At 38.3% G+C, this 72,089-nt stretch overlaps 2 protein-coding genes across 2 annotated transcripts; both read left to right on the forward strand.

Annotated features, from left to right (window-relative positions):
* The first annotated feature begins 1,139 nt into the window (after window positions 1-1,139).
* Window positions 1,140-23,895, forward strand: UFL1 (UFM1 specific ligase 1). The gene is made up of 19 exons (XM_026122127.2): window positions 1,140-1,358; window positions 2,167-2,312; window positions 3,223-3,251; window positions 4,136-4,233; window positions 5,077-5,191; window positions 6,410-6,540; window positions 7,176-7,234; window positions 10,632-10,778; window positions 11,972-12,147; window positions 12,847-13,026; window positions 13,415-13,535; window positions 16,188-16,310; window positions 17,615-17,735; window positions 18,715-18,881; window positions 19,915-20,045; window positions 20,181-20,261; window positions 21,033-21,118; window positions 21,590-21,770; window positions 22,287-23,895. The coding sequence occupies exons 1-19, from the start codon at window positions 1,282-1,284 to the stop codon at window positions 22,497-22,499; spliced, it is 2,382 nt and encodes a 793-aa protein (XP_025977912.1). The 5' UTR covers window positions 1,140-1,281; the 3' UTR covers window positions 22,500-23,895.
* Window positions 23,896-28,021: 4,126 nt separating this feature from the next.
* On the forward strand, window positions 28,022-56,137 carry FHL5 (four and a half LIM domains 5). Its single transcript, XM_026122143.2, has 6 exons — window positions 28,022-28,283; window positions 44,062-44,243; window positions 47,607-47,781; window positions 49,948-50,117; window positions 53,293-53,479; window positions 54,466-56,137. Exons 2-6 carry the CDS (start codon window positions 44,085-44,087, stop codon window positions 54,615-54,617), a joined length of 843 nt encoding a protein of 280 aa, XP_025977928.1. The 5' UTR covers window positions 28,022-28,283; window positions 44,062-44,084; the 3' UTR covers window positions 54,618-56,137.
* The last annotated feature ends 15,952 nt before the right edge of the window (window positions 56,138-72,089 follow it).

Here is a 72,089-nt window from a genome sequence, read left to right on the forward strand (position 1 = left end):
ACAGAAGTACCACCGTGTTCAGTATCCTCAGCCACTACCATAGACAAGTCAATCTTATCTCACAGCGGAAAAGGCCTTTAACATGGTGTGACCGGCCTCTGATTTGACAGCTAAATAAATTCAGCTCACCCTTGACTGCACTGTAGAGGCGCCACTCAATGGCTCTACCGACTGCGAACCTCATGCCCCTGAGTTTCATTTCAATTTTCAGAAAGATCAGTCTTCTTTCTCAATACTTTGAGGAATATATGAAAGGCTCAGCTTACATTTTAGCTCCCATCTGCAGAGAAGTCGACTAAAATTTACACCCTCCGCGCTCAAAGGGCAGAGAGCACACACAGGAACTATATGGCAGGCTTCTGATTTCTGAAACGCCGTCATTCGAGAGGCCTGAACTCACCACAGCCTTAGCATTGGTATTAGCAGAGACGGGACATTTCAAAAACACTGCATTTTGTTCAGCTTTGCCGCAGGCAGTGCAGTTTTATCTGCCCCCAGGACCACCTCCTCCGTCCCACCGGGCTCCAGCTGCTGGAAGCAGGGCTCAGCGGGGAATCTCAGCTTCTTTTATTATTATAATGGTTGCAGAGAGACACCTAAAACTTCAAGGGAACTTCTTGCACTGGAACCATATACAAAAGATAACTTTTAAATCTCCTTGTTCATAAGCAATCCTCAATATGGGGGAAAAGGGGGATCCGGATGTATTTATTCTTTAGGATAAGGCTGACAAGTCACAGCTCACAGAAGAGATGTTTTCTTTTAAGATAGATAGCAGATCTAGGGGAAAAATATTTAAACCCAGAAAGCGAGAGAGTTGTGGCCACAACAGCTTGTGTACACAAACAGGGCACGGCTATCAGCTGCTCTCACAGAAGGAACAACCCTTCACCACCGGGGCGAGCCTGGCGCTCAGCACGGGCCACAGGGGCCCTCCCGCAGGCCCAGCAACACCCCGCGCTCCCCGCTGCCATTAACTTTCGCCCCTGCCCGCCCCGAGGCGCGAAGCCGTCCCAACCGCCATCTCGCGCCTGCGGGAGCCAGGCCTGGGGCCGGGCCGGCGTTGACTGGCGACAGGCCCCGCCGAGCCCCGCCCACCGGGGGGCGTGGCCTCGGTGAGCGAGGGCTCGGCGGCGCCGGGCGACTCCTGCCCTGCGGGTGGCGCTGTGGGGAGGCGGCCGCGGTCGGTCGGCGGCGCCGGGTCGGATGCGGCGAGGAGGTTTGTCCCCGCTCGCCGCCCGTCGCTGGCCCGGCGGGGCTGACGTGTAGTGCGCGGCGGCGATGGCGGCCGCCTGGGAGGAGATTCGGCGCCTGGCGGCCGATTTCCAGCGGGCGCAGTTTGCCGAGGTGGCACAGAGGTGAGCGGGGCGGCGCCGGCACCCGTCCGGGCCGCTGGGCCCCTCCGCCCGGCGCTGCGGGCAGCCTCCCTGCGCCCCCTGGCCGGCAGCCCGCCCCTCCCCCGCTCAACGGCAGCGCTGGGGGGGCGGATTGCGCAGCGCCGAGCCCCGCGCCCCACCCCCGGCACAGCCCCCGTGGGGCCCCGGCGCAGGGCAGGGGGGACGGGGCGCGGCAACGGCTGCTTTTCAACCTGGCGGTGCCTCTCTGAGTGATGCTGGCCTGTGGGTCGCTGCCGGTGAGCCCCCAAAGGGCAGTTAGGGCCCCAGAAGAGTTTTGAGGTGCACAAGAGTACACGTATTTGCTGTTAAATTCAGTAGTGCCCAGTCTGCTAATCACTGAGACCTCACTGCTCTGTTTCTTTGTGTTGCTGAGCAATTGAGGTTGGTGCCCAGACCTTCTTTTTATTAAAGAAACTTAAATAAGAAGGCATAGTAGGATCAGAGGCTGAAAATTTGTAACCGCAACCATTTGTAAATTGACAGGCGGGTGCAGTCCTGCTGCTGAATGGGCTGACAGCTGTTCAGGAAAAGAGTAGAAGTGGTTTTAGAGAGATGACTCATACAAGTGGAGATATATGGATCATGTTTTTTTGGAACGAGAAAACTAGGATCTTGAAATGAAGATTTTTGTCATTAAAAGCAATTTGCACACAGTGGCAAGTAATCTCCATTGTACTTCTTGTGTTTAGTATTTTTAAAGCATCAATTTTAGGTTGAAGTTAACAAGCCCTTATATATTGTAATGGATTATTCCTTATACTATTGATAGATTGTCAGAACGGAACTGTATAGAGATTGTCACTAAACTGATTGCTGAAAAGCAGTTGGAAGTAGTGCACACGCTTGATGGCAAAGAGTATATCACTCCAGCACAGATTAGTAGGGAGATCCGGGATGAGCTTCATGTTTGTGGTGGTAAGTGTGGCATTTGTTTTCTTCTGGGTTCAGAAATCAATTCCAAAGACTACAGAAAGAATTTCTGGTGTAGAAATGGCCCAGGAAACTTTTGAAGGGAATTTGACTTTTAAGTGTTTTTGAGAATCTGGGGCCCAAATGTTCAACCTTGACTCAGAATCTCAAAATCGTTCTCCTTTCATGTCATTAGTAGTAATAGTAATGTTTTAAAATTGCTATTGACGGATTCTAACATCTTTTATTATACCACAGGGTGAACAGCCATCTGCTTTGACAGCTACGACTTAGATATATAACAAAGCAAATATGCTTTTAACTATCTTGTTAATGGTTTAAATTTGAAGACAGTATAATGTACTTTCAGCTACATTTGTGGGTGAATTTCACAGCATTATATGTTTTGGAAACCATTTCGCTTGCTGTGTTCAGAGTTTTCTCTGTATGGTGTTTCTCACCATGCCAAGTATACCTCAGTTTGTGTCGTTCATTGTATATCACATCGTTATGATAGCTTGAATTGAATTTAAAGTTGCTGATATTTGATAGTAGCGTCATGCAAAAGTAGAAAGCTTTGGCACTCACCATTTTGATACTCACAGACTAGTGGTCAAATCTTGATTGGCAGCAAGGTGAAGACCAGTTGGAAGGGAGTTTGAATAGTGATTTTTACTGCCAGAATTTCTGTATTGTGTTGTCAACCAGAACACAGTTCACATTGATATGGGATATCTTGCACTGACTGCCTGTGTGTTTTTCCTATCTCTTGACAATATTAAACGTGAATTGGTTTAATTTGTCTATGAAAAAATAGTCAAGAAGTATTTCATACACGATGGAATGTGCTGTATTCTAAATCTGTTCAAACATACTTTAGTATACTAAAAGTTTTTTTTTTTGTTGTTTTTTGAAGGTCGAGTAAACATTGTTGACTTACAACAGGTAGGTTTTGGGGAATAAAAAAGTATATTTTTGCTTATTTTTCTTTACCACCTATACTGTAAGTATGGAGCTCATCAGTTAGACTCCAGCTAAGTTATTTTTTTAAAAAAGAGTAGAGTTTATGAAAAGCTGGTAGCTCTTGTGAGAATAACACAGATTGCTTAAGCCATCCATTTATTGCTTTATTGATTCCGGAAATGTTGGGTATGTTAATGGTTGCTATGATTTAGAGATAAATATAACTCTTCTTATTTGAAAGCTCTTCTATGCTTAATGATGTTCTGGGATCTCTGAAATCACCACTAAAAAGCACAGTTTTTCATGATGGACTTTTCCTTCGTTAGCTAAGAGGGGCAGATGGATAAGAAATATATATTTCCCATTTAAGTTTAAAGCTGCAGGAGCATGCATAATTAACTCTGCATGCCTCTTTGGATCTTCCCTCTTCCTTCATTAATCTCTTGTCTCCAATAATCTTTATCCTCCAGTAATCTTCTTCTGTGGCTAATTTTCCCTTCTGGCTTTAACAAAATTACTTGGAATCAGAAAACCTTTCTGTAAGATAATTTAATATTTTCTGTTCATAGATTTCTCGAAATTCTTATTTTATAGATTTCTTCTAACCTTGTCACAATTGCAGAGAGATTTTTTCCCCCCTAAAGCACTGATGTTTTATTCCAAATCACAAATTTACTCTGTATGCATGCAATCATAGAAAAAGTAAACAGTTTTCCTTGAGATATATGAATGTGCAAGTATAATATCTCAATGCTTGAGAATGAATTTCAATATAAAGTTGTGATAAGATTGTGGGTTTTTTTTCTTTTTCCTGTGTGTGTGGTTTTTTGGGGTTGGGATTTTTTGTTTGTTTGTTTGTTTTTTAGGTAATAAACGTGGACCTTTTGCACATTGAAAACAGAGCTAACGACATTGTTAAAGCAGACAAAACAGTTCAGCTTGTGCTGGGACAGCTTATAGATGAGTGAGTACATTCAGAAACAACATGTATAATTCACACCTCTTCTATTTTTTGAATGCAGACTAACAGCGATGGCCAGCCTTTGTGGCTTCTGGGGCAACATACATTTTTCTTGATTGACACGAGGGCTGCTTGGTAGTCAGTGCTGCTTTTCTGCATGGCCAGTGAGGCCTATCTCAGCAGAACATCCATGGAACAAAGGCATTATTGAGTGTCTCTGTCCAGTATCCTGCACTTAGGGAAGCTTGCTATCCTTACGCAGTGTCTTTGTGTGCATCACCTCAGTCTTATCTGCTCTGTAGCCTTACTGTCTCAGCTGTAGGCAAACCCTCCCATTTTTACCCACCCCTTGCTTCACCTCACAAGACTAAGATGTATGAGTAAGTTTTTTCATGACAGTCAGTGCACTGACAACCACAGAAATAATACTTTTATGGGATTGCCTCTGTTAGCAACTGTGTTGCAGGATTTATTCTTGGAAAAGAAGGTGAAGTTCCTGGCTCTTTTAAGACAATTAATACCTTCCTTGCTCACTAAAGCCTTTTTCTAAGCCTCACTGACATATTTTTCTATTCTTATTTTTTGACACTTTCATAAAAGCAAGTAAATGACCAATTTTCATATTAGCTACTAGTTAGCAGGCTTTTAAAAACACACATTCGCACTGACATTGTTTTCCTTTATTCATTTAAAATAACTTTTAGTATATTACTGAAAATAATGCAATAGGAACAAGTGTAGTACCAGATCAATTAATAATGCTGCAGTGGAAGTGCATGTGGATGAATGCAGGCTGATTTTGAATTTCATGCTTAATCTTTTTTTATTTCCTTGATTTCAAATAAGGAGTTACGTAGATCAATTAGCAGAAGAAGTAAACGATAAACTGCAGGAAACTGGCCAGGTGACAATATCGGAACTCTGTAAGGCATATGACCTTCCAGGAGACTTCTTAACACAGGTGATGCAAACCACCAACTCAGCAAATGTAGAATTGATTGTGAAAAAATGTTCACCTTTTTGGACATCTTCGTGATATCTGTGGCTTTAGTTGTGATGGACTAGTTGTTTTTCTAAGCAGAACAGTGTTAGAAACATAAGGGTTGCGGTGTAACAGCAATTAACAGGTTTAGGTTGATATTTACCTTTTCAGTACTGGGCAAAATTTCTTCAGTGTCTTTATGACTGCTGGGAACAGGAGGAGGCATTAGATGAGTGGAAGATCCAAAGATTTCTCTGTTTGATGTATTAGAGAGAAGATGTAGGGTTAACCTCATCTATCTCATTAGCTATCCAGGAAGTAGAAATAAAATGGTAGAGACACTTTCAGATTATCCAGAAAAGGTAAAATAAATGTAGTTTCTAGAAGCTGAAGCCAGATATTCAGAATAAAAACAAAAAACTACTTAGCTCTCTGAGTAACAAGTACAAGTGTTTAAAGGGATTATGGAGAAGTCTCATGTTATTGGTTACTTTCAGTCAAAGTTAGATGTTTCTTTGGAAGATAACATTTTTCAAATGGAAATCCAGTGGCTTGTGTTAGGTGAGCAGTCATACTTGGTATCACAGTCATCGCTCTTGGCTCTCTTGATTTATGAACAGAATTACTTTATTTGTTGCATGATCAGCATCTGGAAAAACTCTCCTAGAATATAAAAATTATTATAGAGTTTCTGTCTCTTTCCTGGGTAACCTTGATATTTTAGTTCACTTTGCTAGGATGCACATTTGTAAAGTGTTTGCACCTTTTCTCTTTCCTGTTTATAATTTCATAATTTTCATCTTAATGTTTGAAAAAATGGGTAGTGAATTTCCCTGCCACTGGTTCATACAAAATTAATCCAAAGGTTACCTAGTTTTGATTATGCATCTCCAAACCATACAGATTTCTTCCACAAAGTTTTCTTAGATGCACATATTACAATCCCTTTAAGACTGATAGAAGAGAGCATTATTAGGGAAACTGAATTCCTTGGAGTTTGGAGTGTGGATCATAATGGCATGAATACACATGTAATAAGCACAGTCTCAATATACTTAACTAATAGTTTTCAAATTTAATCCTCATTTCTGAGTATATTGTCTTTTTTTACTAATTTACTAATCAGTTAATACAGATTTTTGTATTTTTTTTAATATATAATACAATTTTAGCTACCATCCCAGCTTTTATTTACAGGCATTATCCAGGCATCTAGGTAAAATTATTCGTGGGCAACTAGACCAGGACAACCATGGGGTGATTTATACAGAAGCCTTTGTTTCTCGGCATCGAGCACGCATTCGTGGTCTCTTCTCTGCAATTACTCGGTAAATTGCAACACCTATAACTATGTTTTAAAATATTTTTCCCGTAGGTCTTTATGGACCAAATTCAGTTGTGATTGAAAATAAAAAACAAAGACCTGTGAATAAGATTTCTTCAAGTATAGTTCAGTTTATTGGGGAAAGAATTGTGTGCACCTTTGAATGTGCTCACCAAAATACTCAGTTACATTAGACTCACTTTTTCTGAAATGGGAGCCAGGTGAATGAGGAAAATATAACTGACGCACATTTAAGTGTTTTGGCTGAGGAAGATGTTAGTCAGTTGTTCTTTCATTTGTGTGGAGAGTATCTATCCTAAGCGTCCTTCCACTGCTCCCTAATCAATTATATATTGGCATCTACCCTCCACACTTGATCATAAAGAAGTCTTTGTTACCAGATCAGTAAGCTTCTGTGTCTGCAAAAGTTTGTGAGAATTATGATAGCTGTGTTTTAAGATATGTATAACTTCATTGTGACTTAAAACTTTGTAGGTTGTGTTAAAGTTCAGTGTAGCACCCTGGGGCTAAAATATGATGTAGTCTTGTCCTTCATTCAAGAACAACATCTGATGTCTAGATTGTCCACATCAGTTTTAGTTTATTAACTTATGTCATTTTGTTTTTCTTTTTTCCAAGGCCTACCCCTGTAAGTAACTTGATCACTCGTTACGGATTTCAGGAACATTTACTTTACTGTGAGTTTCATTCAGACTGTTTTGTGGTTTTGCTAGTTAATGGATTCTTCATTACTGGAAGTATGCTTTCAAAGAAGCATTTTAGTATATAGCACTAATTCTGAAATAAAGAGCAGTATATTTCTCTCTAGCTTAAAGTGTTAGACCTTTTGTGCTATCCACCACTGAAGAGATGCTTCTGTGTATCTAAAGCAATGAAAGCATTCATTGATGAAATGCCTCTGGGGACAGAATGATCCAAGAAGTATACTATTTGCTTTTGTCATCTGTTTCCTTATTTGCCCTTAGCTACTGGCAGTTTTATCAGTGAAGCACACAAAAGGGGACAGATTTCATGTAGCCAAATGGCATTAACTGCTCTGGATTTTGTTTATTGACTTTGCTCTGAGATAGCAGAGGCAGAGCTTTTGTTATGCTCTTAGTTAAATGTCTTTATATGCTGAGAGATAAAGCATACTCTTAAACTGTTTACTTTTATTTTCTGCAACTCTCTTTTAAATACAAATCCGTAACAATTTACTATCCAACTGCTGAAACTTTAGGCAGGACTTAATTGTTTCTCACTTCTAATATTGCAGTTTTTCTTTGACTACCAGGAATCTTCTCCTGTCTGTCCAAAATGCTTCTTCAAGCATCGCTAGTTTTGTGTGCTGGCTGACTAAGCACTGCTGCTCTTCAGAATCCTTTAATGGCTTTGCATCTCTTCTCATGAAAGTTAATAGTTGGGGTTTTTTTTTTTTGGATGGTTGGTTGGCTTTTTGCCTTCAAGGCATTGCACACTTGAGCTCTATTATAGTATCTCTCTGCTTACCTTCTTGTTCTTTATTGCAAGCTTATTTATTCAAATTGAAAATCTTAGCATTTAAATCATATCAACACTCTGATTTCATATAATCAATGTAAGATTTGGGTTTTTCTACAAATGTATCATCCAAGTACTCATAGGTTAAAAGGAAAATCTGCTAAACTGCTTTGTAGTAATGTTACATTAGCCAACAAATTTCAACATGCAGTTACAATCTTTTTTAATCTGATCCTGCAAGAACATGATCATGCATTGCTCATGTACAACTTCATCCTGAATTGAAGTTCCAGTGTTAGTGATGGTATTTTTCTATCACTAACAATCAGCACAATGGCTAAGTGAGTTTCTTGTTCTAGTACTTTCTTGTTTTTTTAGTACATATTCCTTCTTTTTCTATAGTATGTCTTACTGTAATTTATTCCCTTTACAGTTTCATTAATTTCAAAGGGCTTTTTGTTCACTTTCAGAGCATTTTTTATTTTATTCTGACCATTTTCTGTGATACATTTTTATTTCTATAAATGTTGGAATACTTAAAAATATCTTTTTAATTATATTATTTTAAGTCTTGATTTTTTATGCTTATCATTAGCAGTGTTTGTCAGTTTTGTGCCTCTTACAAATAAAATGTTCTCAGAATTTTTTCTGGAAGTTGAGCATATTGCTTGTATAATTTATGAACAGCTAATTACATAATCAGCACTTAGTGCTAGACGAGACAAACTGTCTCTGAGTGTATCACGTAGCCGTGCTGTTGTTCATATTAAGATGACCTCAAGTTATGACAGAAAATAGCTAATTTTAGAAAGGAGAAACCATTTAAGTTAAAACACTAATTACTAAGCATAATGAAAGCACAAATTTTCCTCATTCCCAGGTATTGTATCAGACCTAGGACAGGCATGGAAGGATGCTTATAGTCTTTTTCAGACTTCAAAGGGGGACTAACAGGACACTACAGATTACTCGGTCACCTTTATAAGTGTGAGATTACTGTAGTTCTGCAAATGTTCTATTGCTCTATTTTAAAACCAAAGACTATCTAGACATGATTGCAGTAGAGGCTGTGAAATCTCCTATGAAAGCACTTTCTCTGTCCTGGGATTTTAGAATTGATACTTAAAAAGACATAAAGATTAATTAGCACCTTAATTTCTTCATTTTTTGCTAAAGACTCTGGTTCACTGGTAGTGTTCTACAAAATTATTTGAGATACTTATTTAAATTTTACTCTTTTTTCGCAAAAACTTTGAATTAAAAACAAATTGAGATTGCCAAAAGAGAGCCAAACTGTGTTGTCTGGGTATTGTTTAAGTAAGACAGGTGTGTTTTCCAGTGTGATTAAACTATTAATAAGTATAAAAATCTAGTTTTATTTTCAGAAGTTGCTTTATAAGCTACATTTTATACTAGGTAACTGAAACATGGGAGAATATGATTTCCAGCACTAGTCTTAGTTTAGGAAAAACTGTATCTTGTTTAAATCAGTTCTTTCATTTATGTTTTTGGAGTGTAACTGCTGCTCAGCTTCTTTAGTGGCAGTCATGTCCAATAGCTGCTAGAGTAGAGGTTTATCTATACTGGGCATGTCTGGGAAAAAAAGTCGTAGAATGCAGTGTTTGTTCTAGAATCAGGTGTTCAGGTAAATTTTCCTGAGAAGGTGAGCTAAACCTTCATGTGCTGTACTAACCATGTTGAACTGTTGGTGGCTACTTACATGTTATGAGTAAGGAGCCATACCATTTGATGTCATTTCATGTTTGGCTACAGGATAACAGTATCAACACGTTCCACACAATTAAGTCACTAACAAAATTGTAGGAAGCAGCAGAGCTTGGCAGTTGATGTCACTGATTTTTTGGGGGGGGAATTATATCTGGTGGTATATAAAAAGGCAGAAGCAGAACATAGGAGGCAAATCAGACATTCCCGTGCACCTTTAGTGGATTGAAAATATCTTATTTAGCATCAAGATAGCCTTAGTACTTTGGTACTAAGTTACCCATATGTTCTTTGCCAGCAATATTTGTGCATTATCAGGAGGTTACTATTGGTAACAGTGTGACTGTTGGAAACCATGAAGAGAGTGACTGTTAGGTTATATGCTCACATTTATATGAGTTAAGCAGCAGTTTTTCATGTCTTCTAGTGTGTTCAGGTCTGTTTTTCATCATGTTAACATCCATCCAGGGAATGGAAAGAGAGCATTATTAATAAAATGCTCATATACTTTATTGTCTGGGCAGAGAAAGATATGTTTATGGATACAGTTTATAAATTAAAAGCTAAAACTTTCTAGGTAAGAGTTAAATAAAAAGTGATTGATCCTGCAAATGTAGCTTGCTCTTTTGGAACATGTACGGTTTCTAGAGCTTTTATCAAAACATTCTCGGAAGTGTTAAAAATAATTGATAGAACTCATGAATGTTTTGCTGGAAAAAGCACTTGTAATTTGCCTTTTAGTTTTCTTCAATTAGTAGTAAAAAGAGAAGCAACTAATGAAGGAAAACAGAAGGAAGGAAAAGGGGAATATGTTTTGAATGATGGTTACATCTAAGTGAAAAATGTTACTTCATATATTTCTTCTTTTAGCTGTGCTAGAAGAACTTGTTAACACTGGTCGTCTAAAAGGCACCGTGGTTGGTGGGAGACAGGATAAGGCTGTGTTTGTTCCAGACATCTATGCCAGAACACAGAGCAACTGGGTGGACTCCTTTTTCAAGCAGAATGGTTACTTAGGTAATTGATTTTAATTCTTGTGGATACAATATCTTTAAAACTGCTTAAGGTAATTAGTCTTACCCTAATATAGCTCCTGTCTAGAGTGAAGTCTCACAGGAATAAGTGAAAATCAATATAGTAGTTGATATTCCTGTGGTAAAATGCTGTCTCACTTTAGTAATGTGTGTTATTTCAGCACAAAGAACCGCATTTCAGCAGAAGGAACTGTAGTGCTAAACAGTAACTTTGTTTCTCAGAGTTAAAATGCTACTTGTATTGTGCTCAAAACATTTCTTAGGTAGACTGATGATTGTGGACTTTTCAGATGGTCACATTCACACCAGGTAGTTAAAATTTCAGGTCAGGTGTCCAGATTACAACGAAACTTAAACTGTTGGTAGTCCCATTAGCCAAGCATATAGTGCACAGGAAGAAACTTTTCCAAAAGAAGATTTTACAGAACTGGATTGGGCACAGCTCTGGTGCTTTGCCCTGATTTGAGTCTAAACAAGTCTATTTGATTTAAAGCTGAGCAATGCTGATGCTGTTGTTTTAAAACAGTAGCTATGGGAAAGTGTAGACCTGTATTAACAGGGGGATGTACTCTTACAGTCCCAAAAGGCCAGTCCCTGAATAACAGGCAGGCTCACATTCTGAAAAGCCTCAGCATACTACATACAATGGAGTACTATTTAGTGTTTCCATAATACCGCTTGACAAATAGAGTGTCTGTCAAAGTCTTTGGATGTTTTCAAAATGTCTAAGTATAAACCAAATACTTGAGATGCTTTGCTTGTGAGGCATTGCATGATCCTGCAAGTGTACCTGAGTAAGTTTAGAAAACAAAATGTTTTGACATTATTGTAAATAATTGTTCATGTTGCATTAGAATACCTTGGAAAAATGTTATTGGAAAAGCAAATTTAATGCGTTAAGAATATGACAAAAGCAGATTTTTTCCAAAATTTAGGCCAAAGTCATGTCCATAAATTATTCTTCATATTTCTGCTAACTATATCTAACTGTACCACCGCTGTAACTTGTACTGAACCAAGTTTTAGATCATCATCAGCTTCAAGTTGCACTTACTTGTATTGTTTATAAAACCTGCTTATAATACTCCTGTTCCGACTTTCAGGAAAGTTTACCACTTAAGATCCCATACGTGTTTGAAGATACTTAAATTTGACAGACTTTTAACTATTTTACAGAATTTGATGCATTGTACAGACTTGGCATCCCAGATCCAGCAGGCTACATTAAAAAAAGATACAAGTCTACAAAACTCTTACTTCTGAGAGCAGCTTGTGTTGGTCAAGAAATTGTGGATCAAGTAGAAGCTTCTGTAGAGGAAGCAATCAGCTCTGGAAACTGGATAGATGTAGCAGTAAGCTATCTTTTTTATTTATTTTGCCAAATCTTTGTGTCAAATGATATCTTATTGGAGATGCATGTATATGTGTAATGCAATTCCCATGTTGTGAAGAATATTCAGCTTAAATAAAGTATCATAACAACAAATAAAAAGACTTAGTTTGCTTTTAAGCTGGACTGAACAAAAACAGGTGAAGGCCATGTCAGTATTTGGTTGATAAGATACCTGAGACAAATTTTTGTTTTAAAATTAGCGCTAATGCGTTCTGCCAGAGCACAATATATTTTTATGGCATTTTTCAGAAAAAAAATTAATCTGAACACTTAGGATAGTTTCAGTAAGTAGGGGGATATTAGCCATTTCATCCTAGATAAATCCTAATTTTAGGCCTCGGAGGCCTGCTATTCTTTTACAGAATTTCTGTATCTGTTGAGCTGTATTTTGAAGGTGTTCCTGTGCTTTGTTCCAGAAATAGCCTTGATATACCTGATCAGTGTTGATCACTTCGCATGAACCCATGTGGGATGTTAGAAGATTGAAAATAGTGTTTAATTCTAAGTTATTAATTTAATTTTAGAAGTGCAATTTATTTTGAATAGTTAACAGGTATTGAATGGGATATCTGTGGATCCTGTTTATGCACATACAAGTATATCTCTCCATTCTAGAATAGTTATTGTATGTAAATGATTTTGATTTTCTTTACCTTAGACTCTTCTGCCCAGTTCATTGTCAGCAGAAGATGCTGGTATTTTGCTTCAGCAAGTGATGCGATCTTTCAATAAGCATTCTTCAGGTTTAGTCTTCAGTGACACCATTGTGGTCAGTGAGAAATTTCTAAGCAGCTGTGTTGATCTGTTTTCTGATTTGATGCAACAGAAAGCTGAAAAGGTACTTCTTTTTCTTTTTATTGAATTATATGTGATATATGTTGAGTGTTGGAGTACAGTTTGTCTGGCTTTGTTTGCTGTTAGCAACTCATTACACCTCATCTGAAGTGCAGCTCCAGAAAAAGGACAGAAATGAAAAAGGAATAACTTTATGTAATATATGAAATTTAATGTATATTAAATTGTTGCTCATGGAACACCATCACACTAATAGTATGAGCAGATGTTGAATTTGGAAGAGAAAAACATATGTCGCTTCCTGTTGCATTTGAAAAACATCATATTAGATTAGTATACTTCAAAATGGCCAGGTGGCATGAATGTTCCTATATGTATCTTTTGTTGCTGTGTGTATCTTTTTGCTATTAAGTGAATGATCTCCATTTTAGGAAATGAAAGATAACCCTGTTAATTTAATCACTGAAGAAGATTTAAAACAGGCATCCCTTTTAGAAAATTCATATGCTAATAAAAAAGACAAAAAGGATGAAAGAAGAAAGAAAGCAACAGGTAAGGTATCAGTGTTTAGTTTGATTCACCGGGGGAAAATGGATTGTTTAGCCTTGGAAATATTTAAACATAAAGTTACTCTATTTTAAAGTCCATTAGTTTCCTCCAGTTCATTGCAGAAGATAGGCAGGGAATAATCAAACTGCTTCTCATGTTTATATTGTAGGTATAGATATATCTGAGCTATGTTCGTGAGAACTAACTTCAGATCCAGAAGTGCAAAAGAGGTAGCACAAAGATATCTTGAGTTGGTCCAACACAAGCCAGCTGGCTCTAGAAGCAGGGAATCTATGTTCATTTATTAGTGTGAGCACAGCAGCCACATTTATATGGTTTTAGTGTGTCTGGATTTGGTGTAGTATGTTTGCATTCCATTGAGCTGTGCTGCATGAACTGACTGAGGCAGTGTTAGCACAGGCACCACTTCGTCTCTGCACCATTTTTTATTACACATTGTAGATATGCTCTTATTCTCTGCACTTTTCAAAGGTCTAGGAAAGTTAAAATAATTATAATTTTTTTTCTGAGAACATTGTATCTTTCTTCTGAGAATCCCATGCCAGACCATTTTCTGTTGTTTGCATGCATAACAGTAATATGTAGATGCATACAATTTTCTTTGAAGTATATTTTGGGCCAAATTCATCTCATGCCTTTTTCTGTTTGCACAGTGGCTATTTGGAATAAATTTAAATTTGAGACAGAATATAAATTTATATTTTTAACTCTTTCAAATCTTTCCAATTTTTAAAATATTATTCAGACTAAGTATTTTCAGTCCCAAGGAAGACTTTATATGGCTGTTGTGTTGCAACAGCACAGCTGAGCAATCTATGTTGAACCCACATGCAGTTTTATGTGCTATTGAAAGTAACAGAATTAGAGCACTGATGCATCTAGCTTAATTGAACAAACTCATCTGAAAAATAAAACATTACATTCTACTCTTAAAAAGGCCATGACTGAGTTGGCATGGAAACTGAACTTGTTCTTGCCACAAGAGATAGCAGACTTTTCTAGGCCATAGCTGAAGCAGAGAAGATTGAACTTTAATTGAACTGTCAGAAATAGAATGACTTCAGTTTCCAGCCTTCTGCAGAGTAAGACTCTATTAAACATATACCATGTGTATATAGATACATTCGCATCCACAGATAATGTATGCTGCACCATCAGCAAATGCTAGCCTGATATATTTTCTGTATTGATTGTTAGGTATATTACCTCAAAATGATCTACATTGTGGTTTAAAGATTGGGTGTCTTAATGACAAAAAGTGGCAGATGTCACGTTGGCCATCTTAAGATATGTGTGTGGCTGTGCAAGTCTCTTCTGTTTAAGTGTAACTTGACATCAGATAGTGTTAATGCTGTTGATTTATTTAAAAGAAAAATCTATTACAATCAAGTATATGTAGAGGCATAATTCCTGAAATGATCCTTCCTGTGAGCTGCAGTCCCTGTATCCTCTTGTCCTAAATCAAGGCTTTTCTGACAGTAGTCTCTCTTGCTTGATCTCTCTGTGGATAAGATGTTGACTGCAGATTGCAGCTTGTCCTGAAGGTTATTGAAGTGAAGTACAGAATAAAAAGAGTGTTTTCAAATTAACGAACATATTGCACAGTTAACAAACAACTCGTATCTGCTCAGCTGAATAAAGTCATATTTCAAATAAGCTTGTAAAAAACACCAGCTTCTTCTGGAGAGGTCACAAACTCAGGTCTCACAAATACACAGTCTGCTGCTAACTGCAGCTGAAGTTTGCTGTTGCTGCAGAGTAATGCTTAGAAGTCCGTCTCTATCACATGACATAGTCAGCTTTGTGAGTAGTAGCATCTTGCCTTCATTTACTTTTCTTAAATGATGACAGTAGTGTTGCACAAGGTAGTTACTTGAAGCCTTGGACCTTATATTTAAATATAAAAATAATTACTTTTTCAAGACTTAGTGTACGTGTAGATTCAATTATTCTGGAGTTCAAATTTCTTCCAAGTGAAAAAAGAAGGGAACAAGCAGCAGAGCAGCTACCTTGTGAAGAGGAACTATATTGTAAATTGAGATGCTGTTGGCAGTGTTAATAATTGTACATGGATTATTGCATCTAGGGACCAAATAATTAGTTATGTTTGTCAGAACTGGATCACAGTCATGTAGTAGCTGAACAGGAACTGGTGTTCTAGTTAGTTGAGTGCACACTTGCAAGAATATTTTTGGATAAATGTTTACTATGTAGGAATATTTCCCTTAACCCTTATGCTGCACCAAATTATGTTACCTGAAATATTTTTGAGTAGCTCAGTTATTCAGCATCACTGAATAACCTTATTAAAATGCTGTTTTCAATCAGCAGAAAAATCTCCATTTACTATGTGGACACTGCTATCTCTTTTTCTTTTCTTTTTTTTTTTCTTTCCTGCTGGGAAAGTATTTTACTAATTTTTTTTCCTTTTTTTTTCCTCTTGGTGACATGTACCTTTGATATGACTAGAATTTGTGTTTAGTAATGACATTAGCTTAAATGAAGCTTTAACTCAGTATGTGTTTTTTCTTAAGTATAAAACTGTCATAACTCTAGAACGCTCAAATGTGTATTGTAGGGTGGGGGGTGTTCAATTCCACTCTACTGTGTACTAAGCAAATAATTCTTCACTAGAGGGCAGTGGAAGCGTGAGAGGAGGAGGAGGTGGTAATGCTAGAGAGATCAAGATTAAGAAAACAAAAAAGAAAGGAAGAAAAGATGCCGACAGCGATGAAGAATCACAAACAACCAGCACAAGTTTGTCGTTTATTTTGAGCACTATCTTTTCAGTGGCATGCTTTTATCAATTGCTTTTGCACATCTCTGATCTCTGAAACATGATCACAATTAGATGTTATTTTTTATTATTTGATGGAATACCAGAAGAGTGTACTTCAGTTTTTATAACTGGACTCTAATAATGACAGAAAAATATTTTTAAATGAGATATTTGAAGTTATGAAGTATAATATCTTAATTTTCTGTGATGCTACTCTGAAAGATCCATGTAATTTGCATTTAAATTAAGTTATTTTTCAAGATTGCTCAGCTACTACATAAAAACTTTTTTTGGTATAGCCTCACAGTTGTTGCTAATATTGCTATGTTGTAATAACTAGACTGAGCTGAATAGTATTTGAAGAATGCTGTTTGACAAACTTCACTTTTGAATTATTTCTTTGACAGGAAAGAATACTCAGTCATCAGATTTATGAACCAAAAATCCCACAATAAATCAGATCCAAGTATTCAAATATAAATTACACCCTTCCAAAAACGTGACTTAAGCCCCTCCACACCTGCTTGTCTAGTCTTATAGTTCGTTGCTACTGTGGCACCACTGGGAACATCACTGATTTCCATTCATTCAGTTAACTTATGTGCGGAATACTGCTTTCTTATGCTGCACTGGCAACATGGACAGGACATGCCTGTCCTTTTCTGGTTCCCAGATATCATCCTGAACTCATTCCTATATGTAAAAACCTTTTCTGCAACATGCAGATAAACTTCATATTTTTCCCAAAACCAAAATGTAGATGCACCAAATTGTATGCATTTATAAGCAGTGTATATGTTGATCTTACTGCTTGGAACTTCTCATGAGGTTCAATATTCTTGCATTATCTCATCTTAAATTTTATATTGTCACCTGAAGTTGAGGACACTCTCTTTTACGTAACAGTGTACCTTACTGATTGGGGTAAAAAAAATCTGTTCAGTTTGGCATTAAAAAAAAACATACTGTTTATCATCATCATTTCTGAACTAATGGATGGGGCCAGTCAGTTTGAACTCTCTCAACAAGATCCCACGTCCTGGTATATTTCTTAACTTGTCTGCAACAAAAATAATTTTTAAATGATCAAAACAGAAACTGTTTATAAAATTTAACTATAATTAGCTTTAGTCATTCTTTTCTTTTTTTTTACATTGTTGTTTATGCATTTCTTTTATGGAGTTTTCAACTTCGAGGCATTTCAATATCTCATGCCATCGAGTAATTGCAACAATATTAAATACAATGTTTTGTCAATGAATGTTGCTCATGGCCACTACAGGCAGGAATAAGCAGCCGGAGTTCCCTTTCCTGTCCCAAGAAGAAATTCAGGATGTTTTAAAGACCCACATAGAGGATTGCCCTGAGGAGCTTATTACAGAACTTGCTGGGCATCTAATAAGGTAAGTACAGTGATTAGTCTAAGCTAATATTAGAGGGTCATTTCAAATGAATCTTCTCTTAATTTTGTTTTCTTTCTTATATATATATATATATAATATGTGTGTGTATACATATATATATATAGCTGATGGAGGTGAACCATAATACTCTCTTTTTATTCAATTCCTATTACATATATCCTTATATATCTGAAAGCTGTGCTGGCACAGTGATGAGGAAATAATACTTCTGTCTAATAGCAGGTGGTTTTGTGTCCTTTGTCAGTAAACATTTTCTGGCTCATGGGTGTATTTCCACTGAAGCTTAGGCTGATCCACGTTGGGGTTTCCCCAGTCTCATCTGTGCAGTGCCTGGTGCGTGTTCCACTGGCACCAGTGTGACTGGGTAGTAAGACAGGTGAGCAAACTGATCTAACCAAAGATGAATAACTTCTTTTAAAAGACATTTCATGAAAGAGACAGGATGGGAGTATGTGTTTGGGGCTAAAAGGATGCATGACAGGACCATAATGGCCCCAGCTTGGATACACTTAGAGTGTAATGGTAACTGGACCTTTAGAAGGACCTGAGTTTTTTGAATGCATCTTAACTCTTCCTCTCTTAAAATTTTCATTCATCTGAAGTTTGTCCACAAAGCTTTGAAGGAGTTTGTGAATAGCATCACTTCTGGAAATATTTTATCTTTTATCTTGTTCACATTTAAGAACTGTTAGGAAATTAAAACCCTGGCCAACACACCATACAAAGTGTAACCAATCATACTTTTGCAATTGCCAGAAGTATATTTTAATTTCCTATTGGTTTTGTTGTGGTTTTAATTGTGCTTTTCATTTGTCTCATCAATCTGTGGCATTCACATCCCACTCATTTGTTGTGTAATGAGGTAGCTTTCTCTAATACTGATGGATTTGGAAAAACCTTGTACAGTTTTACGTTTTGTTTAACATCTCCCCTTTTCTCCCTTCTTCCCTCTTCTAAGACCTCTAACAAAAAGTTACCAGGAAGTTGTACGTTCTGTTTTTGCATCTTCAACATCATCTTCCTCTGGAGCTAGCAGAAGACAGACGATGAAGGACTTGCAGGAAGAATTCTCAAATTTGTACAATAACATTCGGTTATTTGAAAAGGGAATAAAACATTTCACAGGTACAATAAATATATACTTTAAAAAGATGTATCCCATCAAGGATGTTGAATTTATTCCAGAATCAACATTCAAGGTCAAAGAAGAGCAACAGCTTATGAAAGATGAACAACTTAGGGATGTGTTCACATAGCCTAACTCTAACCAGTAGATACTGCTGGAGTGCATAACTTTGCACCTTTACTGAATTACATTTTTTATTTCATACCCATAATCTTCATTCTGTCAAGATGATTGTGAGTTTTTTTGTCCTTTCTTCCAAACTGTTTGCCTCCCCTCCCAGTTTTTGTATTGCCTGTAAAATTGTTAGCTTACTTCATTGTCACCTGTCTCACTAATGAGAGTATAGAATATTGCCCAAACCTAAGAAGCCCCACTCAAACCTTCTTTCAATTCGATAGTGAAACATTAGTTACTGCTCTTTGAGGATAGTTTCTCAATAGGTGTAGACTTACTTTGTAGTGGGTTACGCTGTTGGAGGGTCCTCTTCAGCTACGATTCTCTGCTATATTCAGCTTTCCTCTAGAATTTTCACTATGGAAAATGTGTAGCAAAAGGAAATATTAACCAAAAATATGTTCCTGTGTTTTGAAATAAGTGGAATTATTTCCCATTAGCCTCTGTTCTTGTATATGTCTTCTGCCACCTCTTGCTTTTCTAAAATCCTACTATTTAGGTCTTCTGCTTTAGGCTTTTTTCCTTTAAGTACTTTTTACTTGTTGATGGATGGCAGTGTTTGTTCGTTAGTGGTGTGTGCAGGGACTACTTTACTGCTTATGCAGATGCATCTGTGAAGTACTAACCATGTGCTCAAATGTACCTACAGACCGGAAAGCTCTTATTTTCACCGAAGAATGCTCTATAAGCACCTGCAAATGAGAGATGTTAGCTTCGTGCATCCAGATGACTTTCTTGTACTACCCATGGTTTAGTCCGCATCTTGGGAAACACTATGATATCCCTTCCTGTGAAATAGATAACTGTAAGAAGCTACTTTCCTGCTTTTAATCAGTTTTTTATTTTCTTTTTCAACAGATGAGACTCAGACTAACCTTGCTAAACACCTGCTGAAGACTGTCTGTACAGACATTACAAATCTTATTTTCAACTTCCTAGCATCTCATTCAATGATGACAACAGAAAATTCTTCTGCCATCACAAGTGAGGTATGCAGATACCAGTTCCTTTTTAATAATCTCAAGTAGATCAGTGATGTTCCTCAAATATATTTAATTATCTTCTGCTTAAACATTCATGCAGATAAAATATTACAGATTATTTCTACTCTTTCCCCACAATAGGTCAGGACCAAGATTTTAGGTAAATTACCAGAAGACACTAAAGGTCCTTTAACTAAACTGCATACTTCTCTGAATGGCAAGGTAAAGTGTTTCAGAATCTTTGAGTTCAGATTTTCCTTTCTGCCAATGCAGTATTAATAAACAGCTGATAGGGTTGCTGCTGCTGTTGTGAAGGCTGAATCCAAAGTCATCATTTGAATTTGTGTAAGTCAGTAAGAGTAAGTACAGTTTCATATCCACAAATTTTAAAAGGCAGAAAGCTGATCTTATATTTGATATTGATAGGCACCTAGCGCTTTGCTTCCAGATGGATCCAGTGCATCTTTTATGTGTAACTGAGAATAAACTGCAGATTCTCAGCTTTTAAGTGGCTTGTATTTTCTTGCTGAAACTCCTGATCATTCTCCTGTGTATTTACTAACTGGTAAAATTTTCGGTATTTTAAAACAAAAACAAAAACTCAGACCATAACCATGTAAGTACAAAGGAAGGGAGTTTACTTTTTTATACAAAAAGCCATATTCATATGTTTCATAAGAAAAAAGATCTTTAAAGAACTTGTAGAACATGTATTCCTCTTTTGATATTTCATTTTCAAGACTTATGGATCATAGTGTGTTTTAATGTTCAAATATATGAACTATTGAAAGATGAAGAAAGTTAATTTTTATTAAAAAATTTTTGTTTTCCTTCTTCCTTTTTACTGTTTTATTCCAAATGTATTCACTGTCATCTGTTTGGGTGATAAATTTTGGGCCGTTTTCTGGGTTTTGTTTTGGGGTTTTTTTTCTGTTTTTTGTTAACATGCTAACACAGATCAGATATTTATATCCGAGTCTGGTTTTTTTATAGAGTTTAGAAGATTTTCTTTCGTACCTTGATTCTGCAGCGGATGTTTGTGATATTATGGTGAAGAAAGGGGACAAAAAGAAGGAAAGGTACCTTTAATTTTATTTACTCTCTATACAGTATGTGAACTATAGTACTGTTGCTGCACAAGTGTTAGATGGCTGGTTCAGTAGCAATCACACAGAATGTATGCATGTGTGTTTGTGAGAAGGGGCTGTCTTTCTTCCCAAACTAGTTATCTGGAAAATACAAAGGCAGGTAATCCTAATTTGGTGGGGAAAGGGGGAGAGTTCTTATTTAGCTGATTTGCTTAACTGACTGTTTACTGCAACATGTTGCTTCAGAAGTTCTCAAGGGATTTTTCAAAATCTCTGAGCTACACCAGTGCTAGCATTTTTTTTAACCTGGAATTTCACATCAAGAACCAGTCAATCAGACAGGTTCGAAAATTAACATTAATGAAAACCTAAATAGAGATAGATATGTTTTAGAGCTTATTATGAATTATTATAGGACAGAATGAGAAATGCATTTTTACATAATACATTCCTTTTCCTTAGACAAGTCCTGTTCCAGCATAGACAAGCTCTGATTGAACAGCTAAAAGTCACAGAAGATCCAGCTCTTGTTCTGCACCTGACATCTGTCCTGTTATTTCAGTTTTCAACCCACTGTATGCTTCATGCACCAGGAAGATCTGTACCACAGATCATTAATTTCCTAAGTAGCAAGATCCCAGAGGTATTCCTTTTTTCCATTGCTTTATGTGCAGAATATACAAGTTCTCTCATCTGTATTGTATTTCAAAACTACTGTTTCACGGATCTGTTTTCAATATATTTTTATATTGTCAGTAGTACTGTCATTAGTACTGTAGCTTTTGCCTTTATCCGTGGAGCCAGCTGTGCATTATTGAATGTTACAAACCACTGAAAATTCTATGCCTCTTTTTTCACAGCTAGAATGTGTTTGCATTTGAACTTTTATAACTCAGTTTTAAAGGCAGATGTACCTCTTCAAAAATAAAAAGGCTGAAATTCTATATTCTAGTGTGCTAAAAGTGATTTTGCTTATCTTGCTCAGAATTTAGGTTGTAAAATATCTTGATGGAAATATATTTATGTATCGTTAATCCTGTTTAGGCAAGAATGTGAGGGCTTTTTTTAACTTGAAATCTTTAATTTGCCTGTGTAGCTTGCCTGTGTACCTTTTCCGTAACATTGACACTTCTTTGCTTTGTTCTGCTTTTTCCCTTAGGATCAGCATTCTCTTTTAGTCAAATACCAGGGATTAGTGGTGAAACAACTGATCAGTCAGAGTAAGAGAACTGAACAGGGAGATGGTGACACAACAGGTAACCCAGAAGAGGAGGAACAAGCAGATACCATTCGAAAAGAGCTCCAGGAAATCACTACCTCTATCAAAGATCTCGTTCTCAGACCCAGAAAATCTTCTGTAACAGAGGAATAAAACCATGGTTCAGTGTATCCATGTGCATGGCACAGTCAGTTGTTTTTTTTTTGGGGGGGGGGGGGGGCTCTTTTTAAATCCTGAAGAGAAGGATCACAGAAAATGCTTGACAAAAATTTGGCTTTTTACAATTGCAAATTACAGCCAGGGAACATAGTTGTTGGATGATGGTGATAAATGGAGTTTGACTAAATACTACTGCAGCGTATATAACAGACATTGTAATGCATTGAATGTTAACTGACAGAGCACAATTGTGAACACTTTGGGTATGAAATCAATGTTTTTAAATGGGCATCTTTATGTGAGGCCTCAAGAAATGGTTATTTTTCAAATAACAGTGTATTCTTTTACATAGAGGCACAGGCTTATAGTTTTGCTTTTCTGGTGTGGATTTATAAGAATTGCAGCACTGTGTATAAGCCTATGTATCTTGGTTTCAAAGACTAGTTTTGCAACTATAATACTGGTATCTAATAGTGTACAAATGAAATGCCATCTTTACTTTTCTATATAAGTGGATGATATTTTGAGCTTATATATGAACAACAGAGAAATTCAAAACTGTTCACTAGACCACAACAGTAAGAACAATGAATACACGTAAAAATCTCTAAATCTAAGAGAAGAGACCCAGTATTACTGTGATTTTCTAAATGTACTGTAATCTTATGAAAATCAGCACACCCACACTACTAATATATCATGTTAATGTCCGTGATAGCAGCTCATTTGAAAACTGGTAATGGAGACAGGAGGAGATATCCTTTAGCATGGGTATTTTGTAAGTGGAGAAATACTGTTATGCCTGCCATATTTAACATTCTCTGTGTTCATTCAGTAAACTGGTTGAGTTCTCAATCCAGTTCCCATAGTGGTTAGAGGCATGTGCTTTGCATTCTGTGATCTTTGAGAGAACTTGTGGTATTATCCTGAGTTTCTTGAAAAGAATTTAAATGCTAACTTTTAAGATCTTTTTACATAAACTTTATATGCTGAAATCTGTTTGTCTAATCTGAGGAAGCTAAATACAGTTACAGTGTTTCTGTCAAGTTTTTACCAGCCTTATTTATACATGAGTTGTACTGAATGTCTTGGGGAAAGTGGAAACTGTAAAGTACATCAGAGTTCTGCCAGTGTTAATGACATAATTCTCATATGTCAATTATTGCCAACTTATTTTTAATAGAAGATCATTTTCAAACATGAGCTGTTTTAGTATTACTTAACCTTGTTTTACTTCCATAATGCCCAGTGACTTTGTGTGTAATTTCAGGGTTCTGCATAAAACAACGGTTGAGTAGTAAAACAGGAAATACAGCTGTTCACTGAAAATCATTCACCCATTATGCCAAAATTCTTTGATACCAAAAGAAAATAAATAGTTTGGATTCTCTGCAAGTTGTACTTTGTTTAAATATTTCTCTTTTCCAGCAGTATACCTATTCTGTAAACTTGACTAAAAATATCTCAAGTGTGAAATTGCAACAGAGTTGACATGGCTAAATACGGAAATTCGGTAACAATTTAACTGAGGTTGAGTTAATTTTGATAAAGTAAAATACTGAATTGTATACATATGTAAAAATCACTACTGTTTAACAATGTTTACATCAAAGCACTGATCTTCACCAATTGTAAGGCAAAAGAGTAGTTTGAATTTCTTTCCTTTGGAGACAGAAGCAAAGGTAAGTGCTCCTCTTTCTCTGGCTGGAGGTTATAGATGACAGTGAAGGTCATTGAGGAGTAAGAGGTAAAAAGTACTGTGGCTGTTTAGGTTTATTTAAGAAATAAAATTTGCATATAGTGAAAAAGTTTGATTTCCTGTTAATTAGCCAGAGTAATTGTAATGTTTCTATACTGAATGTAAATGACTTTATAGGACATTGATCTATTTTTAAATAATAATATGCCATATGACAGTCTGTATGCAAATATGAAATTATTTTAATAATATTAAAATGATGACATATTTAAAATACCTTCTGTTGACTTAACCAATGATTGATGGTCTTGCACTTGCAGCTTTCAGATGGCATTTGATAATATACATCATTTGATTTAACATGACACTTTGAGTGTCCCTGTGTTTCTGTTTGATGCTGTGTGACAATAATAATGAACATACAGCAAAATCTACTACGTAATGCATGAGACTTTCTATAACATAGGCAACAATATAAATGATTTAAAAAATATATATTCTTCCAAATTAAGAAGGAAGCACTAAGATTCAGAAGCGTTCCTTGGCTACTGACAGAGTTCTAGGAGGCATTGGTTCAGAAACCTTCTCAGATATATTTTTGTCTCTTAGATGTAGAAAATCAGTCTAGTTTATCAAATGAAGTGTTCTGAGAGGGAAAGAAAAGGAATACACATAATTTCCTGAATATTTTGATAATTGGTATTTTTTTCCTCTCCCTAGAATGAGTATATGTGGGAGGAAGAGTGGTCTTGTCTTAGACATCAGAGGTTCAGTTCACAAAGTGAAACTGCCTATTGGTGTATCTAGGCAAATGAAATGCAATGCAACACGCAATGTACAAGTCAACACTTTTACCTTGGCTTTAAGTAATAGTGTCAGCCTCTCCTTCTATTCTTTAGCCTATAGTATTTGAAAAACACCTTTGATACTGAGATATAGATATGTATACATATTGATGTGTATACACACAAATATTTATAAATGTGCTTCTCATAGCCTTATTTGCTGCTACTCTCAACAAATTACAATTGTTATCTTAAGCACAGGTAGAAAGATACCTTCCTCAGCAGGAGCCTTTCCTTTGCCTGTTTGTAATTAGCAAAATGGGACTTTTGTAACTGTGGTTATTTGCAAGTCTGCTGGAAATAAGAAAGCTGCTGGTCTGTTAGAACTCGCAGCCTTCTTTGTAATTCTCTGCTTTTTCAGTTTCTTTAACAATCGTTTGTCACAAGTTTCCAAGTAATAGCTTTGGGATTTGTTGTCTGGATAAATCCATCCTACAGCTTACTCAGTTGCAGCTACAGTACTTCCACTCTGCATAGACCCATGAGCAGGCTACTCATGTAGCTGTTGCTACTTGACAAACCTTTTATAGATATATAGATATACATAAAATATATAACATTTTATACATTCGTGTGTGTAGATATGCACACGCGCACACACACACACACACACACACACTTTATACGTGTGTGTGTGTGTGTGTACAGTTAAGTTTTCCTTAGATCAGGATCTACAAAACAGGGTAGACTATTGGGTTGGGACCTGGGGGGAGGGGATGGTGTTTTTTTAATAGGAAGTTTAGTGCTCTTGCAGAAAACGTAAGAGTAGCCATACTGCATAAGATCAAAGGTCTATCAAGCCCAGTATTCTGTCTCCAGCAGTGGCCAAAAGTGGACACCTAGGGAGGAATATAAGAACAGGGCATGTTGTGATGTTTCCCTTGAGTGCTGTTCAAGCCTCCAAATATGTGCTGCTCAAACTTTTTGAGCAATGGTTGTACTTTAAACATAAAAATGGCAATGATCTGAAGCTTTTGGATAAACAATGCTTGAGAGCAGAATTCCTTCTCTCTGCTCACCCGAATAACTGAGAACACATTCAGCAAAGGCTGTTTTCTCAGGAAAAACAGTAAGTGGTTTTTTTTTTTTTTTTTTTTTTTTGAATTGTTGAGGAATTACACTTTTTTCTTCTAAGTGGGAAGACCACTTTGAAAAGTTTAAAGGGGAACACCATGCTGATTATTTGGTTGATGAACTCCCAAATCTTCAATGAGGAGGGGAAGCCTAGGTCAAGACTGGTCAGGTTTGGGGACAGATGAGATAGGCAGCTTTCTACTTCAGGAAATTCAAGAGGCAATGTGAGAGTTGTATGAGACAACATCTAATTGGTATTCTGAAGAAGCAGGAGAATTTATTTTCCTCTTCTTCAATTGTAGTGTAATTTGCACCAGTTAGCAAAAACGTTAACTTTGTTTTAAATGCACATAAATGTGGCTTATATTAATATAGTTATCTCTAATATATACTTCAGAAAAATTTTGAAAAGTCTTTGAAGTTTAAGGAAGATGATATAGTAGAGGAGGCATCTGTGTCTTTAGTCCCCTCTCTGGAAAGAATATAATGTATTAGAACTCTTTCTAAGTGTCATTAGCTCTTGACAGATCCACTTGGATAATATTTTTGGCTTGTTTTCACTTGTGGGCTTCAAAAGATACTTGGTTAAGAATTGTACTTTCAGATTTTTCTGTTTGGAAATAAAGGCAAAAGGAAGCTATTCCTGATTCTCATTCAGGATTTAAATTCAGATGTGACTGTTGTCCTCTCTTCTCAATCTGCAATATCAGGCTTGGAAAATCAGCAGTGCTTGGTCTGAATAGAGCTAATAGTTCAGATAAGGAATAGGTGGAAAAAATTCAATATAGTTTGTGTAGAGGAAAGTAAGTGTTTGCAGAGATTTAATAAACCAATCAGCCACAATTAGAGATGACAAATTCTCAGCAACAACAATCAAAAGATTACAGTCTTAATTGCAAGACATTACCTAGACACTGAAAACCCCCAGAACACATTTTCCAGATTTGGTAATTTTATCCAAGGCTTCACAGACATGATACTTACTTAAACTGTTTAAAAGTTTACTTCTCTGTGGTAAAAAACATTTCCCACCCACTTGACTTTATAGACTAAATTACTCAGATATATTGGCTCTTGGTGGTGGAAAAATCTGCCTGGAGGTCAGTAGTGGTTTAAACCACAACCAGCCATCCTTTTTTTCAGTCTGCCTAACTTCAGCCTGTAACTTGTTCAAATGGACACAATATTCTTACTTCCAGCTAAAATTGGTTAAAGGTCTGCACAGAGTCTTATACTTGCTTATACTGCAAAGTATAAGCTCTTCTATACATTTTATGTATGCCACAGGCTGCGTGTGGAAATTAGCTGGCCCATCTTCTGTCCAAACGCACAGTAGGAGATGACTGCAATTCAGTCTCAGCCAGAACTGAGAAAAATTGGGAGAGGACCTACAAGAACCCAGTACTACCGCATGGGTGAAATGCAATATGAACAGCTTCCTGTGTGCTGCGAGAGTGGCAAACCTTCCAGCCCAGAAATTGCATTGGTAGTACCAGGGGAGCTCTTCTGGGTCCCCAAAAATCTTTCCTTAGATTGGAGAAAAGTTTCTCCCTATATCCCCCCACCCATCTCCAGTATGTGACACTCAGACATTAGTCATCAGGATTTTTCTGTTTCTTTCCTAAATTACAACTCCAAATCAGGTCTTTTGGATGCACTTTGGTCTGTGCACAATCAATTTACACACACACACCTTGCTCTAAACTGTTTGGAGGATGTTGATTCTTTAGGGTTTCTTTCCTTTTTCTTCCTTCCTTTCTTTCTTTCTTTTTCTTTTTCTTTTTCTTTTTTTTTTTTTTTTTTTTTTTTTTTTTTTTTTTTACAGAAGTGCCTTTTTCTTTTTGACAACTGTCTGAAATATGCTCCTTTAAGAACCTCCTACGTGGTATGTATTTGTGATTTGTAAGCACAAGATGTCAAAGAATGATTTGAGTCAGTGGTGAGGCAGCCAGCTATTTGCATGTCATGAGGTCTAAGGGAAACAAGCTGACCCTCAGCCTCCTTCCAGGCAGCCAAAGTCTGATGGGACCCTCAAATAGCTCTGGCAAAGTGTTCTGTTTCTTTTGGACTTACTGAATGCTTGTTTCTCTGAAGACGTCCAATTATTTCTTCCTTTATTTTGCTACACAAGTTACCAGGAGAAGCAGCTTGCAACCAAGTGTGAGTACTGAATATTTCCATTTCTCCTTTATGTGACAATGTTTAAATGTGGTAGTGTAGCAGGTAACTAATTGAGTATTTTAAGCACTTAAGCAGAAGCTTTTTTCTTCAGACACAAAACTGCTAATTCCCATGGCTACAGTTTCTCTAAATTATTTGCAGAATTCCACACTTATGTTAAATTTTTTAGTTTTGTGTATCAAAAAGAGATGCCACATCTTTTCAGATGCAGTTATTTTGTTTTTATTTATTGGCTCACTAATTAATCTAGAGGAAGATTGTTTGGGTCTGGGGTTTCTTTTTCCCTTTGTAATGATATGAGGATTAATACTGTTTACTCCAAAACACAAGCCATCAAAAATGTATATGCTATTTCCTGTGACATTTGAATCATCATTTTTTTTCTCACGGCAGGCTTTCATAGCTATTTGATATTGAAAGAAAACTCTCTAAACAGTGTCTTTTCTGATATGGTAAGCCACTGGTGTCTAGTACAGTTAACCTCATTGCCTAGCATGGATTGTTCTTGCTTTTTCTTTGAAATAAAATCAGTTTCCAAGTTGGTGTTTATAGCAAAATTTTGCTTAGTTATCAAATCAAGTATCATTTCAAGATTCTCCCTACGTAAGATACTTTGTTGTATCTTTTATCAATCACATTTTTAGGATCATGATCTTGGTTGGGGATTTGAAAGGATAAGAGTAGAGTTAAAAGGATAAACCTCTGTTCACTAAAATTGTTCTAGAAATGTGTACCTATATTGCAGAATTTAAAAAGTATGGGTAACAGGGTGGAAAATTTCCCTAATTTAAAGTCTATATGTATTAATTGCACTGATACCTGATTTCTTAAAGGCAATCTTTCTGACAACAAGGTTAAAATTAAACTTGGATTGAACTATCAAATACAATTTATATTTCAGTAATATAATTTTTTTAAAATATCTTTTTTCTTAACTTTTCCTAGCTTCAAAAGATTTTTTTTTTTGTGTACTGGAACTTGACACAAAATCTCTTACATTTAAAAAATGAGTTTCAGATGTCTTTCTTAATTGTGTTTAATATTTTCACCCGTTTCACCTAATACTTTCACCAGTGTCATGAGCTGACATTTCTAGAGTATTTTAACAGAACAGGCTGTACAGATTTAATATACTAATATTATAACAGATTGCTGATAGTCTTGCCATGTAATTTTATTGCAGTCTCACAAAAGTCATTTTGATTTAAAGTTGCATAATTGGTAGGTGCTTAAGATGACATATTAACCTTCTTGTAATACAAGGGCAAAATGAAATCAAAAGCTGTTTGAAAGAGATTCTGATCAGTTGTGACCTAGGGTATCTCAAGGTTATTTGCAGGCAGTCATATTTTAGGAAATGTATATTTTGGTTGACATGTTAAGACATAAGTTCTGTGGGCCATATACAAATAAGCCCAGTTTTCTTTTCGTCATTTTTTTCCATGTCTGAGTTTTACTTATCCAAAAAAAAAAAAAAAAAAAAAAACCAAAACAAAAAACCTACTAGTATTGTCTAACTGTGGATAGGCAGGAAGAAATCTAAAATCTCAACCATCAGGCTTCTCAATGTCAAGCCTAAAATCAGAGGGTGAAATTCTGACCCTGTTCAAGTGAAAACCCCTCCTGTTGACTAACGAAGACCTGGATTCTGCTCAAGCCTTCTTGTTTCTGTATGCTTCCCTGCCAGTTAACTGTAGGATGATGTCTTATGTCTAATTCCAGGATGTTCTTAAACTTAATGATTTCCAGTTCAGCTTTCCTATTAAAATTTCTAGAGCCCCCAAGTCTGGAAATGGGAATGATGAAATGCTGCTCATATTCCATGTGTGCTCCTACAATGGAATTCACTTTGCTGAGAGCAGGCCGTGCAGTTCTGTTTAGGAAGCTGTGAACTCATTTCATAGGTTTATATTTTCCTATAAAATGTAAGAGGGATGAAATGGGTACAGTTTCATGGAATTACATAAACATTTCTCCAGAAACACTAAACTGATATATTAAAAATGAGTTAATAATATCAAAACCCTACAACATGAAATTTTGCAGCAGAGATACTGTGATGGGCAGGACTTTACAACAGCTAGCTAATCTCCCTTTATTGTCTCTTTAATAATTGCTAAATTACATTTTTGCTATGAATCACCCCTGAGAGGAATTTCTCTCTCTTCTGTAACTATAAAGAGTGCATTAGTGAAGTAGCCTCAGTAGACTTCAGTTAGCTTTTGTGAATAGCCCCTGTTAGTCTCTGATATTGCACAGTATACATCAACTACCGTCCCTTCTCCTGGTTTCCTTTTCTTAGACCAAGAGGTTTTTTTCTTTGATTCTATTTCATTACTTTCACACTAGTAGGTCACTTTTCTTCTCAACCAGAGTTGTCTTGAGTTTGAACTTGTTCTAGGTCCATATATAAAGGCTAGTAAATTCTACACATTTTGAAATATTATGAATAGTGGATCTGAATGGGCTTCCCTTGTTCACTGCTGGTCTCGCACTTAATTACTTCTATAAACCAGAAGAATATTCATTTTTCTATTACCTGTCTTTGTGCATAGATAACAGAATTGATAGAAAGAATCAGAGCATAAAAAGAATTAGAGGCAGAGCATAGCATGAACTAGTGACAGAGCACACACAGAGGAGATCTGAATTTAGTTCAAAGTGACCTTCAAAGTTCAAAGGCCAGTTGTTCTGTGCCTCAGTTCTCCATCTGTAAAACTGGGTTTGTTACACTGAGGACAAAGAAATGAATTCAAAACCATATTATCCAAGACTGACTGGAGACAGCCCCAGTTCACTGGAAAATCCTTAATGATTAAGAACTGTCTCAACTGCTGCAGCCTTAGGAGGTTTAACACAAAACTGGACAAATTTCCCTCAGTATGCCTTGGGTAAGTATTAGTCATAATCCCAGAGTCATTAAGGGCGATTGTAAAGTTCACAAGTGAAGCATTTTATTGCTTCAGCTAATTTTAGTAGTGCTTTCTATCCAGCAGTGCTTCAGCTGGAAGTTGTCCACTGGGCAACCTTCACAACCTACAGTACTTGCAACTCTGTTGCCAGGTCCATGGCTGCAGTCTGGTGAGCAAAATCTTCCTAAGGCAAAGGCATAACAACTGCATGCTTCTCTTCCCGCTCCTCCAGGTTTGTTCTCTGACCTTGGGCAAATCAATTATTTTATTTTGACAGGCATTAACCTTTCCTGTAGACAAGTATCTCACAACTGTGCTTCAGGATTACTTTATTATTGTTAGAAAAGTTGCCTGAGGTCTTTGAAAGGAAGGCTGTATAAATACCTCAGAGTATTACGCTACAAGTTTTTTTTTCAGGAGCCCAGTCTTCCTCAAGTGAGCTCCCCAAGCTACTAATTCAGCAACGTTAATATTCATTTATGTATTATAACATGAAAAATTGTGCCATCATTCAAGTTCTTTGAATAGCTGGGTTTGTCTTCTGTTTGCATGCAGAAAAAGAAAATTAGAAAAAATCTTTCATGTTAAACAGATCTTCTAATTGTGAAAGTTTGTTTAGTCTGGTGCTTGAAAATGGAAGAGCATTGAGAAACATTTCAAATTAAAAGCACAGAACATTTTCTTATTTAAAATGCAGGAGCAGAACTCTTAGATTTTGTTTAATCACTGGCTTTTGCTTTTTCCTGAAAACATTTACCAAATTTAACATAAATTAGAAAAAGGGACTTGAGCTGTATTTTTATCTTAACATAGTTTCTGCTGCTGCTTACCGCTTTTCTCCCATTCAGACCAATCTTATCCCCAGCTAATTAGAGTTATGGGCTCTGAGGGTCATCCTGTACTAACAGTGGTCAATTCCATTCTAGATTTGCGAAAGTAATTGCTTTTCTAGTGCTAAGTGTCAGGGTTCACGTTATCGCTTGAATAGATTCCATTGTTATCCAATATCCATGAATTATATTACCTGTTTTTAAAATAATCCTAAATGTAAGAAAGGAATTTTCTCATTATCACTTAAGTGATGATTTTTAACCCTTATGATTTATCAGAATTAAATGTTGCCTGTTTTGGGTGTTCAGATAATCTTTAGCCTTAATTTTCTGTCCACCAGAACAGGGCAATCCCTCACTGGACCCAGCTTTTGGATAGTATGTATTTATAATCACAGAAAGAAATCCACTTTGAAAGTAATATAGTGCCAAAACCCCAAAAACGACGTTTTCACATGCCAGGATCTTACAAAAATCCCAGCAGAGCAGTAATTGAAGGGTCAGTAACCTCACATCATAATAAAATAAGACAGAATACTGAGATCTATTCATTTCAGTGTCTAATTTTAATTCATAGCCATTTTTAGGAGGATAGACTATGTTAAAATAGTAAGAAATATGTTTAAGGTCTGGTACCAAGATTTTAAGACTTAAGGGAAAAGTTAAGATACCCAGTCACATAATAGTTCTGAAGACCTTATCACCCAAGCAGGCCCAACAGAAAAGGAGGAGAAGTAAAAGAGGCACAGAGATTTCAAGTGACATGGCAAAAATCATATAGCAAGTCTCTGGCAGGACATGAGCAGAACCCAGAGCTGAGTCTAAGGACCACTCAATGTTGCTACTCACACGACATGAGGAGTGAAGCCAAAACAGAGTCAATGCAAGGATATATTTTGTTTTCAGGGGAAATAGGACATTATTTCCTCACCTGTTTGAGACAGGAGAAATCTTCAATTAAGATGTTTATTCAATGAAAATGCTGATGCACAAAAACATATATTAAAAAAAAATCAATTTTTTCTACACCCAGTCGTAGCAACACTCTCTTATTTTCCCTCTTCGCTAAAGGAAGAACAAAAGTAAAAGATCTCCACTCCTGCCTTTCCTCCCATCAGCCTCTCCTAAATGGGTTCGTAGCCTTCAAAAGTCATCTAGTGAGCTCTCTTCTAGAACTGAGTTTTTACATTTGGAGTCATATATCTATTTGTTATGTTGGATTGAAATGTGCTGGATTACTATCAACAGTGAAAAGAGGGCATCTGTCATAAATGAGTGTCTATATCTGAATATTTTACCTTTTTTCCTAGCCCAAAGAGCAGCAGCCTGCCCTTGATGCACATGTGCAGTTAAACTAGTAAGGTGTTTCAGCCTTATAGGACATTTACAAATGCAGGGCAGAGGATGAAAGCAAAATGTCACTCTGCCGTAATTCCATCCATTTAGTGAAATGCACATATGGCCAAATTGTACCAGCTTGTTTCTGCAACCTTGGTGCAAATGGTGAGACTTGATAACTGAATTGTGCCTAGTGCTTTCCCAATAAGTATGAGTTCACCAACCCTAACACACAGAGTTAAAATCTTCATTCCTAATCCAGAAATTACTAAACTGCCTGATAGGACTTCCATGCACTGAGTGATATTACTCAGCTGCATTAACTTACATACACATGCAAGCGTTTCTGGCATCATGGTCCAAGAGAAGAGGAAGCACATGTTCATGTAATGCTTAGGGGGAAACAAAGCGAGTTACATAAGACTACTTAAGAGCATCTACCGTGTATTTTCATGGTGGCTGGCTGTTTGGCATTCTCCTGAAAAACTTTTTTGCCCTCAGTCTCAGTTATATTCTATAAGCAATTCACTATTGTAATAGCAGAATATGAAGAGCGTGGCATCTGCCAGGATTTCTCCAATGGATTAGACCTCCATGAGTTTATCTGCCTAGCAGATACGTATGCATGTATATATATTTTAATAAGAGTGTGTTAGTATTGAATCTCTGTATTCCAAAGAGGTGGCAGTTGTAGAGGATAATTATGGCTAGTTCTGCTAGCAATGCCTACTGAGCTAATTGTCAGCAGAAATCCAGAAAACATAGGCAGTCCTTGCTTTGGCATCAGGCTACTATGGGCTCTACTCTATGCTCTGTGCAGCATTGCTTAGACTATGCATAGCAGTGACTTCCCAGAGTGATTCCTGTGGCCACAAATTGCCTGCAGAACTGTTGTCTGTGTTTTCCACATAAAGCTTGCTATAAAGGTGGCAACCAGATGGATGGAGCCCTGCAAACAACAGAGGTGACTGTTGGACCTAAAAATCTAAATATCTGGGAACAGGGAGAGATGAGGTAGGGATCTTACATACCAATACTACTTACACCAGCCTTTGTTTTTCCTAAGCTGTAATGCCACCTAGCTAGTGACAAGCTTTGAACAGAGTTGAGATCAGAAACCTTTAGATTTGATTCATTTTGATAAGGTTTTATATTTCTATTACAAAGTGCTGCAGCTGGGTTTATTTTTTCCTCGGAAAACTAGGTCAGCTTGGCACAGTACAGTTGGGAGGGAAAAGTAAAACGCTGTGCTGCTGCAGCAGATGCTGTATTACCACTCGGGGATATCATGTTTGATTTGGTGTTGTGGGGGGTGTTTTTAACTGGGTAATAAAAGTCCTTTCCAATTTTAGCTTGCTATAACGCATATCTGCTGCTGCTGCTCATCTTTTTCTTACTGCTCATTTTATTTCTTAAAGCCATTCTAAAGTAGGTTACAGGCTTTTAAAGAACCCAGCTAGAAAAAGTTGTATTACACAGTGGGTTGTTGTTATTTTTTAATAGGATTTTAATTCATGTAGCATACCTGTTCTCAAGAAACATGCTACCCTTGATCCTCCTTTCTTTCCCTGAAATAAAAGGTAAGGATGGGAGAAATCCAGTCTCTGCAGCTGATGCATCTGCAAATAAAAGGCATAGCCTATTTTTTATTAAGATCTTAAACTTTGCAGCCAGCATCAATGTTGCATACTGAAGCTCTGTTGCCTCTTGTTAGTGGTAAAGCTGTTTTGTTTCATGGCCTCTCTGCACCTCACTCCTCACGGTATCTGAGGCATCATTTCCCATTGCTTTTGTTTTCCCCAAGAAAGCTTTCAGTCCCGAAGGAAAGCTTGTTTCTCTGTCAGGGAGATGTGTTCCTGCCCAGTAGCCTTAGTGTCTTGCTAAGATGCTGCTGTTTTCTTGGTGGACTTATGTGCAGCTGTGCAGGTGTGCTGGCCTCTCCTGGGGTCCTCAGTGCCTTGTGCAAAGGAGATCCAGGAGGAAGATTTTTGACATGCAGACGCTGTCGTAGCAGAGATCTCTCAGTGCTGCCACAGTCTGCACACTCTGGATGAACCCACTGGCCAAACTCTCAGATCAGGACTTCACCCTGTGTCTTCATTTGTAACTTCTGTTTTTCTTTTTATTTAAGCACTTTTAAGTATTTTCCATGATTGTTGTAGGTGAGGGTGGAGGCAGGAAAGGGGGCAGGAGGAAGCCAGGCAGAAAGGGAAGAAGTGGTTGGGGGCAGAATTTCTGTTCATCGCCAAAGTTCGGCTGTGGCCTCAGAAATCAATGCTCATCGTGAACAGTTCAGCCCAGAATTATTAATGTTTCTTTTCCTCTTTTGAGAACATTTAGTACTTGCTAGGGCTTAGCTGGACAGTAGTAAAAAACACATTAATATTTCCATGCAAGTACAACATGTTATTCCTTGCCTTCCCACCATTTTAATTATGAGGCAACCATATCCCAGCATAAACATCCTTTTGCTAATGAGTTTCTTATCTCGAAATGAGATGATCCTTTAACTCAGATTTCCATTTTTTCTAGACCAAAATGTACAGCTAGTTAGAAAACTGCTGCTCACAATAAACATTTTAACTTTATATTAAAAATCAAAAATTAAGTTTTCACTAAAACATTTTTCTATCAAAAATTTAAGATCTATTTTTAGATCAAAATTTTTCTTGGGTTTCACTTTTGCGAGTCCTGCTTTTCCAAAGCAAAATGATGTCTTCCCTGGGGTTTTGTTTATTCAAAAACATTTTTAATTAAAATATATCAAAATTTTAAAACTAAAACTGTTAAAGTAGCTTGGATCAAGCTTACTGCAAAACTCCTTTTCTTCCAAGAATACCCTGATGCAGTAAGTTCTTTTAATTTATATTAGTTTTGGAAGTTATAAATCCTCCTGTTTCAGAGCATGAATCTGATCCCCTAAATGGGATTAAGAAACCTTTCTCATGAGCAGGTTGTCTCCTATGCATCTTTTGTAGGGTTCCTTTCACCTTCTTTAAGATAGTTTCGCCTGCCGAACTGAAAATGAGCTGCACAACTATAGTCGTGTTCCTTCACACAACCTTTAAATCATCGCGAAATCATTTTTAGATCTGCTTTCCCTCCTGAGTTCTAGTCAGGAGTATATTTAGTGTAGGCTGTCAGTGGCCAAAACACATCCTTATTCCTCATCGTTCCATATAGGGCGATGCTGAGCAATGGAGCAGAGCGCTGCCTCCACTTCCTTCCGAGCCAAGGCACCGGAATAATCAAGATTCCTGAAGGCATCTGAACCTGCTTATCTCTTCTGTAGCCCCATCTGTGACAATTAACACCAGCTTGAAATTTAGTATTATCAGTGAAGAAAAGGAGTTTTAGCTTGCACCAACCTGTAACATCAGCAGTAACAAAATACTCTTTATTGCAGAAAGCCAGATAGCACAGACAAGCCAGAAACCCCTTTCCATCAAAACGGCCTCTGCTTCTGGGCAGTAGTCATATCTAAATCAGGCTGGTTGACAAAGGACATGTGGCTGATACTTCACCCTCCATGACAATGCAGAAAATATTGTCAGCGGAACTGGCCTTCTCTCTTAATTTCACACATGGCTGGGACGTGAGATTGTGGGAAGTGATTTTTTTCCATGTGGAAATGCCGACTCTACTGAAACCGTTCTTTTCTTCAACAGAAATTGGCTAAAAATCACTAGTTTCCTTTGCTTCTTCCTCCTGTAACCAGATTTGTGCACTTTCACTGAATGTGCTTTAACCGAGAAGGATTTAGAGACCATGTTTACCAGACGTTACATATCAGGAAACATTGAAATGGGTGGTAATGAATCTCCTAGTTGCTTACATATTTTTGAAAATCCCGCCTCTTGCTTATCTTTGAAAATATCTTTCAAAATCTGTGCTTTGTTGGACTCGCTGCAGTAGCTCCATGTCTCTCTTGTACTGGGGAGCCCAGAACCGGACCCAGCACTCCAGGTATGGCCTCACCAGGGCTGAGCAGAGGGGAAGGATCTCCTCCCTCGACTTGCTGGCAGTGCTCTTCCTAACGCAGCCCAGGAGGCCGTTGGCTTTCTTTGCTGCAAGGGCACATTGCTGGCTCACAGTCAACTCAGTGTCCACTGGGACCCCCAGGGCCTTTTCTGCCAAGCTGCTTTGCAGCTGGTCATCTTCCAGCCTGTACTGGTGCATGGGGTTATTCCTGCCCAGGTGGAGGACTCTGCACCTTTGTTGAACTTCATGAGGTTCCTTTCTGCCCATCTCTCCAGCCTGTCCAGGCCCCTCTGAACAGCAGCACAGCCCTCTGGTGCATCAGCCACTCCTCCCAGGTTTGCATCATCTGCGAACGTGCTGAGGGTGCATTCAGTCCCTTCATCCAGGTCATTAAGGAAGAAGTTAAACAGTCCTGGCCCCCCAGTCCCCAGGGAGACACCACTGGTGACATTACTTTAAATTCCTTTAGGATTGTGCCTACCATTCACTAACGATTTCTCAGCCGTGCCTTAGGCCTGTGACTGCTTTGCTTTCAGGACTCGATGCATTTTGAACTTGGGCACCTGCAGCTAGTCAATTTAAAACAGTCTGAATATCTTTTAAGTATTTAACTCATCAGCTAATTTGGTTGTAGTTTTCCACATGGGACTTTTGTGCCAGATGTAATCCTCAAACTTGTGAAATGGCCAAATGTATATAATATGACAGAGAATACTGATAGGCTTTTACATGAAAAGGTACACCAGGGCAGGAGTGATATATTTCATAGGTTCATTTGGCTCTATAAATCTGGCAATAATCATAAAGTAAAGAGCTCTGTAATGAACATCTTAGGAGAGCATTCTAGCTGCTCCAGAATATGTTAAAAAAAAAACAAAAAAAAAACCAAAAAAAACAAAAAAAAAACTGTAAAAAATGCAGGTAAGAATGACTTGAGAAAAATAAAAGCAATGATCTAAGTCTTAGCATTAACCCTATGTTTTTTCTTGTCCTGCTGCTGTTGAAGATATTGCGAGCACCCAAGAATTTGAATGGATGAAAAGGGTTTGTGTCCCTGGGTAATAAATAGCTTGGGAGAGACCTGCGTCGATGCAGAACACTCCACAGACTGTTTATCTACACTTAAATACTGAACTGCAATACTGATGATCAGCCAAGCTCTTTGTGTGCAGAATAACAGTGTCAATTCTGATTGGAAACTCTGGGCACCAGTGTAATATTTTCATTAAATAATCAATTGCAGTCCCTGACTGTCACGTGTTGATTAGTTCAAAAAATTCCAGCAAGTCATCTGGATTTAATTCTGTGGCCAGTCAGCAACTTTTCTGGTGCCTTCTTCTGAAAAACAGCTTTCAGCTGTTACATGTGATGATTATTTCTGACCTCTAATTTCTCTGTACAGTGGGCTTACTGTGATGGTAATTCTTGAGCTTCAATAGTAAAACTCAAAATATTCATTAGGAGAGAAGCATACATTAATTTAAATATTGCCAATTAAATCCCTCCCTATGACCTCTGTAGCAAATGCAAGTTGTATTGGACAAGCTAGATGCTACTGGTGGAAGCTGTACAGATTAATTTAAAGGAAAAACCCAGATGGCCACAGCAGTAATGGGGCCAGGAGAGTCCAACTCACTCCGTAATTAGTAAGGAGAGTTTGAGGGACATTGGCTAGTCAGGTCTTGTCTGCAGCGGGATTTCTGTATATCTGCACCACTGCAAACCCTCAGTATGTGCATTTTCATCAGTTTGAAGTCTAAGCAAGTAGCAAATTATGTTGTACTGGGATAAAGGAAGTGAATTTAGATGATGACAACAATGTTTGACTTTACGTAGCATAAACAAAGCTCACTGCAATACCAGTTAAGGAGAAAGTTACAGAATTCCTGGGATGCTAAATCCCCTGTTTAAGCCAGACTTTTTTCCCTTTTTACTCATGGTTGTAGGGTATGTAAACATGGTACAATGCAGTATGGTGCAGTTACCAGATCAACCACTATATAAGCTGCTTTGCCTAGACAGTCCACTAAAATGATGCCACTTCTGGACCTTGAAGTTTTATAATCATATTTTTATAGCCCAGTCTCAGTTAGCATGGCTGTTCTGGCTACTTAAAAACAGAATTTTATTAGTGAGAGCTCTGTACCCACCCAAATGTTTGCAAGGATATTGCCCGTGTTTTGAAAACGCAGCAAACAAATGTCCTGCGGGTTTTACCCCCCCCCCTTTATTAGGTCTAGTCACAGTAAAATAACAGATTTCTAGGGGATAGCAGGCCACAGAAGAAAAAAAGAAACTGTGATCTCTGAAAATAAGAAAAATTTCCTTGTAGAGCACTTAGAAACTTTTATTTATAAAATAATGATATTGTTAGCTGTAGAACACAGTTCTAACCTTGCGTCACTACTCTATTTTGCAAATGTATTTATGATGAATAGTTCAGCAGCTTTCACAAAAAAAAAACAATAGGGAAAAAGAAATCAGCAAATTCATGCAAATGAGAAAAACTATGTTCAGAGAAGAAAACACACTTATCTGAAAATAAACAGCTGCCTGCAGTGGCTTACAGGGGTGTGTCCCTCATAATAGATCGATTTGTTTTTCTTCTCCTTCACTGTTATTGCAATGATTTATTTTGCCATCAGTTTTCTTTCGTTATGCCTGTTTCAGAGTCTAATGGAGAGCCTTGTTCCATTTATCACATATTCTTAAGAAAAAGATGAGGTAGTTCATGGCAGGCTTATTTAGATCAGGAAATAGTCCATGAGAATGCCATAAACCAAAAGATATATTTTTACATGTGTATATGAATATGTATAATGTGTGTACATATATATGTCTATTCATTCCATCTAAGTAGAACTAATATGTCTGGGCTTTGTATATTTATATAATCTAAGCAGATCAACATACATTTACAGAAAATATCAAGATAATTTGAGAGAGATATTAAAATTCCAACTGTGCTTTTTAACTACAGTGAGAAAACAAGCATTCTTTTGCTGTTGGTTCCACATCTGTCAGGTTTGGATGGACTTCACAACCATTTTCTTGTGGCTTTCCTCTCTGGAAGCCTTTTAGCACTCTACATCTTACAGGAAAGAATTTGACTCTAGAGCAAGTCCCTCTCCTAATTTGTGTGAGCTGTGTTCCATCTTGCTCTGCTGGAACAGCAGGCAGAAAAAAACAGCTCTGTGTGGCTTTATTTTCATCTGCTTCATAATTTATACCATGAGACTGCTGCATTCTCGAATCTGACCCCAGGGACATCAGTGCAATATCCTCACATCCTTGGCAACATCCCTCTGCACCCTTTGCAGTATTCTAACAACTACGGATCACATATCTGTGCCTACTCTGCACATCAAAATCAACTGTGCTTTACCTTTACTCCAATTTAGATAACAAAATAATCTTTTCCCAAGGAACGCAGAAGTCTGAGTGTTTCCCTTTGCCTAGGACATGAGCTAGCAGCTGGGATGCTGGAGTCAGCGTTTCATTCCATGAGAGCGAATAGCATCAGACCCCCAGAGATTTCCTAACTGACCTCCAAAACACAAAGTTCAGCTTCCAGAAAACTTAAAGTAAACATATTTCTCCAGAGATTAGGATCAAAGCACAAGAAAAATATTCTACTTAACTGCATGATGCTCGTAACAGTATTTATTTATTAGGACAAGGGTAAGTGGTGCTGGGGGAAACGTGATTCGCTTGTTGTGTTGTGTTGTCTAACAGTAAAAGTCGTTCACAAAGGTTACCCAGATCTTTGCCAATAAATTTGAAAAAATCATTCTTTTTCATGCCATCTTTGCTTCATACCCACACAGGGTCTTATTTCATCATGGCCAAACTCTGAACACTTTTTAAGAAAAAGAGCCTGGTAGAACCCAAGCGCTTTACTAGAGAAGCAGCTTCAAGGGCCCCCCCCTTGACTCTGGTCTTGTGGATCCTCACTTTTAATGTTCTCCAGCAACTGTTCTCAGCTGTAAAACAGGAGTAATGGCACTTTAGGTTTTTAGGAGAACTGTATTAAAGATTCTGAAGTTCTTGGGTACTGCAATAGCATGTCTCATATGAGCACATAACCCAGACTTTCTCGAACAGCTTGGCTTTGGGAAAAAAAAAAAAGTGAACTACTTTTTGAAGAAAAATGTTGGAAATGCAGAGTTTTCTTTTCAATAGCTTAATAGCTTATTGCCATTCACTAGAATGAACAAACAGAGATGCATCTGCAGGCATCTGAAGGTATTTGCTGGTGAGCTTTGTGCTAAAAACCCTGTCAGTATACACAAATAAGTTCTTCATGCATGCTCTGTTAGTATTTTTCTGTTGCCACTGTTACGCTGCAATGGAACTTTTGGGGAAGCTGAGGTCTCAGTTGAGCAGGGAGGAAGTCAGAAAGGTAGTCTAACCAGGGTTATCCTCAGAGGCTGTTTAAAACTATAATTCCCACAAAAAGAGGAATGAAAATTCATCTGAAATCCGGTTTCAAGCCTGTCCTATGACCTTGAATATGGAGCCCAGTCAACCACAAACATTCCTTCTTGACTGCCTCCCTAACCACAAATTTATACTGCTTCGTCATTGTAGAAGAAACTGAGCAAAAGTTAACCTTAATATCAGTGATGACTATGTAGTACTCCTGCACTGAATTCCTGTGCTATGCATGTCTTTTTTATAAGTCACGTCATGTAAATATAAAACCTGATGGATGTCATTTTGTCTTATATATGGATTCATTCTTTGCACATTCAAGTCCCTGATACTGAGGAGATGGAAGTCCAGATTCAGGCACTATTATCCCAAGGATAGGACATAAAATGCATTTGTAATATTTTTAAGCAAGCATATGTTTCCCACTGATCTGAGTTGCAGATTATTTGACTTCTTTACTGCACCCTGTCTTGGCTAGCACAAAGATTTAGGGCAATCAGAAAAATAGTAAATCAATTCAACTCAAAAGAATTTAAATTTACAGAAACAAAAAGTTTTACATAGCTTGTGCCAAATGATCATTACTTTGGTCTAAGATAAGCATCCTAGCCTCTCTAGCTGCCCCTTTTTCACAGTGCTACTAAAACCCCTCCTGGAATAGATTAAAAATTCTTGGCCTCAAGCATTTGTGCTAGTGGAAACCTGCAGTAACTGTTCTTTCCCATAGTTTAAGCTATCATTTTGGATTACATCTTGAGGTTCACAGAGCAGAAACCCAGAGAAAAGACAAAATACCTCTTTAAAGCTGAACTGTGGCTTTGTGATAGGCAGTTAATGTATAAAAATAAGTATTTGAGTGAGTACTTTTAAATGGGCTAAATGTAAGCTCTGTGATGATAAGTGCTCCCTCCAACCTTTTTCCTCATATGTTTCTCTTCTTTATTCTCATTCTTTGTATCTGATTAAGATAAACTGACTTGCACCATTTTTCAAAGTGCAATGATTTCAGCTGAACAGTCACTGATCTGTAAATATTTTGAGAGACCTTCAGCAGTTTTCTTAAATCCTCTAAAATTTATGATTTCTGGCACTGATTGCAGTGATTAATTTGTTGACTTTAATGAAGACTGCAATCCGATGAGTCCAGCAAATGTTTCTGGGTTTGCTTCACTGGGAACTTTCTGGATTCTTCTTCCTCCATTCCCAGGAACCAAGACCCAATTTTAGCAAAGTGCTGATGAGTGAACCAGCAACAACAAGGCTGAAATAAGTCTCCATCTCCACAGTCCTTAAAATGTTTGGCATTGCAGACATCTAAGCAGCTGAAGTTTGGATGCTTATCCAAGCCTCTCTAGCCTGGAAAAAAGAAGGATGGGAAACATACAATTGGCTCTCAATAGATTTCTGGTATTTCCTGCACTTGGCTGGCACAGAAATATCATCTCTCTCTCAGTATTTTGGCACTGCCAAGATGGAACATGGCAAAAAAACAATCTTTTGCAGTGACAACAAAGGGAAACTTGCTCTGAGTTAGGATTTTTGTTTGGATTTTATTAGTTTATTTCTCTTTACATTTTGCTTTTTCACTGTCCAGGGCTGTTTGCCTCACCTTACATTGCCACCAAAAGTTAGCACTACAATGGAGATTATCATGCAAAAGCCAATTATGTAACTTGGAGCCCCTTGTCTTCCTCCTGTTTATTCAGGTAGAGGTGGGGGGTTTTTTGAAAAGCAAGGAATGAGCAGAAAGACAGGAATGACAAGGGAAAGCCAGGAACACAGTAAAAAGTGCTTGATCCTTTTCTTTGGCCTTTTAACTCTACTCTCTGATTTTTAAACTATAATGTCCATTCCCTGACTTCTGGTTAGGCTATTCCCCACAATACAGTACGTAATTGTCACACATATATCTCAGTAAGTTGTGCATACAACTTTATTTTCAGGTACCACACTATCTGTGTAAGTACCACTGGACTAAGCTGAAGCAACCGTCTTACTCCCCATTATGTGGTTAACACAATACATAGTATATTTTGTTTAAGACTACCCATGATATACTATACTATCATAAATTATACTACCATTGTTAAGGACTACCACTGTGTGTTAAGACTACCATTTTATTACAGAACAGTCCTGCATTAGAAATTCAGTGTTCTGCAAATATCAAGACACACCTGTTCTAACTTTCATTGGTAAAGCAGCATTTTTTATTATTTGGGCAAGTAAACTGTCATCTACTGAATTACATGATTTTTCCAGACCACAGGCAGAACCCCACCAGAATGACTAGTAATCACACAGACTGTCATTACTGCCTGCAATCTCTTCGTGGAAGAAAATACGCATTAAGAGAAGAAAACGCTTATTGTGTTACATGTTATGACAGCTTATTTGCCAACTCCTGTGAAGAGTGCAAGCAACCTATTGAGTGCGATTCCAAGGTAAGGATTTAGCTTTGTCCTGCTGTTCCTTGTTAAATTACAGACAAATCCCATTTCTTTAACGACAGCTTCTGTATCAGGTCCTCTGCATATCCCCGTGCTGGTGAAAAGCCCCAAGCACAGCTGTTGTGCATCCATGCACAGCAGGGAGGAACATGCAGTGATGACTTGGGATGGGAAAGCTCAGGGCCAAACACGAGGGAATCCACACTTATGTGCGCCTGATAAACATAAACACAGGGTGAGAACCATACAGTAATTTCGGCTTACATGCTGTTCATATCCTTCACCTCCACTTACTTCCTAGCTGCAAAGACCGCACAACGCTTCAGGTGTAGCAGGGCCCTGGCACAATTCCCACACAATGTATTTCCTAGGCTTATTTGCCCCAGGGGCCCCTGGATGCTCTAAGTGTACTTTAATAAGTCTACTTCAACACATGTCCCATCTCCCAATTGCTAGATTAGAAAGTTTTCATTAAGCTTGTTATGTTCTTTGAATTTCATTCAGTGACACATATGGATGTGTTTTTGAAGCCTGTTATGTCGCCTCATCGTATTAAAAACCTATTGGTTAGAGGAATTTTCTGGACTACAGAAAACACACACTTGAATGCTTTACATAAGTTTAACCAAGTATTCCTACTTGTTCGCATGCTGGATACCCTAACTACTGGGCCTGAGGGGGCTCTGGATTGACTCTCCTTCTGTCTCTCTGTGCACTGTCCTCTGCACTTTAACGTAGATAAATATTCTTGAGTGAAAGCCAAGGAAACAGACTGATTTGTCCTGTGCTGAGGACATGCATTTGGATATGGCAGATCTGGATTCAAGGTGCACCAGGTCCACATTCAAGGTTAGAAACACCGCACCTCCTGGAGGGGTAAATCGGAATCAGTACTCTTTTTTACCCTCTTTATCATATGGAAGGATTTTCTTGGCGCTGGATCTCAGGAAATGACTTACTGGTGAAAATCATGAGTGGAAATAAGCACCTCCCTGTGGCCCAGAGTTAGGTGCTCAGATATTTCTGAAGCGCCGGGGTAGCATTCCCCTCTCCGCTGTCACTCGCCATTTCCAATGGCTGCATTGCACAGCTCCCCTGCAGGGCAAGCACGTACTGTGGGTCACACTGAATATCTGCTGTTGAAAACTGATTCGTGGTGATTAGGTCCTAAACAGACAACATACTTGCAGTGTCTGGCTGTTCTCCTGTCTGCAGGTGTGGGGCGATGTGTTTCATCCAGCAGAGGGATTCTAACCGCTTCTTTGCATTGCCATTCTGGGTTTTCTTTTTTCCTTTGGAGGGTGGTTCTTGCAACAGCAGAAAAGAAGTTACACAAAGTTTTAATTTGTTTAATTTTTCTCTTTACTGTCCTGCATAGTTGTAACTTTTCTTTTCCCTTCTTTATTGGTAATTCAGTGGCTTAGGTTGAATGAAACGTTAGCGTTTGAGAGATGTCCACTGAAAATGATTTTAACAATATTGTACAATTTACTTCTACTTCAGGTATTCACATACAGAAGTCAAGCTGAAAAGAAACCATATTTATAATTTTATGTTATACCTTCTATCTTTTGGAAACAAAGTATATTTTAATTTTGATTTAATTCCTTGCTTACCTTACTTGTCTCATAGGTGACATGCTGGTCTTTGGTGCTGGACTTTGCTTTCCTTTCACTTCTCCCCTTTTTTAAGAACATTAAATATTAATATGAGTTCCTCTGTGCTCTTTGTCAGGGTTTCCCCCACCCTTTAGTTCAATTTACAGCTGGTACATTTGACTTTGAATTTTAGGTTCAAATGAATACTATACAAACACCTTTGTTTTACGGGGTTCGGTACTCACCTTCTCCCCATGCTTGCTTTGCGTATGTTCATTTGGAATAAAAGGTCATAAAGTTATTAAAATAAGCCTCTCAGGAAGGCTCTGTAGCCAGTGCCCCTCATGGTGCTCAAAGCACATGCTGTGAGCACAGCTCAGGACTGTAAAGGAATCTTCAAAGGAAAATGCTGATTTGGATGAAAATTGTCCTCAAACTCTGACCAGCCGGTTCAACAGTAAACTTGTGTAGGTAGCCCCAGACAGGGTCATCTGGCAAACATATGCTTTGAGTTGACTAATTCCACTTTTAAAATTTTAAATTAAGGAAGTGGCAGGACCAGCAATCATTAATAAAAAAAGTCTTTTGCCTGAGTGCAAGGAAAAACTGGGACAAAAATACTGCAAGAGTAACGTGAAAGGGGTGCAACAGGCCAGGGTCAGCTAGAAAAATGGCCCAGAGAGCTATTGGTGCTGGTCCCTTCCAGTACCAGGGTGCTAGAGCTTTGCTCTCTTCCTCCCCTTCTTCCCCTTTCTTTTGCCTCAGGCTGCTCTGTGGTGATAGTGTGTTTTTTAAAAGGTACTAACTAAAGCAAACAAAAGTGGTAAGTGCTCAGCACCTCCTAAAATGCAGGCTGGTATATATTTCACTTCTTGTTTCAGAACTTTGCAGGGAGGGGTACTGACAAAGGAGAAAAATTAGATTGGATTTGTGCCCTTTTGTGCTTCGTTCATTACTTTTAAAGAAAACTTGGAAGGGTCTGGTTTATTTTTAAGGGTTTTGGGGGGTTGTTGGTTTTTTGGTGGTGGCGGTAGTGATATGCATTTTTGTCCTGTTTTTTTTAACCTTGGAAAAATAAAATCTGCTATTTGCTCTTTTTTTGAATTCTTGGTGGAGGTCTCATACATACACTGTTAGCTTTCTTGGCCCTTAAGCCTGCTGGGTCTTAAACAAACAGCTTCCTGCCAACTTTTTATGAGGAGTTATATTAGGTGTAAACAAAAGCAATGTTTTTTTAAATAATCTTCATAAGCATCATTTTTTTCTCAAATAATGAGGTTTTAAATGCTTGTTCTCTGCAATAATATGACCTTCCTTTAGTCCTCTATAGTGTCAACTGGAAGAAAAAGTAGTGATGTTAAAAAATACATGAAGTTCTATTTAGAAGGCTATGGAGTATGCACTTCTTGTCAGGTGGTCTGTGCACATTAAAAAAGTTTACCTATTTGTTTCCCTTTGAAGGCCAACTTTGAAATATAAAATGGTTCTTACAATAAAAACTTATCTCTGATGTTAAATATGAAAAGACAGTTGCCTGTGCCAAAACAGGTCTTAATGGCCTGTATGAGAGATCGACAAACTATCCTGACACAGCGACTTTGCGTACTTATCTTTGACCACACTTTCTGCCAGATACGTGCATAAATGCTCCAGGTGCTATTCAAGCGTTCTTCATTTTGCACTTTTTTTCTAGGAGGAGCTGGGGGGAAAGAACACTGTAAAGAAATGCTTTCACTAACATGGACTTACTTTTTCCAAGGACTTGGCCTACAAAGGCCGCCACTGGCATGAGGCATGCTTCAAGTGCGTCAAATGCAATCGCTCTCTGGTGGAGAAGCCATTTGCTGCCAAGGATGAGCTCTTGCTATGTACTGAATGCTACTCGGATGAGTACTCATCTAAGTGTTTCCACTGCCAGAAGACTATTATGCCAGGTAAGACACCAGGAACCCTTTAGCGAAAAATGAAACTCTACTTTTAATTAAAAGCTCATCCTTGAATAATCAAGCTACAAAGTCCCTGACATTCAGAGCAGCTTTCAGGTGACTACTTCTCCTTCAGGCAGTACCCTCCTAGCAGTAAATGGAGGGAAGACAAATATCTCTGGTCCAGCGTTGATGTGGCTTATAAATCCTTACAAAGAATATTTAGAGTTTAAAAAACAGTAAAATGTGCTTATGTTGAATTCTTGATTCTCCTTGCAGTTTTTAGGAAGCATATCCCACTGTCGGTGTAGGTAGACAAACAGAACTATCGTTAGTGGGAGTGACAGACTAGACGAGACATCTGCATTTCGTCTGTCACGTTGTCCAGATGTTGAGTGTCAGACCTGGCTCTCATTCTTTATAAACCATTTTTTTTGCTCAGAAATATTTTTTGCTTAAATTGTCAAAACATGACATTCTGTTTTCAAACCATTATAAACAGTTTTGCTTAAAAGAATGCATATACAGATGTGTTTATGATAGGATTTTTTCCTGCCATAAGCAACTTTTTCACTAAACTACTTCTCAGCTTTTGACCATGTCTGTTCAGGACATCCTCTAGCGCTTTCATTGTTTCCACATCCAGTAAAGCTAACACAGCACAGAGATTGCATAAAGCTGCCTCTTCAGAGACATCTAAGGGAAGCAACAGCAGCCAAATGCACAAAATGAAGTCGCTGGTCTAGGCAACTGAGTCCCAGACATTTGGAACAGTGAACTACTCTATGCTTAAACTTTTTTACAGATCACCCGCACATCCTTAAGGAGTTAACCAATTCATAAACTAAATGGTTGAGTATAGTTCCAAACACCAGCTGCAAACTAACTGCCATGGCCTCATAACCATTTGGGAACCTCTAGCCAAGGACATCAGTAAATGTAGCAACAACATAGGAAGTTTATTTTTCAGTAGAGCTTCGTGCCAAACAATAACGTTTGGTCTGCACAGAATTATTGTCTCAGTATAAATACTAGATTACTGATGTATTGTTCAACCTGTAGTGTTGAGGCAGTTAACGAACTTTCAGAGTTTATTTCCTTTTCGTTGCTGGCATAGACAAATGTTGTTGCAATATAGTTGTGTTCAGTTCAGGGGTGATATGCTGCTTAGTTTTGATATAGTTAAAGCAATGTTGTCTAGTAGATGCACCTTACTAGATGTGACCAAAATAGCACCAGAATACAGTGGTTTTTGCATTATTGTCCACTCATCTTCTCTAACCCCTCAGTCCAGGAAGCAGGTGTTCCTGCGTTAATCAGTTGTATCAACAATTCTCTTTTTCCTATGGAAAGGATTGTATAACACCTGTATTCTTCTTCTGCGGTCTGGTGCTACCAGAGGAGGAGGAAGCTGTAGTGAGAGTCACTGAAAGAATCATTCTCAGACATACATGCATATAAGTATACATCTCCGTTAAAGTGCACAGTGCACCAGTACACAAAGTGAAGAGCTCTGAACCTCCTCTAGCAGACATTTAACTAAGTGACATTCTTTTGAGATTGCATCTGACTTTACAATGGAACAAAACACCCAATTTAATAGGATAAAAAAGAACTGTTCATCTAGAATGGAAATGATGAACTGTAAGAAGAGGCAGTGTAATCTGCTTTATCACAGAAGATATTTACTTTAAAAAAAAAAACATTTCCAGCTTAAGATGAATAAGATAAATAATGCATTTCTACATGAAGGAGATTTAGTTCAAGGAAGGCAAGAGACAGGAGATTAATAGATGTACTAAACATCTAAGCAAATTCTTCCTTAATTTATAGAAGTGCCATGTACCTGAACATCATTGCTGGGTTGCCTGGCCTGAGAGAAACTCTGAGCCACCGAAGCATATCACAGAGAGGTTATCCTAAAACATTCGTATAATTAAGTATTCTAAAATCACAGCTTAGGCAAATTAGTATAGCTTTTTCCAGGTGAGCACAGGCACTACATGTGTTCTCACAGTTAAGCACATGCTTAGAAACTCTTTTAAATTGGGGTTAAGTGCTTTCCTGGTTAATACAACTAATACTGAGATAGAAGATTAAAAACAAGAGTCTTCTCACCTTATAAAACACATTACAAAGCTATAATTGGGGGCATTGTTTGCTTGGTTTCTGCAGGTTCCCGTAAAATGGAATTTAAAGGAAGCTCCTGGCATGAATCCTGTTTTGTTTGCCAGGATTGCCGGCAACCATTGGGAACAAAACCGTTGATCACCAAAGACAACGAGAATTACTGCGTTCCCTGTTTTGAGAAGCAATTTGCTCACCATTGCTACTCTTGCAAAAAGGTAATTAAATGTACAGTGGAAAAATTAAAGCATTTCAAAGTACTGCCATGTCATTTTTAGTCAAGTCAAAGTCAGGTTGTCCAACGGCAAAAATAGTGCTAGTGAGGACTGTTTCTGTAATCTTTAGAGTGCATGCTTAAAATAACCTCTGCAAATCCATACTTGCATTCTCAGCTATAGGTTTAAAATCTAGGTCTCCATCAAGGAACAGCAAACAAAGAGAATATCAACAGAGCACATGAATTCTTCAATTCTTTTTTTTTTTTTTGATAGTCTGTAAAAAGGCCATAGATAAACTATGCAGTTGCATGTTAGAGCTTATGAGGACAGGTCACAAAGCTGAACAAAAGTTCAGACTGCATGCTTAACAAGCTTTAACAAAGTAAGAGCATAATTAACTTATTTTTTGTTTGTTGTTTGTGACCTACTTTACTGTTAACTTTTTTTGTCAATATACAATATTTTTAGTGGATTAAAATGCTTTTCTAAAAGCAGGTAAGGAGCAGGAGAAAATGAGCTTGAAATCAACAGAACTCACTTGTTGCCTAAATCTATAGTATCTATTTGTAATTGCTGATAGCTGCTTTACAAGAGTGCCTGGATGTTGCTTAATCTCTCTAACAGGTATTCATACTACCTGTTTTAAAGTATTTAATGTAGATACTCGAATTAGAAGCCTGTAGTCTCTTTTTTGTCAGTGTTTGAGAGCACCTGGGAGGATGTAGGGAACTTAAGCTCCCCAGTCTGACCCCTAAGTCATATGGCTAAAACTGGAGACATGGAGACACTAAGTGACTTGTTCACAGTTATCTGGGATATCCGTAAAATCTGAGAGTCCAGCTCTGTTGGTAAGAGTGCTGTATTTGTAACTAATACTCACCTTTATGGAAGCCAGCAATCCTTTTTCTGAGAGCAAAGCTAGATAGTAGGTTTGCTGACACTGAGGACAGGATACAAGGAGGGCAAGTCACACTATCTAACTTTAGATACCTAACATAGATGCCTGTTCTCACTAACTATGCAATACTGCTCATGAAGTGGGGGTGGATCATCTAAATTGCCTGGTGAACTAACAGTATGAGCAGGAAAGGCAGCCTTACTTTTGGCATCTAAGTTGCACACCAAAAGCTAAGAGTGGCAGTGTTTACTGTCCCCGTCTAATTAATATTGATATAAGCCTGATTGTATTTGAAATAAATTTATTGATCAAAACAAATACTTTAGGGTTCTTTTGTTATTGATTAGGATTTTTAACAAGGGTTGAATTTTACACTTGAAGTTTGTAAAAAAGCCTTCTGTCCTGCTAACAGCTTGTCTGCTCAGAAAAACATCTCCCTTGTAAACATTTATCAGATACATTTGCATGCACAATCAAACTACCTATGATGAGGAAAGCATTCACACTCTTACCTGTTTTGCTCTTGAAATGTATCAGGCAATAATCAGATTAAGTAATATTCAGTTGCGATAATAAAAGTCAAATAGTGCCCCACTGGTTCAATATATGATGCTTCTTCTGTGGGTACCAGAAAATTTGATCTCATATGTGTTTTCTTTTTTTTTCCCTTTATACAGACAAATCAACCCAGACCTCCCTCAATTTCTCGTGATTTAAAACTGCCTCTGATTGATGAAAACTCTCAGAGCATCACACTATTCTAGTTTAGGAAGATGTTTTTAGCTGCTGTCTATGGCATAATGTCACTTATTCTTTAGTACTGCTACCATTTTGCAGGCAAACATGATTTTTTTTTAACATCATCAAATAATTTACAATTTCTAAAATTACTTAATATTTAGCTGTAAACTTCTGCCTTTAACAAAAGCTTTTAATTTAAGCAAAAACTACTGGTTATTTTTTTCCTTCAATAATTAAACTTTAGAAAGTACCTCTAAATATCCCTGTATCTCTACATCTAGCCTTCAATTTGCAGTAAATGATCATGTGACAAATATAGTCATTCTGCTCTATATTTCTTAGAGGAATTGAGGTCAGCAACATTTATGTGAAATAATCAGGATTTGCTTCTTAAAAATTCTAGGGCTACAAATAGGCCTCATACTTAACAAATAGAAACAATTTTGCTATGTAAACTTTCAACAGTTCCCATAAATAAGAACTGAGCCTGAAGAGATTAAATTGCTAAACTGGAGTCTTGAATTTGGTGCCAGAGAAAGAACATTTCAGATTTTGAGATGTTGGAAAGGCAAATAAGAGTTAGAAGTAGCCGAATACTGGAATACCAAGGAGACTGGGAAACATTTAAGTTTTTTATTGGCTGACATCATCCAGTATTATTCATTCTTTATTTCTCTGAAACTGTATTTCCCAGGGAAACTCTATGGTTCTTCTATTTTTACTTATACAAGTTTCTCCAACTTTATCTCCTCCTATTCCAACTAGGTATTCATTCATATGCTGTCATACATGACTTGACAGTGGAAACACCACATTACAGCTCATCTTTATTTCCAGATAAATTTTTCTATATGGCTTCTCATGAGCTTTGTGAAATCTGCTTTTTACCACACATACAGATGCCATAGAGCATTTGGAAATTTCACTCTTCAGAAATAGCCAGTGGAGAGCTCTGAGTGAGTTGTGGGATATGAAAACTTTGATGACATTGATAAATCTCTCTTCCTCTTCTGACAGCATAGATCTCTTTCCTGTCTCACTTCAGCTTCTCTACTGGCTCTTTCCTCATTCTTAACATAGGATTCAGTTTCGGTTTTGAGACAGCCATAATCTCAGCATCAGTTCTATCATCCACTGTCTGTCACTGAGAATTGTTCTTCTGAGAGCATGCCTGACGCTAAGCTTTTCTGCACATGTGTAGTAGAAGAATTTTGTAACAAGCCAATCTGTTTACTACAAATAGTGAGGTTATTTTGTGATGGAAAATCAAGAATAACAAAACAGTGGCATGTACAGCTCAACTGGAGTTAGCCAAAGTTGATATTCCAGGCGAAGAAAATTGAGATGACCACACTCTCTCTCTTTGCTTGTGCACATCAGAAAAGAACAAAACAAGAAGGATTTATGAAAGCCTAAATAATCCTTCATTTAAACTGCAGTTTAATAGCTACTTGAACTGCTGAAACAATGATAGGTTCAACAGCTCACGATTCATGCCTTTGTTTCATTGTGGTTTGCTTTTTGTTAATGCATTAGGTTATAACTTCAGGGGGAGTGACCTACCATGACCAGCCTTGGCATAAAGAATGTTTTTTGTGTGCTGGATGTAAAACTCAGCTGTCTGGACGAAGGTTTATTTCCAAAGATGAGTATCCATACTGTGAAGATTGTTTCGGCAAATTATACGCAAAGAAGTGCACTGCTTGCAAGAAACCTATTACAGGTGAGTCTGACCTTTTAGAACGGACCAGACACTGAGCTGTCATCAGTCCTCTGTCAAATCAGATCTTTACTTTAGAAAACAGCCTGAAAAACAGTTCCCTCATAATGAAAGACCGAAGGAGTTAACTATTAAAGAGATCCCCTATTACATGTAACGTCTTGCTAGGACATACTGATCACATGGGTCTCCTTGCTACTGAGGAATTATTTTAGGTACTGAAAGGAGTTTTACCATGATTTGTTTTAGTGTCTTGTATGGTCTTAAAGCAGAAGACCTTCAGATGACGTTAAAAATCATCCCTAAGAATATAAGAAAAGGCATTTCTTGGCTTCTCTCCGGACAGTGCACATAAGCCCCTCTTGCACCTGCAGTTGGTTTGGCTTTGTTTTTAAATACCAAAGTGATAAGATTGGAGGTGAATTTGATTAACTGCCTGCTGGTAAGGCACCTATATCAAATTAGAGACTTTGACAAGATTGGGTATTCATCACTATCAAATTGGCATAATTTTACCAAAATATATATAAAAAAGCAATGTTTTATTTCAGATACTCATGCTAGGAATTCCACAATCTGGTAATTTTCCAGATCCCCCACCTTGAAGAAGCTTAGTTGCAACAATTAAATTTCACTCAGTGCTATACAGAAACTATCTGTATCTACACATTGCAAATGACTTTCATGAGAGTTTGTTGGGAAGATCTGCAAACCTTTGTGTGCATTCTGATAAACCTGCTCTGTCCAGAGTTCATAATAGGATATGAAAACAGACAAGTGACTTGTGGCTCTACTTAAAATATTACTCACTATTTTGAATTTTAACTTTTTTTCTACTCTGCTGATAAAAAAAGGATATCAACCTATTTTTATTTGTTTGTTTGCTATACAAATACCAACGTGATCACACATTAGAAAACAATCTGTTTCTTTTCTAAACCACATCCAGAAATACTGGATTCACATCCTCTTTCTCATTTCTCTTTCAGCTCTCGGAGGTGCCAAATTTATCTCATTTGAAGAGCGCCAGTGGCACAGGGAGTGCTTTAACTGTGCAAAATGCTTTGTCTCACTGGTGGGCTTAGGATTCTTCACTCAGCAGGATGATGTCATTTGTCACAAATGTGGCTCTGCTACATAGTTCTATAGAGAGCTATACCAATACTTTATTCTCACTCTATAACCATGTACTTCATTACCAGGCAGTAAGAAAATCAGCTAAAATGCATAATAGTTATTTAGTCATTCAAGTAACTTTCCAACAGCAGTTTAGTTCTATCATAGTTTTCAGCTTTTTTATTAAAAAAAAAAAACTAAACAGCTCCATACTAAGAAAACAATTCAAAAAAGATTAGTAAATATTTTAAATCTAACTGCAGTATGCTTCTCCTTGTAACACACTGCACTCTGCTGTTAGAAGCTTTAAAATTTACATTTCATCTCCCATGAACCAAGGAGGAATATGGAAAGTCTATATGGCATATGACTGTTGATGAGGCATTAGCACCACTCCACTGATGCAGATTTTGGTGTGGAAAGCCAGGCAAGTGTGTTTTTCTATTGGACCACAGTATTTATTAGAAGAACATCTCATCTTTCTCCAAACTTCAGACAAAGCAGCTGCTGGCAAAGCAGTTCTCTCACTATGAGCAGAAGGTGGAAGGAGATACTGGTACATAACAAGACATCACAGGATTTCTTCCGTGCCAGAAGTTCATTCTAGGACTAGATGAAGGGCTGAAAGGTCATTTTCCTCTCGTTACTAAGAAAAAATTCCTCAGAATTTCTGAGAAAAAATCCTCAGAAAAAATTGTTTCCCATGGTTCTAGCCATCCATAAGACTGAGTGACAGGTCCTTTCCCACAATTGGTTGGCTGTACTTAACTTTTCCATTGTCTTCACTAGACCTTCAATACCTGCTAAAATACACTTTCTTATAAGTAGAGGCAAGAGCTGACTCACCATTGTCCCTTTAACCTTGCACCATTTGCCAGCAATCAAGCCACTGCTAATGACCTTACCATTTCCACAGTTATGTCTTTGACTCACACTTTATTGCCATTCTCATAAGTATGTGCTTACCTATAGCAGGCTATAAGCTCTTTAGAACCAACACCTGGTTGATTTTGTCATGTGCCATACGCATTTGCCAGTATTATGTCACGGATTTGTAATATTGTCACTGCAAGCTAGGCAGTCCTCACTTGTGATAGTAGTACACAGCGTTAGTTTCCAGGTTTTGAGAGGATTATATCTGCTTGCTGAGCTTAGGAGCTCAAGAGCTATTACTAAAGATCATCTAGAGCAGTTACTGGCATTTTTTCCTCTTCCTTGCTCCATGCTTGTTACACTTGTATCAAGCCACTGTGGACAGTGCAGATTCTGCACCACTCAGAACTATTTTAGTCCTGACCTTGTATGTCTTCAAATCATACATTCTCTTTTAGACTCTGATCGTAAGTGCATGGAGTTATTTTGCAGACCCGAGTGGGCTTTATTTGTAATAAAGACAGCCATTGCATTAAGTAGAAAAGTGGGGGAAAAAAGCAAGAACATGTGGGCATAGCTAAACCAGAGCTGAACTGCAGTGGCATAAAATCAATATGGATAATGATATAGCACTCTGTTTTCCAGTCAATAAAATATTGATCTTTTGCTCTATGTGGTATTCATTTTTGTTTTTCAGTCTCTTCTGTCATGGCAGCTTTTATTGGAGTTTGGAGTTTGATTAGTTCATGCCTTTTCATTTTATCCCAGCTGCTTCCTTTTCTATTCTCACATCTCACATGGCTGATACAGGCTCTTAGTAAGACTTAGATTCCCATAGATAGCATTAGGTTGCACCACAAAAATATATATATATATATATACACACATATATATATATATAGTGGTCCACAGTTGTGCACGTTGCTCTAAAAATGTGCAGAGTTATTAGAAATCAGCCCATTAGTAAATGTCAATTGACTTTGATCTTTAAAATCAAAACGATGAATTGCCAGAAGTAGCCATGGCTGTGGGGTGTACCTTTCATTTTTGTTGCGTGATATAACATCCAGCAAGTTGCAAGAGTGTGGTTTGGGCCCTTTTTTCAATATTGTACAAACAATGTTCTAGCTTAATTACAAACTGATGCAAGAGTTAGAGGGCAGAATCCTAAGATGTGACATAGCCACAGATCAGACTCCCTGATCACGATAATCCCATCCTTCCAGCCTTAACATTTAGGAAAATGAAATTCTGCTCTGACTCATCAACTAATTATAGTTTTAGAAATACCAACTGAATTATTTACTTCTGCATTAAATACACTACAGTCAAACCTGAAACTGAGCATTTACACTTCAGAGCAATAGTATGAAATAAATGTGATTGCTATAAATAGTTCGAATAAAAAGCTGTATCAGACATCAGGTTGTGATTTTCTTGTCTCTATCACCAGCTACTGATGTCTAGACATAAACACAGTAATGCTCTGTACCATTTGGGTCACCTTTGCTCATGATAGATGAAATTCAACTTTAATAGGTGCAAAGAAGAGCTACAAGGAATTAAGTGGAGGAGCATAGATCATGATAAGACGACTGCTATAAGCCAGGAGGCTATGTTTGGTTTAGGAACAAAGGAAAGCAAATTTCTCATGAATAGAAATTGGAAATTAGAAGGCTGCTTCTACAGAGTAATGAGGTTGTAGGGCAGCCTCTCTCCAGAACCGAGAGGGGAACAACTCTGTGGTCAGTCTCAAAGTGATGCTCGATCGGTTTATTAAATGGAATATATTTCCATTTAATCTAACATGATTGCCTCTGATAGCAAAGCACTGGGCAAAATGAACCAGATGGTTAGTTTCAGTCCTGGTTGCTAACATTAAATTTACTGTAGGATAATTAGGGTACAGACTCCAATGCAATTCAATTTCATCTAATAAGTCTCAGAGGATGGAAGTTTGAGGGATTTATTTTTTGGTAAGTCATTTTTTTACATGTCACGTACTTTTCTTTAACGCTGTATTGTTTTATTTTCAATTTTTTCCTAGTTCTTTCCATTCTATGAGCTGCCCAGCTCTAAGACCATCAGATTGTTTTTGTTATGGTGAAACTAAATACAGTGATTCCTCTAATGCCCTGATCATCCCTCCATTGTGCTTATAATTATCCCAGTGGACTGGGAAAAAAGCTGCCATTTGAGACTAACTTCAGACAAGTGAAGTAGGTGCCTTATTACCACTTTCAAAGCTTAAGGCTAAAGTTTTTCTCGGATCACTGCCTAATCCTGAGAGAACTTCCAAAAAAGAACATTCTTAAAATATGGAGACATGTCCTTCAGTGTTATTACCAAGTGACCTTTCTCTACATGTATTTTTGAAAGTCACATTTTTCATTATGAGAACAACCTTTTCCTGGACTTTTTCTTTTCAAAGCCAGGAATGATTTCAGTAGAATTAGCAGGCAACACATAACGTAGAGTTTGACTGCGGGACCCAGGAGCATTTGCGAGCCTTTCACAGGCCTAGACACATGCTCTCAACCCATGACTTACATACAGGATGACAACTTCCATTCTCTCCCACCCTTGTCCTCTGGTTTTCTGGAAAGAAAATCTGAGAGTCTAGACAGAAGGAGACCTATGGCATAGTCTGGCCACATCAGTGAAGTGTGGGGTTTTCCCTGCACATTCACATTACAGTGTATTTTTTTTCTGCATTACCTCAGCACACGCAACTTCAACAGGTGCTGCACTCTAGCACTGCATATTCTCCCACACTTTCCCGATAGAAAGAGTGGCTCAGTGCTACCACATGGGGCATTAGGACTTCAGTGGTAAGGTTTTGCAAGGTTTTTTGAGCCTATGGTTTCAAACGTTTCATGGGCTCCATCACAACGATAGGTACCGCTTCCCTCTGATTTGACCAAGAATTTCAGCATCTGGTCAAAGTTGTTGTGAATCCCACTGGATTTAAGAGAATGCATTTAGAGCAGCCTATTATATTTTAGGAGAAGAAAGCCAAGCAACAGTACCATTTATACAATGACAGATGTCTGTAGCCGAAGGACAGCAATGCTAATCGACTGCCTCAAGTCATTCATTAGAGTCAGCCCAGCAGCTCCTGTCCTGATAGCCCTCAGCTGCATTCCCATAATTCCCATGTGTGACCAGAAAACAGTTCACTGGGAAAGAACCTCAGTGTGATTCTTCACTCTGTGAAGAACCAGTCTCAGAAATCTTCTCAGTGGCTTACCAAATAGTACATTACCCCAGCAAGATGTAACAAAAGCCAAATAGCCTTAGACCGTTGCTCATATTTGAACCCAAGTGCTCAGCTGGAGTATTTGTTCCTGGATGAAGATCCTCATTTGACCATCACTGTGTCATTCTGCTAGACTATTTACCAAATAAAAAGCAACTCTCCCACCTGAGTACAGCTTTCCTGGGTAAAAAGCTGACAAATGGAAAGTGCAAGATAAATGTAAACAAGCTTCTGATGAATTTTGGGTTTTGTTGTTCTTGTTTCCCCAAAGGAAAACAAAAATTTTGTACTCTTCATTTCTTTAGAACAAGCTCTTCGTTTATATAAAAAGCAAAGCAGGCACTTAGTCAAACATTTTTCCCTGGAAGGATAACAATCTGAGTAGAAATTTCTGGCTATAAAAGCAGATGGCCATAAAAGGTTGCTAATATGAGGAATAGCACTTAGCTCAAATAATATAAAAATTGGTAACAAGTCTGTAACACAAATGATAGCCCAGCATGTACTTTGTGAGCTTGTGACAGAGGCCAATCTCAGGTCACCAGTCTCCTATTGGGGGTCACCCTGTTCTCATATAGTCTCAGAGAGGCGACAAGTTGGGAGACCTTAACATTGTATTTCAATGCTTTTAAGAGTTTGGATTTCTTTAACCTTTAACTCTTGAATTTTCTGGCTATTTTGTGATATCCATTTATTCCTTGTTAGCTTGGCTTTTCTCTCTTTTTTTTTATTGCTACAATTTCTTTATTGCAATGTTAACTCTTAACTCACTGGAAGGTAAACACACCATTGATTTTTTTTTTTTTTTTTTTTTTGACAATGTCTGTTTTCATTCACTCAGATCTTCCATTTAAAGCATGTTTTCACTTGCCTATAAAACACCTTCAAAGTTAAATGGTTTTGGCTGAGCTCTATGCCAAGCTTTCTTAGGCCAGTTCCTACTCTCCTCTTCTCCTTTTTCTTGTTTATCTCCAGAACATTTCAATAAAAACCATCACGTCATTTCAAAAAACAAAGCAAGTGAGCAGTACAATGTTTAGCCTACACTAAAGAATCCTGGAACCTTTTGTTTGAGGAGTTCAAGTGCTTCACTAGACTTTAGCTTGGTAGCCTAATTTACAACAAAAAGCAAACCTTTCTCTCATGGAGATGTCTCCTGCCATCCCCACAAAAATCCTTTTGGCCCACTTACCTCTCTTCTGCATGAAAGAGCCACACATGCTTTTCCTACAGAGCAAATGTGTGGTTCAGAAAGCGACCACAAGAGGAGAAGGGTCTTAGCTTTGTTAATGAACTACTCACTGAGAACTGGCATCTGGCTCTGCTTCTGCAATGCTAGATACTTCGCACAGTCACTATTGTACCCACTTCACTGCATGATGCTCTGGAGAGCAAGTTGACCAGTCTGCAGAATTGCTGCATGCCCTCCATATCTAGGTGCTACGCCAGAGCTTCCTTCTGAACGCACAAGCACTGTGTAATACTGAATACTCCATGAAAAAGAAACTGCAAACATTTTAGGTTGGGTACATGCTTCAGTTCCTCAGTCGTAAAATGAAAACAACTTTCCATCTTGGAGGGATCAAGTTAAATAATTATGACGCTTAATTAATACATCAAAAGCACTGTGATAATAGACTGACGACTACCACAGGCCAATCTCAGAACAAAATTAGCAATTCTGTCTTCAGAATAGCTTTCAGCATAGAGCCATACGCTCAACAGCAATAAGAAGCCTAGATACAAGACAGTGGGAGAGCACAAGCCACTCGGCACAGACGAGGAGGAATAGACTGCCTAGAAAAAAAAAAAAAAAGAAAAGAAACAAAAGAAAAAACCTCACAGTCCATTTTACTTAAAGGCTGCGAGTCCACCTTGATATGCAGCAGAAGTAAATAAACTGCACAGGCAACTTTGAGCTCAGTGAAGAAATACCAGAAATAAGAACAAGCCCTGAAAATTCTAACCCGAATGACAACCTTCAGCTAGAATTAGTCATTTTTATTTCTATTTAAAATTTTTGCAAAACTGCCAAAGAACACAAGGTTTCCAAAAGGGGAATTTTTCAAGATTTATGTCCTCTGGCCATGCCAAAAGAGAAAGCTGAGGCAGAAGTCGAGCAGGCAGGGTTTGCCCATCGAGCTGGCATCTTCTGCCAGTTACCCACTAGATGGCACAGTACCGCTGCGAGCAGTAACACAGCAAATAAACCGCTTTTTCCTGCCCAACAGCCGCTCTGTTCCAAAACTGATGTTAAAAACAAAACTTCATAATTCAAAGCTACATGAATTCAAAGATGTGTCACTTACTTACGAGCTAGAGATGCAATCCACTGACTTAGATTTGCTCAACACTTGGAACGGGCTGTTTTGGAAATTCAGCCTTACTTGGTTTTCAGATTTGCTAGCGTTCCTCCAGCTTCCGTGCTGTTCAGACACGGACACGGGAGGTGCGCTGCCGCCCAGCTGCCTCTCCCCCCCGAAGTGACCCCCGCTGATTTCTGCAGAACTGTTTCTGGAACAGAGTTTTTCATGAGAAAGCAAACCACAGGGCTATTTACTACATACAAAAGATTCAGTCAGAATATAAAGGTGCGATCCTGTTCTCTAGATGCATCTTTTTCATTATTGAAATTAAAGTCACTCCATGCTACGACAAGCAGCAGCCGATGGCAGAAATTCAGCTGCAATTATAGGCTGATAGTTAAACAAAAGTAACTTGGAAGTGCTGGAACTATTAAATTTTAAAGAAGAGTTTAGGCTTAGCATAACACAATTTCTGCCTGGCTTCCCTTTTGTCCAGAAGCTTAAGCGGTCCACCGTATTCCTTGGTAGGGAAACAACTGCTGTTTCCTTCTGGGATGGAAGCAAAGCCGCATCCCTGTTTTATCCTTCCCACGTATTGACTGTGGGAATATTTAGTGAGCAGGAATTTGCACTCCATATCAAGGTGCTGGTTATTAGTACATTCTGAAATCAAAAGAGTGCCATATTTCCTACCAAATACATTTTCATATTACATGTAATTAAATATTCATTGGCTCAAACACATGAAAAGAGCTCTAACATTCATAATCAAATTACTCAGCTGGAAAATGTGGAGTGGCCATTTCCAGCCACAACAGGTGAACACAGACACTATTTGACTCTGTCAACCAGCCTTAAGAGTGAGACAGCGATTTTGTAGGATGCAACTTTTCTAGAGGAAAGGCTGCTTCTGCAGGCTTTTGTACACTGAAACAGGGTCATAGTAAGTGCAGTTCTGAGTGGGGAGAAGCTATGTTCTTCATGGGACAGATTTAGCTGAGAAATCCTCCTCCAAAAATACCTCAGAAGGTAGCATTATGACCATTTTAGGCATGGTGGTACACAGTCTGGATTACAAATCAATATGTTAATTTCAATATATGCAGGAACTTATTTGTTTTCACAGAATAGGAAACATAGGAAGCAAGGAATTTAGCTCATTAATTGATTTTACCAGTAACATTACAATTTCAATGCCTGACATTGATGGGAACTGTCCCTCATCTGAGGAGCATTAGAAAAGCAGGTTCTGCAGAGTCGCTGCCGGACCTCTAGTGACAAGCAAGGGCCAGTGGATCCCTTGATAGGAACAGAAGTTTGTCACAATCCATTTCTGATAAAACAACCTGAAAGCTGCTTTTGCGGCATGTTTCCATAGTCACTATGGAGGTGGTGATTCACACATTTTATCAGGTAACTGAGAAACCTTTCAAACAATATTTGCTTTTTCTTCTCATTCTGTGTGGCCAGATGGGAATTATAAAATGATACAGAATGGAAACAGTTGAGAATAACTCTCAATCAGTCCATTCCATGAGGTATTGCTGGGGTAAGAATGATTACTTTTACTCTATTGTAAAATTGGATAAAAGAGGAATGGACAGTATTCCTGGTGGTTCCTAAAGAGGATATAAGTACTAACAGTTGGATGAAAACTTCTGAAATACAAGGATAAGCAACTATAGGGGTAGTAACGGAAAAAATAAGAATGAACACAATGAGACAGAAAATAAATAGGTCTATTGTAGCTGGCTCCAGCTTTATTGATCAGAACAATCTTTATAAGTGCTCAATCAAAAGCTTATACATAATTCCTTTGAATATCAAATATTTAATAGGCACACAGTATTCTGAGAGTGATAAGCATAGTAACAGTGAGAGGCAGCAAATGAAATATAATAAAAAGTAATGCATCAATCAATATTAATTGCAAAAATTCCTTATATTAAAATGATGAAGCATTTTAGCCATGGAAAGAAAGTGTTAAATCTAAAGATTTGTCACATGAATCAATTAGATATTAAAAAGGAGGAAATTTGTCTTAAAAAAAAAAGCTAAAAGCAGAAGTCCTTTAGCCTATATAACTGTCAGTAATATTGCATTTTATTGTCTGTTGTATTGTCACAACAGTCAGTGGGTGAAAAGTTAATGCAATAAAGTGCAGGAAAAGAACAATTTTCAGTGCATTTTTCCCTACAAATCTCTCATATGTTTTCAGCACACTTAGTACTTGCATTACTTACACCACATATAGTAGAGTCTGTGCAGAAGCTGATCTTTATAATCCAGGCTAGCTAAGATTATTTTCACTTAATGAAAGCATTTTGTGTTACCACACAGATTTCCTTATCTTGTTAACTGAAGAGAATATATATGTGTGTGCACACATTTATTTCATAGTTGTCAAATAACCTTCATAAACAAAAGAGAATGTCCTCTTTGTTCCAGTGGATCTATGAAAAGCAGGTCCTTCATGTTTTTTAGTCCTGTGCCCAACAGAAACAGGACAAAAGTTTAAAGAGGCTTTGATTACCACCTTTTAGGGGCACACACAATTACATACTCAGTCCTTGGTGCCACTGGAGTCATGAAAAAAGCCAGGAGAGTTAGTTTTGTACCCACACAACTTAGGAGAACTGGACTCTTCATTCACATACGGAAGAGCTGAATCAGACAGCAATTAGGCCATCTTATCCCACTGCATGTAACTACGGCTAGTAAGGCTGCAAGTAGTTTGCGTAGCCTCTCTGCAATTGCATAGCACAGGGAAGGTTAGCAGGATGGCTAAGCAAGGCTACTTCTAATCCACCAGGTCACAATCAGCATTCAACTATGGTCAAATGGCTCTGTGACAAATTGACTACTACTAAAGTCAGAAGGGTAGCCACCAGCACGCCCCAGCCACTTGGCAAACACGAGCACACTCACCTGCCACTATAAAGCTCGCAACACAGCCTCTAGCTGTACTATAATCCATCAAGCTAGTGCTGAACAGTCCTTCCAAAGTGCATTCTCCAGTGAACTTAAAAAACTGTTTTGTCAGATCACAAAAGAGAGATGGCTACTCTGCCAGGTGTAATGGAAAACTAGAATGAGTTGCTTTTACACTGTTCACATCAGCTCTCAGGAATGACCACAGCCTCACCCTTCAGCACAAAGAAGCAGAAATGGAAGCTATTTGCCATTATCCATTGCAAATTCAAAGCTCACGAAAGAAAGCTATTGGAAGAATGGTCTATCAGACTTGGTTAAATGTCATCTGCAGCATAGTAGTTTTCTCTCACACCACAGGAGTCTGTGGTTCATGTGCCAGTCAGATCAGCTATAGTAGTCCCCCCCCCCCCATACAGCTCTTCATAGAAGTCAATATTCACATTCAACCAACTGCAGCTCACTCACATTAAGTTCATCACAAAATACATGTTACTGCTTTGTTAAAAATAAACTTTCAATGTGACACACATTTGGAATTTCTACAATTCTGGTGTTGAAAGTCAGCTCTCTTCTGAAACAGAGTAGTTTAGTGTTGCTAGATGTTACTTGACAGACAGCTTGTCAGAAAAAGTCCATCACCTGAAGACCAGGTATAATCACAGGATGTTGCCAATTACCTAAAGGTTTTCCACATCACATGTGTAAAGTAGAAACATTACAATATTTTTCTTATTTCCCTACCAGTTGTCATGCAAGCCAATAGTTCATCAAAGATACCAGTATTTTACTTGATAAGTAATATTCATTATTTCTAATGCCAGAATCAAATAAGAAAACCACCCTGAGGTACAAGGATATTAATATATTCAAATCTAGACATTGTTAAAGCTCTAGACAACCTAGGGTTCTACTTTACTGTGTGTGCATACACCTTTCTAATTACTTTGTTGTCAAAACACTACATTTTGAGGTACAGCATACAAACACTGAAAGAGAAGATGGCTGAGCTTTATAATGATAGTTGTGGATTAGGACAAGAGATCAGAAGTCAGCTCCTAGGTCTGCAGGAATTTGGACAGATAAGTAACCTATTTCTACATCAACTGCTGAGCTGAAAATGGCTCATGTCTCTTCTTCACATCCAGCCTGTTTGTTCTCTGCAAGAAGCAAAACTTTGGGATCAACAGCTGTAATTCCTCTTCAGCAGTTTGTGCAATTAGGCTTTGACCCAACTGTGAGACACAGTACTCTAGCCGTGGTCTCACAAGTGCTGAACAGAGAGAAGGCATTACATCCCTTGACCTGCTGGTAACACTTTTGCTAATGCAGTCCAGCATGTGGCTGGCCTTCTTCACAGCAGGGGCCCATTGCTGATTCAGGCTCAACCTGCCCACCAAGGCAGGTTGCAAAGCTGTTTTCTTTCCAGTGGGTTCCCAGCCTGTTCTGGTGCAGCAGGTGTGGGATAAATGTGTTAATGCTTGAGCTACACAAATAATCAAACAAAATCTCTTCTCAGCACTCTGGCATTTTTTACCTGCCACCTGTATTTTTAAAGAGACTTTTTAAACAAAGAAAAAATCTCTTACCCTCTCTTGAGAAATTGTCAACTGTTAATATAACTGGGCCCATGAGAAGTTCCCAGAGAACTGTTCAGTCACAGCACTCCCATATTTGGCCCCCTTTTCCTTTTTATTTTGACCCTTTTTCTGTAATTCTTCCTTTCTCTTAAAGTATTCATTCTCTGAGAAGTACACCTTTATGTGTGACATTAAACAGCCACTTCCTTTCTGGGGGGGGGGGGGGGGGAAAACCACACACACAAGGACATAACTATCAGGGGCAATGTACACTAACGTGTGGCTTTGAGTTTGAAACTGAGTGGTTTATGTCATTCATAATTCTGCTTTATCGAGTCGCTGTCTGCAGTAAATCAACAAGTGCATTTTCATTCGTCAGCTTGGTGATACATCTGTGACCTCTTTGTAGATGATTGCTGCGAGTCTGAGAGGTAATCTTCTACAAGAAACCCGTGCAGTCAGAAGAACGATATTCCTCTAAGCTCTGTGAGGTATTTGCAGTTGGGGTAAGAGTCTCAGATCACATGACAGGCCTAGTTACATGATAGGGGATTAGGTTAGTGAGCATCGAGGAACTCCTTTGAATTCTAAAAAACAGCTGTCAAAACAGGAAGATATCACCTACGGCAGAGACCTAAGTACTGGTCCACAATACTCTGAGACCAGTGACATTAGCTCTCTACCATTCCACTAACGGTTGATAGGAAGTGGGGCTATTTCTGTTTCCTTGTGTCTGCTCTGGTTCCCTAAGTGATTTCCAGGCCAACATTACCCTTCCCAAAGAAGAGCTTACATTTAGCAGAAGGATTAAGCAGAGCACCTTCAGGAGAAAGGATCAGGATGGATCCCCATGGCACAGACACCAGACCGGGAATGCCTTCAGGCATTGAATAGCATGCTGCAAGGCAGGACTGGGGCATCCCAGGAAAGGAGCAGATCTGGCCTCTGCCTCCCACTCAGTTGTCTGGCACTTCTCCAGGGAAGTGAACAAAGTGGCTGTGGGAACCAGAAGCCCCTGCTCTGTGGGGCAGTGAGGTGCTGCTAATAAAGTGACTAGAAGTATATCTCCTCAGGGTCAAACTCTTATTGACACTCTGTCAGCACACCTAAGCTCTGTTAATGTGTTCTTCTTGAGAAAAAAATATATATTGTGTGTATGTATGTGTATACACAGACACACAGACACACAGACACACAGACACACAGACACACAGACACACAGACACACAGTTTAGTACTATCCTCAAAAGCTGAAGACTTACGGTTAGGTCATGAGGAAGGCCACTACTGAAGGCCAAGAGAACTTCTACATTAGGCCTGTATTTGCTAGCTCACCTGGGTTTGTTGGTTTGGTTTTAAAGATCATCAGGAGTAATTGGTGATGAATCTGTAATGAAAACAGTTCTGGGACAGGAGAGAGAATGCTTTATTAGGACAGCCATAGGAGAGAAGATGAAGACTTTTCTGACATTGAACATAATTCAAATTCTGAATGCACCACAATTCTTTAACTGGGATTTTCCTTTTTTTCCTATATCTAAGACATTAGACTTATTTTTAAACTCCAGAAGCATAAATCTATATTTAATGATGCTTGGCAGTTTTTCCAGTACAGCACTTTACTTTTTCACAGTGCTTTGGAAACATAAACCACATTTTTAAGGTAGAGAATAGCAGCTAGATAAATTATAACTGATGAATTTATAGAGTCAAAGGCAGTCAGGGAGAGGGGGAAATGGGCACATAGCTGCAATCCTTTGCTCTGTAATGGAACAGGAGTCTCACCTTTGTAAAAACCTCAACAGTAGACAACCTAAATATAACTGCAACAAGTTTAAAAACCTCAACAAAAACAAAACCTTTAGAGCACAGAGGGGCTGGCACAAAACATAAGGACACAGTTCCTTTAACCACTTGGTTGGTTAACCACTGATCTTGCTTAACTTTATCTGGGCAATGGGAGAGAACATATCCCCAGCAAACTGCAGACAATGTAGAACTGGGGGGAGCAGTCAATATGCTGCAGGGCTCAGTTGCCATTCAGAGTCCTGGACAGGCTGGAGAAAGGGGAATGTCACGAAACTCAAAGGGAAATGCAAAGTCCTGTCCCTGAGCCAGAATAACACCACGCAGCAGGACATGCTGGGGGCCAACCAGCTGGAAAGCAGCTTTGCAGAAGAGGTCCTGGTGGACGGCAAGTTGAACACAAATCAGCAATGTGCCCTTGCTGTGAAGGAGGCCAGCTACATGCTGGGCTGCGTTAGCAAGAGTGTTACCAGCAGGTTAAGGGATGTAATGCTCGCTGTCTGTTCAGCACTTGAGACCACAGCTAGACTACTGTGTCCAGTTTTGGGCTTCACAATACAAAACAGACGTTGATAACCAGGATCAAGTTCAGCAGAGGTCCACCAAAGAGGTCATGAGCTGGAGCACTTGCCCTGTAAGAAAAGCCTGGGGGAACTGGGCCTGTTCAGACAAAGAGGCAGCTAAGAGATCTCATGGCTGTATACAGCCACCAAAATGGAAGGTGTAGAGAAGGCTGAGCCAGACTTTTCTCAGAGCACGCAGTGACAGGATCAGAGGCAACAGACACACATTGCAATAAGGGAAATTCAGATTTGATTCAAGAAATCCTTTTTCTGCCATGGTCAAACACTGGCATAGGCTGCCCAGAGAGGCTGTGGAGTCTCCATCCCTGGAGATATTCAGAGCTCAGCTGGACACAGCCCTGAGCAACCTGTTCTAACAGGCCCGGCTGTGAGCAGGGCATTGGCCTAGACAACCTGAGGAGGTCCTTTCCAACCTACATGGGTCTGAGTCTGTGACTGATTTCATGATCCTCACAGCATCACTTTGAAACACATGTACATGTATGTCATACCACAGGTGCTGAGGGAAACCACATGAAATGCAATGGTGATACACTCAGTATCAACATTGCTTCACAGCTATTCTGAAGTAATCACAAACATGCAATAGTTAATTCATCACTAAGCACAGAGAAGTATACAGCATTATAGCAGCAGCAACTGCAAAGGAGTTCAAGTCTACTGAAGGCTTTAGGTGGATTTTAATCATGCCTCCAAGAAGAAGGATAAGAGGAGATACACCCCAACCCAAATGACTCAAGAGGTTTGAATTTATTCTACCAGTGGTAAAACTGTCATATTCTCCTAGATATCTATGACACTAGTGTAAATAATTCTTAATTTTAACCCCTTAACTCTAGTCGATTCAGCAGTTTTCAGTTACAGTCAGTAATGAAACTTCCAAGTTAGAATATAATGTGACATAAGTGTCTAAGTCCAGACTTCACAGCAACCCTGTAAGGTGCATTCAGCAAACTATACACTGGGACAAACAGAACTCCACAGGAAGCCTTCCCTCTTCATCGCGTATCTGGAGCATGAGTTACTTTTTATGAGCTCTCCTTACTTGGCCAAAAAGAATACAATAGGTGAAATAACATTTAATATCAAACTGTTGAACAGAAATTGCAATAGTGTATAAGCCTTCTGAGGACTCTTTGTTTGTTTTTATTGCTTTACTGTTAGGCCTTACACTACTGTGCAGCATAACTCTTTAGCAGATACTTCTGATGTGCTAGCAGAGTTTGCAAGGATATATTTGTGCATATCTAACTGTAAATCATGCCCATGGCAGAACCAACACTTTATAAACAAGATTATTTTCCTTCAAAATGATAATACTGCTAGCACTTTCCAACCTGTGGCAAAAGCCTCCTTTTTCTTAAAGCTCCAGATCTTCCATTCATGCTATTCTTTTTTGAGAATCTCAGAAACTCAATAAAATAAATAAGCAAGCTACCCCTCCTCATCAGGGAAAATGTTTGAAGACCAAAACTAGCATAGCCTAAAAGCTGACAGGGGTGGAGGGAGGAGAAAGGAAGGTGGTTCCCCCCTCCTCCTCTATTTTTTTTTTTTTTTTGTTCCCTCCTGCGTTTTTAAGCAAGTTTTAGGGTGATTTTGGTGGCTGACTTAGTGCATTGAACATGCTGAACAACTCTGAAATAAACAGACAAACGAAAAACAAACAAAAAGATTCAGATACAGCCTGCAACTCATCAGCTATAAAGTTACTGGGTAGTGCACAGAGACAGGACCCTGACCAACCTTTGCCCACACTTGCTATGGCACTGTGGAGACCTTGGCGCAGCAAGGGCATGCTCCTGCTTCTTCGTGGAGGTGTGAGAGGTTCCTGCTCCTGTGCAAAGTGGCAGCTTGCTTCATATGGCTGAGTGCAGGAAAGTGGCCTGAAGTTTGGATGGGGCCCACGTCAAAGCAGGAGGGAAGACATTGGAAACCACATGAGAAAACCTCAGCTGCCTCTCTCCCCACCTGAGGGTGTGGGGGAGGAGAAATCACAAAATGGACTGCATATGCTGCAGGAGGAAGGGAAGAAGAGAGTGCTACAGAAATCAGGGTGGGATAACACCCTGATTTGCAACCCAAAAGCAACATGGGGCAGGGGGAACTTTTACCAGATACAAAAATAATAATGTCATGTAACTGACTCATTCTTTGAAAAAGAAAAAAGATCTCATCCCTGCTTCCAACATGATACACTCCCTCAAACCCACCTAGAAAGAAAATATATTAATCCTACCAGGGGCTCAGGGTTCACCCTGGGAGAGAGGAGCAGAGCACAGGTAGAAAACCTACACCCTACTGAAGGGTTCAGAGATGCTTCACTACACCTACATCTGCAGATGGCTTTCCAACAGATGCTGCTGAACAACTGTGTCAACAGCTACCTTAAGACCAACATAACAGCAGTGACCTTCTCTTCCTCCTCCTGTCCCACAAACTTGCTTTTTCTTGCCCTGTTTTGACAAGTAACAATAGCCACATTAGTAGTAAAATAGTTCTCCAGTGCTAAGAAGGGACTTCACATGCTCAGAACTGGCATCACAAGATGGTCAGATCATAGATGGCTTCATACCAGAGTTTACATAATCTTAATAGCTACTGATACTAAGAGAAAAAAATCTGTTATATTACCTGTCCAGTTAAACACTTCTGTTCTACTCCATTTGTTGATTTAGGATTTACCAGAATAGTAGGTAAAAGCCAAAGGAGGAATTATTTCACCGCTTTCAGTCAGCTTGCCCAAGCCAGACACACTGTCACAGCACTGATGGTCACAGTGCACCATCAATCCAGCTCCTGGAGAAGTTCAAAACTTGTTATAAATCTTTACTTAAAAATAAAGTGTCTACTGTATAATTTCCTAAAAAGAAAGCACAAGAGATAGGATTATTTTCTGTGAAGAGTATTCACCTAAACTTCAAAAAGATATAATGAATTCTAATAGCCTTGTGTTCTATAACACATATTTTCATTTCAAAATAGGGCTGAAAGTGTCTAGTTTGCTCTTCATTCATCGCAGATTACAAGAACTTTTTTTTTTTTTTTTTTTTTTTAACCTGGAAGTTCTGTATTAGATCTACGACAGACAAAGTTCGAGGTTTGAAGACATTATCACCCCTCCATTTGAATGCCCTTCTCTCTGCTTGCACTTTCTTGGCTAAGATGAAAGCATCTTGGACAGTATAGGAAGATTTGTTTTAAGAGACTGTGCTATGATCTGGCAGCACTGGTGTTTCCGCTGGAGGAGACACTAACATTGATCATGGTTGTCTTTCACTCGGACAGCAATATTCTCCAGACCTCTTCTGTTAAATCTCCTAGTATGTCCCAAGCTCATGGTACTCCAGGAAGGCTTTGACAAATATCTTACACAATATTCTGCTTATAGACAGGATTAATCATTTCCTCTGGTAGCTCATTCCAAATGTCTCAGATGTAGCAGCCTCCCACCATAGACATTTAGTTAGATCAGTTTGGGATTGATTCTTTTATGAGTTGCATTGGGAAAGAGAAGAGGACGTGACCCTCACCAAGCTGTACGCAAAGCACAGGTTTTGAGCAATGGCTTCTGGGTGGTCAGCCCAGCTGCACTCCATTTTTCTGCCAAACAGCCAGACTCTGATCTAGATTTATCGTTGTGCATATGCTTTTGGTCATGTACAACGAGTGTGAACATGCTATCAGCTGTCTTATGATCCTCTTTTCTAGATGGTATTAGACCTCACAGTCTGATACATTACTTTCCCCTATTTTTTTAAACCTTTTGCTCCTATATACATGTAAATTTTGTCAGGTGCCATTCGTTTCAGACATACTCTTATACCAGTAAGTTTAACCCTGTGAAATTCTCTCTGACTTCTAGACCACATCATGAAAACTAATTCTGTGCTGAGTTTAATCTACAGTCCCTCCTCCCCAAAATACTTGTATACATACAGAAGCATGATGTAGAGTTATTGCATTTCAAGAACTACTGCTACAAAGTTAACTCAGCCAATGTCATCTAAAACCATACTTTGCATGCTTGGATAATAAAAATTAGCTTAACATCACTGACTTAAGCTGAAGCTATGCAGCTAACACTGACACTTTTTCTTCCATATTTAAGTTTTTCCAGTTTATTCCTACTGGTGTATACAAGATTTAGCCTTCTCTTAT

The sequence above is a fragment of the Dromaius novaehollandiae genome, chromosome 3, assembly GCF_036370855.1.
Source record: "Dromaius novaehollandiae isolate bDroNov1 chromosome 3, bDroNov1.hap1, whole genome shotgun sequence".
In the NCBI taxonomy this organism is placed as follows: Eukaryota; Metazoa; Chordata; class Aves; order Casuariiformes; family Dromaiidae; genus Dromaius; species Dromaius novaehollandiae.

Coding starts and splice junctions, on each gene's coding strand:
- UFL1 (XM_026122127.2), top strand. CDS start 1,282: ATGGCGGCCGCCTGGGAGGAGATTCGGCGCCTGGCGGCCGATTTCCAG. Junction 18,882..19,914: donor GGGAATAAAACATTTCACAG/GTACAATAAATA, acceptor CTTTTTCAACAG/ATGAGACTCAGACTAACCTT. Junction 20,262..21,032: donor ATACTTCTCTGAATGGCAAG/GTAAAGTGTTTC, acceptor GTTTTTTTATAG/AGTTTAGAAGATTTTCTTTC.
- FHL5 (XM_026122143.2), top strand. CDS start 44,085: ATGACTAGTAATCACACAGACTGTCATTACTGCCTGCAATCTCTTCGT. Junction 44,244..47,606: donor CTATTGAGTGCGATTCCAAG/GTAAGGATTTAG, acceptor ACTTTTTCCAAG/GACTTGGCCTACAAAGGCCG. Junction 53,480..54,465: donor TTGCAAGAAACCTATTACAG/GTGAGTCTGACC, acceptor TTTCTCTTTCAG/CTCTCGGAGGTGCCAAATTT.